Source organism: Melospiza melodia, unplaced genomic scaffold (assembly GCF_035770615.1).
Source record: "Melospiza melodia melodia isolate bMelMel2 unplaced genomic scaffold, bMelMel2.pri scaffold_91, whole genome shotgun sequence".
NCBI lineage: Eukaryota > Metazoa > Chordata > Aves > Passeriformes > Passerellidae > Melospiza > Melospiza melodia.
In genome coordinates, this window is record NW_026948805.1 from 1,487,901 (window position 1) to 1,557,792 (window position 69,892).

General features: G+C 51.1%; 4 protein-coding genes and 1 long non-coding RNA gene across 6 annotated transcripts; 3 read left to right on the forward strand and 2 right to left on the reverse strand.

The window, feature by feature from the left end:
• Window positions 1–4,757: 4,757 nt before the first annotated feature.
• On the reverse strand, window positions 4,758–7,064 carry LOC134414034 (zinc finger protein 22-like). Its single transcript, XM_063148031.1, has 2 exons — window positions 6,906–7,064; window positions 4,758–6,267 (listed from the first exon to the last, which is right to left on the reverse strand). The coding sequence occupies exon 2, from the start codon at window positions 6,030–6,032 to the stop codon at window positions 5,556–5,558; it is 477 nt and encodes a 158-aa protein (XP_063004101.1). The 5' UTR covers window positions 6,033–6,267; window positions 6,906–7,064; the 3' UTR covers window positions 4,758–5,555.
• Window positions 7,065–8,854: 1,790 nt separating this feature from the next.
• On the reverse strand, window positions 8,855–17,333 carry LOC134414030 (zinc finger protein 239-like). The gene is made up of 3 exons (XM_063148026.1): window positions 17,251–17,333; window positions 10,325–10,390; window positions 8,855–10,171 (listed from the first exon to the last, which is right to left on the reverse strand). Exons 2-3 carry the CDS (start codon window positions 10,344–10,346, stop codon window positions 9,165–9,167), a joined length of 1,029 nt encoding a protein of 342 aa, XP_063004096.1. The 5' UTR covers window positions 10,347–10,390; window positions 17,251–17,333; the 3' UTR covers window positions 8,855–9,164.
• A 589-nt stretch (window positions 17,334–17,922) lies between these two features.
• On the forward strand, window positions 17,923–18,754 carry LOC134414037 (uncharacterized). Its single transcript, XR_010026640.1, has 2 exons — window positions 17,923–18,092; window positions 18,440–18,754. It is a non-coding gene; the product is annotated as an uncharacterized LOC134414037 (long non-coding RNA).
• A 946-nt stretch (window positions 18,755–19,700) lies between these two features.
• Window positions 19,701–27,080, forward strand: LOC134414031 (zinc finger protein 239-like). Of its 2 annotated transcripts, none has more exons than XM_063148027.1 (3): window positions 19,701–19,852; window positions 24,083–24,148; window positions 24,296–27,080. In XM_063148027.1, the coding sequence occupies exons 2-3, from the start codon at window positions 24,127–24,129 to the stop codon at window positions 25,132–25,134; spliced, it is 861 nt and encodes a 286-aa protein (XP_063004097.1). In that variant the 5' UTR covers window positions 19,701–19,852; window positions 24,083–24,126; the 3' UTR covers window positions 25,135–27,080. The 2 variants fall into 2 exon arrangements, with proteins under 2 accessions (XP_063004097.1, XP_063004098.1); XM_063148028.1 differs by lacking the exon at window positions 19,701–19,852 and adding an exon at window positions 20,363–20,428.
• A 24,549-nt stretch (window positions 27,081–51,629) lies between these two features.
• Window positions 51,630–52,600, forward strand: LOC134414033 (zinc finger protein 239-like). Its single transcript, XM_063148030.1, has one exon. It carries the CDS (start codon window positions 51,672–51,674, stop codon window positions 52,383–52,385), a length of 714 nt encoding a protein of 237 aa, XP_063004100.1. The 5' UTR covers window positions 51,630–51,671; the 3' UTR covers window positions 52,386–52,600.
• The last annotated feature ends 17,292 nt before the right edge of the window (window positions 52,601–69,892 follow it).

Below are 69,892 nucleotides of genomic sequence, written 5' to 3' on the forward strand. Positions count from 1 at the left end.
GTCATTTTGACCTCTTGAGAATATATGGTTGGTGTTTCTCCTGTGCACCAAACTCCAGTAAAGGAACCTTTGGTTATTGTGAGAAACGACTGCTGACTTTGAAAATTTTAAAAGGTTTATTCAACCTTAACATAAATGACAAGAAAAGGACTAAATAAGGAAGAACAGGCCTGGGAGCTTCCATCGTGGCTGCCTACCACGTGCCTGGCTCATCCTCAAGATGGACGCTCCGCCTTTTATACCCCAAGGATTGCATCAGCCAACCCTGGCCCCTCCCACAGTCTGTCAGTCAACTCTTCTTTGCTGTTTATTGGTGGAGTCTGCTTTCTTGCAGCTTGATTGGAGGGTCAGGTCGTGTCATGCCACGCCCCCTCCCCGAGGAACAAGCTTTTGTATTCACCTTCTTTCCACTTGTCCTGGATGGCTCAGGCTGTCTGATGGTAACAATAGGGGGAAAGGGGACTGTGGGGAGAACAGAGGACATCTAAACAACAGCCTGCAATAACGTAATCACACATCAATAAAGCTTCTCTTAATATTGACACAGTATTCATCCCTTAATTGTGAGAGCCAATCATCTCATTAGCCATCTGTAAGACAAAGGGACTAAAATCACCATTAAAAGGCTTGGTTCAACCTAAAATTACCTAAAGAGGCCTAAAATCATCCAAAGTCATCTAAAATCCACCTTAAAACTGCCCAGTTTATCCTAAAACCACTCAAACAGACCCAAATCCCACCCAAATGGGTTTATATCATCCAAAGGGATCTAAAATCCACCCTCAACCCTCCAGATTTGGCATAAAATCAGCCAAAGGGGCATAAGATCCACCCCAAAAGGCATGAAATCACTGTAAGGGATCTGAAACCCACCCTAAACCTGCCCAGTTTGGCCTAAAATCACCCAATTGGACCTAAATTCTCCGGGACCAAGACCAAACACAGCAGCAGAACCGGCACCAGCAGCAAGACTGAGACCAACACGGGAACTGGGATTGGCAGCGCTACAGGACCGGCACCGGGACTAGGACCGAGACCCAGACCAGAACCAGCACCAGAACTGCCACTGGGACAAAGCCTGACACTGGGACCAGCAACAGGAGTGCTTTGGAACTGGGACTGGCACTGGCAGCGCTCCAGGACTGGGATCAGGAACAAGACTGGAACCCGGCACCTGCACCGGGACTGCTCTGGGACCGGGACCAGGACCGAGACCGGGAGCCCACCAGGACTGAGACCGAGACCGTCACCGGAACCAGCACCGAGACCGGCAGCGCTCTGGGACCAGGACCGAGACTGAGATTGGCAGTGGGAGCACTCCAGGACCAAGACTGGCACCAGCAGCAGCACTGGGTCCAGAACTGCTCTGAGACTGAGACAGAGACCAGGACCGGCACCACTGTGCGATTGAGATTGACACGAGAACCAGAATCAGCACTGGGAGTGCTCCGGGACTGAGACAGAGACCGAGGCTGGCACCGGGACCAGGATCAGCGCCAGGATGACTCTGAGATCGGCAAAAGGATTGGAAATGGGATTAGAAATGGGATTGGAATTGGGATCCCTCCTGAAACTCTCCATTTGTTCCAGGGAGCTTTGGCTGCACCCCCAGGCAGGGCAGGACCTCCTTGGTTTACATCAATCTGGTGCAGCATCCTGGTCCGTATGGTCCAGTTTGTATGATCCCAGTCTCTGCTCCTAATGCCTATGGTCCCAGCCTGTGAAATCCTGGTCCACGTGATCCCAGTCTGTATGGTCCTGCACAGCACACACTCCATGGACCTGGAATTCCATTTCCCAGCCAGGAAAAGATATTCCTGCCCTTGAAGGCAAAGCTCTTATGAAGGGGCCAAAAGCCAAGTGGAGCAAGATCCTACAGTGACATTTCACTGCCAGCCTTCAGAACTTCACCCATGGCTGTTGTGGCTCCTGCACTGGGAACTGAATCAGGGCAGGGTCTTTGGTGGCAGCTGCCCTGGCTCAAGGGAGGCACTGAGAGAGAAAAAGAGCAGGCAAAGGGAGGCAGGAGAGAAAGGAGGACACAAACACAATCAGCTTAGAAGGTGGAACTCTGCCAATAGAACTGCAACTGACAAAAATTGAAAGGGACAGAAATCAGTAACTCTGAAAGTTTTATTTGCTATCAAATACATCCCAACCAGCCAGCCCCACACAATCCCCATCCCACCGCTCCAAATTGGGATCCCACTTCTCCCAATCTCCTTCCCACCCCATCTCACCATGCCATCAGTGGAATCAAGTGAGTTTGGCATCGGATTGAGTTTATTTTAAGGTGGGAACAAGCTATTTTGATGTGGGATTGAGCCCATATGAATTAAAATTCAGTTGCTTAACACTACTATAAAAGTGTGTAAGCTGGATCAATAAATCGGAGTTCGATTTATTGATCCAGCTTACACACTTTTATAGTAGTGTTAATTAAGTTCATACATATTGCAAAACCTGAGCTCATTATTGGCTACAGATTACACACCAACCCCTCCTTTTGTTGTCAAGATCTGTGGTTTCTTGTTGAGACTAACATTTGTTTTTCTCATCCTGTTGTTGACTTGTTATTGACTGTTCTCAAGGCCTCCGTGTTTTCCATCATGTTTTTTCTCATCACTTTACTCAAGGACATGGTGTTTATTGTTTAAGGAAAAAGCCTGAGAACTTGCTGCTTACAGCTGCCTTTTACTTTTAAACCAGCTTTATATTTTCATGGCCCCTCTATAAGCCATGTCTGAACAAAATTCTGCAACATATGGTTCCTCAGCCACGGTCCAAGCAGTGGCTTCTACCCCAAAGGGTTAAAACCACCCCCAACTGAGCCACAATGTCCTGGTAGGTGGTAAGAAAGCTGTTAGCTGTTTTTCATTCATGCGAACCCGGAGAGGAGGCGAACGGCTAGGGCTAATAATGCTGGAATCTGCTCCAGTGTCGAGCAAGCCTGAAAATGATCCTTTCTGTCCCTGAAATTCCACTTCCACCCTTTTCTTTGGTCTCTCAGAAAGGTTCAGAGTCAGTAAGGTAAGTCCTCCGGTGGATTCAACACCATTTTCCCCCCTCTCTTGTCCTTTCATAGTCTGTAATCCCTTAGTCATTTGGCTCAAGTGGCACCAGCTGAGCAATTCTCAGTCCTTTGTTAATTTGGAGTGGTGGGAAAGGGGTATGCACCATAATCATATAGTCCACACCACTGACGCCTGGCAAAACAAATAATCCCAATGCGGATGATCTTCTGAACAGCAGAGCACCCAGCTTGACCCTGTATAACAATAGGTCCATGAATCCCTGTCAGAATTTTTCGTGGGTGCGGGGTCATCAGTGTAACTCCTACGGTGGCTGCCAGTTCCAAACCGAGGCTCCCTGTGCTGGTGGGTTGGAGACAGGAGAGGGTGCTGATGCTGCAGCGATGACTTGTGTCGGTGCGTGGTCACTGCAGTTCGTGCTTCCTGGTGTCTGAATGGCATTTTTGGCCCCAATTAGCCGTCGGAGGCAGTGCTGCTGAGGTTTGAAGTGTTGCAAGAGCAGCTAACACCTGATTCCGAGAGGTCCCTGCTTGTTCTTGTAAGCCTAGCCCTAATTGTGCTACGCATTCATTTAGAAGCCCTTGCCAATGAGCATTGAATAACAATTGCTGAGGCTGAGTAAAGATCAATTTAGCTATCTCATTACAATCATTCATCAAAAGAAGAAGACTGGTATCAAAAATACAATCTAACATCTGTTTGGCTGGCTCACTTTTCACTCCAAACTGACTAACAGTAGACACCTCAGTTGAGACAGCAATTTCCAATCAAGGGCTGTAATGGTAGCCTGCATGCCCCCTCCCTCCTGCGGATGGAATACAACAGGACAAGCCAGCTTGGTAGCAGCGCTGATAACTGCCTTATCCCCTTTTTTCATAGCGCCTCTGGCAAGGTTAGCCCAAGCCAACCTCCGCTCCCTTGCAATAGCCCCCGCTAGGTCGTTTTCCGCCCCAGGGATCGGCTCATTGATTTGCAGGAGATTATTGGGTGGTCTTGGCCATAGTTCATGTTGTTCAGGGGGTGTGGAAGCCTCAGAAGCGCTCTGTGTAGCCTGGCTTGAAGCAGAAGCGGGTGGCTAAGCAGGTAATAAGACCGTCCTCATTGCAGGGGCTAATGGTAATCCCTTGTCCTGATCGTATTGCCTGTCCTGATCGTAATCTTTATTACGCCCATGAGCGGCGTTAGCCTGCTGGGCAGCCTTTTTCTCAGCCTGAAGCTTTAACATCTCATTGTGAACCACCCTCCATAATTTACCTAACTTCTTGGCAGTTTTATCGCCCTCTAAAGTAGCCTCCCATAATAAATCACCGAATTTACGCCATTCCGTTAACTTGTGAACCGTTTGGGTGTTAATAAAAACTCCCCTATCGTAGCCATAAGTCAAAAACCCTGGTAAATCCTTTTGCAAATCTATCCCCTTAAACTGCCTTTTTTGTAAAAAGGCAGTAAATAAATCATATGCTGCTTGCCTTTCCATACCTAAATCGTCAGCGCTGTTGCAGCCTCTTCAAGGTCCGTGCATCACGTATCGGTCGGGCTCGCCTCGACACCCGAGGCACGACGCGTCCCAGCTTCTTTTTTATCCCTTTTTTTTCTTTTCTCCGCGTTTTCTGCCATCCCGGCTGGTTCTCAGGACCCGAGCCGTATCTTCACTCCTCCGTGGTGTGTTGCCATATCACAATCGGGTGTCACCATTTGAGGAAGCGAAGGGAGTCGACCACATCCTTATTGATCAGCATCGAAATCTGATTTATTGATCCAGCTTACACACTTTTATAGTAGTGTTAATTAAGTTCATACATATTGCAAAACCCGAGCTCATTGTTGGCTACAGATTACACACCAACCCCTCCTTTTGTTGTCAAGATCTGTGGTTTCTTGTTGAGACTAAGATTTGTTTTTCTCATCTTGTTGTTGATTTGTTATTGACTATTCTCAAGGCCTCCATGTTTTCCATCATGTTTTTTCTCATCACTTTACTCAAGGACATGGTGTTTATTGTTTAAGGAAAAAGCCTGAGAACTTGCTGCTTACAGCTGCCTTTTACTTTTAAACCAGCTGTATATTTTCATGGTCCCTCTATAAGCCATGTCTGAACAAAATTATGCAACAGTTGTTTTCAGAGGGATTCAGTTGTTTTGAGGTAACCCTCTTGGCTTTTGGAGTGCAAAGAGATGGAAAACACTGCCCAAAATCCCCCCAGAGAACCCACAAATCCTCCAAAATATTGTCCCTAAACCATCAATTCTCCCTTAAAAACCTCTGAAATTGTGGAACGTTAGACATCTTTGATCAATTTATTTCATTTAATAGCAGCCTGTTTTAGCTGTTTTTAAGGGATGAAGATGAAGCAAAAGAAAATTGAGGCCAAACCAAAAGGAGAGAAGGAGCCAGGTGTGTTCCCAGCATGGATCACAAGGAATGTAAGTGACCAGGGCGGTGCCCAAAGTGCCTCCTCCAGTGCGGGATGGAGCAGAAGCAGCGCACGAAGCTCTCACACTCGGGGCACTCGCAGGGCTTCCCTTACTGGTGCCTCCATTGGTGTTGGGGCAAGTGAGAGCTCTGTGAGAAGCTCTTCCCACACTGGGGACACCCGTAGGGCCTCTCCCCAGTGTGACTCTGATAGTGTCGGAGGAGATGGGAGCTGGTCTGAAACCCCTTCCCACACTTGGAACACTCGTAGAGCCTCTCCCCGGTGTGTATCCTCTGGTGCTGGATCAGCTCAGAGCTCCACCTGAAGCTCTTCCCGCACTCCACGCACGTGTGGGGCTTTTCCCCATCATGGAGCACCAGCTCCGAGCTCTGGCTCCATCTCCGGCCGCCCTCCCGGCCCAGGCTGGCTCTTTCCCCATCAGATCCCCGCCAGCTGCGTTTGCAGCCCCTCCTCGTGCGGCATCTCCAGGGCTTTTCCTCCCCGTTGGCTTCCTGCACCGTGGAGCCGCTCAAAACAGCCTCTTCCACCAGATTCTGCCGCAGGCGTTTGTCCTCCCTGCTCTCCATGCCCAGCTCCTCCTCTGGGCTGGGAAGGATAAGGACAGGATGGGATTTGCCTCCGTGCCACAGGGAAGGGCAAGGAAATTCCCCCAGGGCTATGCTGCAGCCGGGGGCCGTGCTGGGCTGGGAGATGGAGATGCACAGAAAGGGAAAGGTGCACTGACTTCCACCTCACCTGCCTCAGTGTCCGTGGGCATCTTCCTGTTCCTCACAACCTGCCAAGGGTTGGCAATGGGAAATCCTGGTTTGGGGAAAACAAGGGATGAGCACAGTGAGTTTGAAGGTCCCTCTGCACCAGTCCATCTCTACAAGTCACTGGACATCTGTGCTCCAGACAACCTCCCAAACACCAAGATTCAGCCCTGAAAAAGCCTCCCAGGTCCCTCGCCTCCGGTGTTACAGTGTTCCCCCTGTCCCAGCTGCTGGGGTCACGCTTGGATTGGGGGTCCCCCTTCTCCTCAGTGCCCGCCCTGTCCAGGCTGCTGGGAGACCCAGCGATCCCAAAAGTTCCCTGTTTTCCATCTCCCCACTTTGGGATGCCGGGGCTTTTTGGTCTTCCGGGCTCCCTTCTCCCCTCATTCTCTGCTCTGGGCTGCAGCGGCTCCAAGGAGTTCCCCCTGCTCCTCTCCAGGCTCTTGAGGCTCCCGCCAATGGTGGCACTCCCCCCTCTCTGGGCTCCCCACTTTGGGCTCCTGGGGCACACAGGGCTCTGCTCCTCCAGGCTGCCTCTGCCGGCACCGCCACCGCCACCCCCGATGTCCCCCCGAGGGGCCTTTTCCGCTCAGCCTTGGACTGCTTCGTTCTCAAAAAACATCCCCCCAAAAACCCCACCCAGGGACCCCCCGGGATGTCTGGGCCAGGCTCCCCCTCCCTGCTCACCGGCACGACGGGGGATGGCGATGATCCCACAGGTGGGGGCTGCAAGTTCAGGCAGGGCAGCAGCGCATGGTTCCATCTGCTCAGCCTTGATCCGCCTTTGTCCCGCCTCTTCCTCTTCCTCCCGCTCCTCCTGTTCCATCCCCTCTCCTCCTCCTTCTCCCTCACTGCACCTCCTTCTCCTCTTCCATCCCTCCTCCCCCTCCTCTTTCCCCATCTCCTTCTCCTCCTTTGTCCCTCCCTTTCCCTCCCTCCTCCTCCTCCTCCCTGACCCTCCCTCCTTCTCCTCCTTCTTCCCTCCCATTTTACCCCTCCTCCTCCTCCTGCTCCTCCCTAACCCCACCTACTCCTCTTTTTTCCATCCTTTCTCGATCTCCGTTATCCCTCCTCTTCCATGCCATCCCTGTATTTCCAGTCCCGGTCCATGCGATCCCAGTTTGGTGGGATCCCAGTCAATAGAATCTCAGACCAGTTTATCCCAGTGTGTATGGCCCGGATCCATATGGTCCCAGTCTGTGCAGTCCCAGTCTATAGGATCCCATTTCACAGGGTTCCAGTTTATACAGTCCCAATCCCTATTTAGTCCCATTCCAGTTTATCACAGTCCAGTTTATCCTTTTCCGTAGGATCCCAGTGCAGGGTATCCCAGTCCAGTTTATCCCAGTCCATAGGATCCCAGTTCCATATAATCCGAATCCATAGGATCCCAGTCTGGGCTATCCCATTCCAGTTTGTCCCAGTGTATAGGATTCCAGTCTCTCAGGCATCCGCTGAGTAGGGAACTGGGATAACTGGGGGGCACAGGATAGCAGGGTGGGGGGGAAGTGGGAAAACGGGGGAAACTGGGATAACAGGAAAAATGGGATAAGGGGGGAACTGGGATAATGTGGGGGACTGGGATAATGGGGGGAACTGGGAGAGTGGGATAATGGGGAACTGGGATAATGGGAATTCCGGGATAACAGAAATTCCAGGATAATGGGAATTCTGGGATCAAGGGGAAAATTGGGATAACAGGAATTCCAGTCTAACAGAAATTCCAGATCAATGGGAAATTTGGGATAACAAGAATTTTGGGATAATGGGGAAATTTGGGATAATGGGAAATTTGGGATAATGAGAATTTTGGGATAACAGAAATTCCAGAATTATGGGAATTTTTGGATAATGAGGAAATTCGGGATAGTACATATGATCCCAGTCCCTATTTGATCCCAGTCCATATTTGATCCCAATCCATTTGATCCCAGTCCATATCTGATGCCAGTCTGTATTGCTCGGCATACATTCCAAAAGTCTGGAATTCCAGCTCCAGACAGGAAAAGATGTTCCCGCCCTTGAAGGCAAATGGAGCAAAATCCAGAGACATTTCCCTGCCAGCCTTCAGGACTTCAGCTCCTGGGACTGGGAATTAAAATAATATTTGGGCAATAAAATAATAAATAATATGGGGAGGGTCTTTGGTGGCAGAGGGGTCAATTAAAACAGGGCAGAGGTCAATTATATCAGGGATGGAGTCAACTGAATCAGGGCAGAATCCTTGGTGGTCACTGGGGCAATAAATCAAAGGAGGGTATTTGGTGGTCCCTGAGGCAATTAAATATAGGGAGGGTCTCTGGGGGTGCCTGGGTCAATTAAATCAGGGGAGGATTTATGGTGGTCCCTGGGTCAAGGGAGACACTGAGAGAGAAACAGAGCAGGCAAAGAGAGGCAGGAGAGAATAGGGGACACAAACACAATGAGCTGAGAAGGCGGCACTCTGCAAACAGAACTGCAACGGACTGAACATGAACGGGAGAGAAATCAGTAAGTCTGAGAATTTTATTTGCTATCAAATGCATCCCACACACCCAGCTCCACACAATCCTCATCCCACCGCTCTAACTGAGATCCCACTTCTCCCAATCTCCTCCCAGCCCCATCTTACTTAGGTGGCTGAGGAATCAAGTGAGTTTGGTACGGCACTGAGTTTATTTGAGGTGGGATTGAGCCCTTTTGGGTAAGATTGAGTTGTTTTCACTGGGATTTCAGTGGTTTTCAGGTGACAGATCCATCTCTCTTGAGTTTTGGAGTGCAAAGAGATAGAGAAGTTAGAAACATTAGGGCCAAAACAAAAGTAAAAGCTGCCAGGTGTGTTGCCAACATGGATCACAAGGAATGTGAGTGACCAGGGCTGTGCCCAAAGTGCCTCCTCCAGTGCGGGATGGAGCTGGAGAAGCACATGAAGCTCTTCCCGCACTCAGGGCACTCGCAGGGCTTCCCTTACTGGTGCCTCCGTTGGTGTCGGGTCAAGTCAGAGCTGCTGGGGAAGCTCTTCCCACACTGAGGACACTCGTAGGGCCTCTCCCCAGTGTGGATGCGCCGGTGCTTGACGAGGGTGGAGTTGTGCTTGAATCCCTTCCCGCACTCGGGGCAGCGGAAGGGTCTCTCCTCTGTGTGAATCCGATAGTGCTGGAGGAGGTGGGAGCTGGTCTGAAACCTCTTCCTGCATTTATCACACTCATAGGGCCTCTCCCCAGTGTGGATGCACCTGTGTCTGACGAGGGTGGAGTTCCACCTGAATCCCTTCCCACAGTCGGGGCATTGGAAGGGCCTCTCCTCTGTGTGACTCTGATAGTGTCGGAGGAGATGGGAGCTGGTCTGAAACCCCTTCCCACACTTGGAACACTCGTAGGGCCTCTCCCCAGTGTGGGTCCTCTGGTGCGAGATCAGGTGGGAGCGCTGGCTGAAGCTCTGTCCACACTCTCCGCACTCGAAGGGCCGTTCTCCAGTGTGGATCCTCTGGTGCTTGATCAGGCTGGAGCTCCCACAGAAGCTCTTCCCACACTCCCCACACTCATAGGGCTTCTCCCCAGTGTGGATTCTCTGGTGCTTGATCAGGTTGGAGCTCAGGCTGAAGCTCTTCCCACACTCCCCACACTCATAGGGCTTCTCCCCAGTGTGGGTCCTCTGGTGCAGGATCAGGTCACAGTTCCACCTGAAGTTCTTTCCACACTCCACGCACGTATGGGGCTTCTTCCCATCATGGAGCTGCTCATGGAGCACTTGCTCCGAGCTCTGGCTCCATCTCTGTCCGCCTTCCCGGCCCAGGCTGGCTCTTTCCCCATCAGATCCCCGCCAGCTGCGTTTGCAGCCCCTCCTCGTGCGGCATCTCCGGGGCTTTTCCTCCCCGTTGGCTTCCTGCGCCGTGGAGCCGCTCAAAATGGCCTCTTCCACCAGGTTCTGCCGCAGGCATTTGTCCTCCCTGCTCTCCATGCTCAGCTCCTGCTCTGGGGGAGGAAGGACAAGGACAGGATGGGATTTGCCTCCGTGCCACAGGGAAGGGCAAGGAGATTCCCCCAGGGCTGAGCTGCAGCTGGGGCTGTGCTGGGCTGGGAGATGGAGCAACACAGAGGGGAAAGGGGCACTGACTTCCTCCTCACCTGCCTCAGTGTCCCGGGGCATCTTCCTCTTCCTTGCAGCATCCCAGGGGTTGGCAATGGGAAATCCTGCTTTGGGGAAAACAAGGGATGAGCACGTTTGTAGGAGCGTTGAGGGGTAGGATGGTCGGGACGGACGGAGACGAGAGATCTCTGAAGCCAGGTCGTGGAACTTGCGGTTTATTGCAAAGGGCCTGGGTGCAAGGCCCTGCTTGGAGCTGCCAGCCACAGGTCGGAGCAGGCCCGAGAGAAGAGAGGGGTAGAGAGGATGAGAGGGTGAGAGAGTAAGAGGGGAAGAGCGTAAGAGAGTAAGCTTCCCATTACAATACAATAAATCTTCTCTGTTGAATATTCTATTTCTCACTATCAAATCTAGTACAAGATACAAATCCTAGAGCATTTACATACAGCCTGTAAGAATCATTACATCATGATACTGTGTTACATTTTAAACCCTAAAATCACCGCTTTGGACTCCTTCTGCTGAGCTAGTAGGGTCTGCTCAGACCCTTGGGTCTGTCTGCACGCAGAGGGAATTGTTTCAACAAAAGGGGATTACCTTTAGTCAGGCCACACCATTGTTTTCCAGTTGTTCACTAAGGTATTTCAAAGCTTGCTTCCATCTCAATCTTGCTTAGAGTTTCAATATTCTCAAATTCTTTTGCCAGACAATCATATTTATGAGGCTTTTCTGTTTCATCTTCCCCAACACATGTTCAGTTTGAATGTCCCTCTGCCTGAGTCTGTCTCTACAAGTCACTGGCCACGTGGGCTCCATAAAAACCTCCCAAACACCAAGATTCAGCCTAGGAAAAGCCTCCCAGGAGTTCCCTGTCCCTGGTCCCTCCCCTTTGGTGTTCGGGGGTTCCCCCCTGTCCCATCTGCTGGGATCACGCTTGGATTGGGGGTCCCCCGTCTCCTCGGTGCCCGCCCTGCCCAGGCTGCTGGCACTTCCAGCAATGCCAAAAGCTCCCCCCTCTTGGCTCTCCCCATTTCGGGATGCTGGGGCTGTTTAGGCTCCCGGGCTCCCTTCTCCCCTCATTCTCTGCTCTGGGCTGCAGCGGCTCCAAGGAGTCCCCCCTGCCCCTCTCCAGGCTCTTGAGGCTCCCGCCAATGGCGGCGCTCCCCCCTCTCTGGGCTCCCCACTTTGGGCTCCTGGGGCACACAGGGCTCTGCTCCTCCAGGCTGCCTCTGCCGGCACCGCCACCGCCACCCCCGATGTCCCCCCGAGGGGCCTTTTCCGCTCAGCCTTGGACTGCTTCATTCTCCAAACATCCCCCCAAAAACCCAACCCAGGGACCCCCTGGGATGTCTGGGCCGGGCTCCCCCTCCCCGCTAACCGGCGCGACGGGGGCGGGGGGGCGATGATCCCACGGGTGGGGGCTGCGAATTCAGGCAGGGCTGCAACGCGGCTCCATCTGCTCAGCCTTGATCAGCCTTGATCAGCCTTGATCAGCCTTGATCAGCCTTTGTCCCGCCTCTTCCTCCCGCTCCTCCTCCGTCTTATCCCCACCTCCTTCTCCTCCTCCATCCCTCCTCCCTCTCCTCCTCCCCTGTAACCCCGCCTCCTTCCCTCCTCTTTCTCCTCCCGCTCCTCCTCTTCCATCCCTCCTCGAGCTCCTCTGTGTTATATCCACCTCCTTCTCCTCTTCCATCCTGCCCCTTCCATTCCTTCTCCTCCTCCTCCTCCCTTACCCCTCCTCCTCCTCCCCCTTCATCCCTGCCCTTCCCTCCCTCCTTCTCCTCCCCCAGCAGCAGCCACACCCTCGGTGCCCCTTCCTGCAGCCCTCGCAGCCCGCGGCAGGAGCAGGGATGGAGCCGGGACAGGTCGGGATGGGCAGCGCGGGGCTCTCGGCTGCTCCCAGCCGCTGCGGGCGGGGGGAGCCCGGCCCGGGCCAATGGAGAGGCAAACTGGGCACACTGGGGGCTGTACATCCAAACTGGGCCTTGCTGGGGACCCTGCCTGGCCACTGCCAGCCCTTGGGGCTCCTCTCGGCACATCCGCCAGGGGAGAACGCACACAGGGCTGGGGGATCCCAGCAGTGGCAGCACTGCCAGGGACTGGGCTGGACTGGGATCATACTGGGAGTGACTGGGACTGTACTGGCTTCGTACTGGGATCATACTGGGATCGTACTGGGAGTGACTGGGACTCTACTGGCTTTGTACTGGGATCATACTGGGATCGTACCGGGAGTGACTGGGACTCTACTGGCTTTGTACTGGGATCATACTGGGATCGTACCGGGAGTGACTGGGACTGTATTTGCTATGTACTGACATCATGCTGGGATCATAGTGCCATGTCAGGCCAGACTGTGATCGCATTGATGGAGACTGGGATCATACTGGGATCATACTGGGAGTGAGCAGGAGCCTGCAGGGAGCAATTGTGACCATGTTATGGAGAAATGGGATAAACTGGGAGTGACAGGGATGGTGCTGAGTGTGACTGGGAATAGCTGTGAGTAACTGGGAACATGCTAGGAGCAACTGGGAGGAACTGGGAGTGACTGGGTGCATGCTGGTGGTGATTGGAAACTGCTGGACTTCAACTGGGATGAACTGGGATCATGCTGGAGGTGACTGGGATAATACTGGCAGTGAGTGCCACTACACTGAGGCTGACTGGGAGTGCTGGTGAGCAAATGGGATCATACTGGAAGGAACTGGAAGAACGGTGGAGGAAACTGGGGTACACTGGGAGATACTGGGAGTGACTGGAACAAAAGTGAGGGTGAAAGAGAGCAACTGGAACCATGTGGAGCACAACTGGTTCATAGTGGCAGGGACTGGGAGCACACTGGGCTCATCTTTGGATCATACTGGGAGGGACTGGACTAATACTGGGAGTGTCTGAGAGCGACTGGGAACACACCCTGCACATCATCCCCCATGCTGGGCCTGACTGGGAGCAACTGGGAGCATGCTGGGAGCAAATGGCATCATACTGAGACTGACTGGGGTGATCCAGGAAGCAACTGGAACCATGCTGGATGCAGCTGGGACCATACTGGGAGAGACTGGAAGCAACTGGGATTATACTGGGACCACACTGGGAGAGCAGGCATGTGACTGGATGAAACTGGAGCTTACTGGGATGATACAGGGGTTGAAAGGGAGTGACTGGGATCACACTTTGGGCTACTGGGAGCAAGTGAGAGAGACTGGGATGATGCTGCAAGCAAACTGGAGAAACTGGGAAGGACTGGATGCATGCTGGAGGCAACTGGGATATACTGGGCATGACTGGGGGATCATTCTGAGAGAACTGACACCTTACTGGGGCCACTGGCAGTGCCTGGAAATGACTACAGACATGCTGGGGACAACTGGGATATACTGGGAGTGACTGTCACCATACTGGGGGGACTGGAACCACACTGGGAACAACTGGGACCATGCTGGGGAGAACGGGGCCCACACTGGGGGCAACTGGGAGTGAGTGGGTATAGTAGGAGTCCTAGTAAAATCTATGTATTGTATAAGTGGCCGTGCCCTGATCCTAATTGTAAATGGGCTGCAGCTGTGATGTCCTTAATTGGGTGGCTGCTGTGGCTAATGAAGATAACTGGGATAAAAGGGAGTGGGGTGGCCGTGCAGGGAGAGTCTTGGAGGAGCCCTGACCAAGAAGCAGGAGCAACACTGCTGTGAAGAGCTGTGTGTGAGAAGAGCACCCTGAAGGTACGGGACTCTAGAAATATAACAACAGCAATACAAGATAGGACAGCCGAGAGCTGTGGCAGCCTGAGAGCTGGGACTCCAGAAATATAATAACAACAACTGGGACCATGCTGGGAGGGACTGGGATCATCTGGGGAGTAATTGGGACTGGAGCAGGGACAACTGGGTTCAACTGGGACCATACTGGGAGTGTCTGTAACCACAGTGGAGTGATGGAAGCACACAGGGAACAGCTGGGCCTATGCTGGGAGCAACTGGGATCACAGTGGGGGCACTGGCATCAGCGTGGGAGTGACTGGGAGCAACTGGGATTAGACTGCAAGTGACTGGGATCATACTGGGAGTAGACTGCAATCATACTGGGATTACACTGGGAGTGAATGGAACCTGACTGGGGGTTACTGGGAGCAACTGGGCCCATGTTGGGAGGAAAATGTGACACACTGGGAGCAACTGGGATCGGCTGGAAGGTTCTGGAACCATGCTGAGAGCACTGAGACTACAACTGGGACAACTGGGATCATACTGGGAGCAACTGGGGCCACCCTTTGAGCAACAGATGGAAACTGGGATTGTGCTAGAGGAAACTGGGAGTAACTGGGAAAGACTGGGATCATTCTGAGGAAACTAAAACCCACTGGGAGTGTCTCTAACCACACTGGGGGGACTGGAACCACACTGGGAACAGCTGGGATCATGCTGGGAGCACCTGGGACGATGCTGGGGGAAACTGAATCTACCCTGGAGGCAACTGGGCACGACTGGGACCCTGCTGGGAGGGACTGGGACTGTTATTGGGGCAACTGGGATCATAATGGGAGGAACTGGGAACATCCGGAATTATGCTGGGAGCAACTGGGATCACACTGGGATCACAGTGAGAGCAGCTGAGTCCATACTGGGTTACACTGGGATCTCATTGAGAGAGACTGGAATCATACTGGGAGTGGCTGGTTTTGTGGATTTTGGGGGGTTTGAATTTTGGGGGATTTTATTGGCATTTTAAGGGGGAGTTTTTCTGCGGGTGTTTGGGGGTTTATTGAATTTTTGTGGCTTCTTTTGAATTTTGGGGGTTTTACTGAGATTTTGTTGGGATTTTTTGGGATTCTCAATGATTCTGAGGGTTTTATTGGGATTTTTAGTTGATGTTGGGGCATTTTATTGGCATTGTGGAGCCATTTAGTGGGGTTCATTGGGGTTTTGGGGTCTTTCGGGATTTTTGGTGGGATTTGAGGGGTTTTGTGGAGTTTTTTGTGTGTTGCCAGTATTTCTTTGGATCTTGGGGAAGATTTTGTGGGACTTTTTATGGTTTTGGGGACATTTTTTGGGGATTTGCAGATTTTATTCAGGATTTTTGGGATTTCAAAGGATTTTGTGGGCTTTTATTGGGATTCTATGGTGTTCTAATGAGATTCTGAGAGATTTAATTGGGATTTCGTGGGTTTTATTTGGACTTTGGGGTTTTTAAGGAGATTTTGGTGCCTCTCAGCTCTTCCCCACACCAAGGGAATGCCCCAAAAGCCCCCCAAAATTCCATGAAAATCCCACAAAATCCCCCATAATTACAAGAAAACCCTCAAAAACCCCAGAGAATCTCTGAAAATCCCAGTGGAACTCACCAAGATTAAAAAATACTCCAAATAATTTCAATAAATCCTTTCTCAAGAAACCCCTCACAACCCCAATGAAAGCCCCCAAAATACAAAAGCCCGAAAATCACGCAATTCTCACCCAGTAATTACATCCCAAAACCTCCAATAATTCCTTCGAAACTGACAATAAAATCCCCCAAAGCCCAAAAAAGTCACCCCGAAATCCCCAAAACCCTCGCAAAATCCCCACAAATCCCCCCAGACTCAGTGGGCCCGTCCTGGATCAGGGGGTGAGAGGCAAAGCTGTGTTTCGTGTCAGGTACAAACAGGCAAAGTGTGTACTTGCGAATGCGAAATATGTGGACATCAACAATGGGATAGTTGTGAATTCTAAAAATAACTGAGGAAAATAAAGCATGGAAAAAGGCCTTTGAACCTATCTTTTGTTTGCAATTAACCCTAGTTGATTTAGGAGCATTGGAATTAAGGTGTTAAGGATGTTCCTTTTTGCTTGCATTTAATCCATAAAAAGCTCTGCAATAATAACCTTCTGAAGTATAATTTTAGAATATTACTTGTATCCTTGAACCTATAGCTTTGGAATATATATAAAGGAAATATGCTTATCTCACGCCTTATTGAAGCAGAGAAAAGCAGCTTGAGAAAGGAAGATGAACATCACCTCAAGGGTTTATGGTTTCAACCAAAGAGAAGCTGGACATCACTGTTATGAGATTTATAGTCTCTGCAATTAAAAGGTGGACACACATCTGGGGAGCTGGACCCCACCAGATGGGATTTGTCTTTCTTCTTTCGGAAACTAGACCATCAACATCTGGGGATACTCCTTTGAGATACATCCTGAGAAATTAAAATCACAATAGTGTATAGAATTGTGGTGTAATAATTTGGAATAAAAATTGCTGATGAGTAAAAGATTAGAAATAGAAACTACTGAAAAAAGCTGATGACTACCCCTATAAATACCTGTAACCATCAATTATCGGCGTACAGTTAGAGAGAAAACTTCCCCCACTGTACCCGGCGCTGTATTGCTCATACTTTACCATATTAAAAAATAAATTGATTGCTGCTTGAATATTGGCCTAGTCAAGCTTCATATTCATAACAGGGGGCACCGGCCGGTGGAACAGGAGCCACTTCAGGGGGCCCTCGGAGCTTTTTGGGGAGGGGGCACCATGGGAGACCCTAAAAACCGGGGGGGGGGGGGGGGGAACCCCTGCTGTGCCCCCTCCCCCCGAAACCCCGAGACCCCGGTTCAGGGTGGGCCTGGGACCCCCGGGACCCCCAAATCTCCCCCGGGACCCCTCCAGGAACCCCAAACCCCCCAGAGCTCCCCCAGGGTTGGCCCAGGACCACCCTGGACACCAAAACCTCCCCAGGACTCTCAGAACCCCCCACATTTCCCCCCAAAATTCACCCCAGACCCACCTGAGACCCCCCCCCCCCCAAATCCATCAGACTGCCCCAAATCCCCCTCAGACTCCTCAATTCCCCCCAAAACCCTATGAAATCCGCTCAGACTCCCCCAAATTTCTCCCCGGACCAACCTCGCAACCCCCCAGTTCCTCTCACAATCCCCCAAAATGCCCTCAGACCCTCCCACTTCCCCTCAGATCCCCCTAAACCCACCTGAGAACAATCCAGACTCGCTCCAGCTTCCCCCCGCCTCCGCCGCGTGCGCCGGCTCCCCCAGCCAAGAGCGGCGCGTCCCGCCGAACTAATCAATCACCGCCCTGCACGGCCCCGAACCAACGAATCACGGCGCAGCTCCCCTCAGCAAGGCCCGCCTCCCCGGCGCCGGCCCAGCCAATCAGAGGCGAGACGGAAGCGGCCCTCCGTTCCCCACCGCGGCCGCGACCCGCCGGGCTTGGGACAGGAGCGGGAGGGGCCTGAGAAGGGATCGGGGGGGCGGGGGAGGGTCCGGGGGGGCTTTGGGGAGGGGCCCTGGGGCATTGAGGGGGGACCTGGGGGGCGCGGATGGGTCCTAAGAGGGATCCCGAAGCGGGGTGGTCGTGGGAGGGTCTGGGAGGGTTTTGGGGAGGGGTCATAGGAAGGTCTTGGGAGGGTCTGGGGGTGTTTGGATGGTCCTGCGGGAGTTTGGGGCGGGCTCTGGGGGGGTCCTGAGGGTGTCCTGGGAGGGTTTTGGAGGTTTTGGGGAGGGGCTCTGGCAGTGTGATAAACAGGGCCATTGGAGCAGCTCCTTTCAAAAGGCCTTTATTAAAGACAGCTCTGGGTGCGGAACCCGAGGGGTCGCGCACAGCGCCGCTGCTCCCACAGGACCGCGCTGAGCAGGAGGAGCAGCAGCAGCAGCAGCAGCAGCAGCAGCGCAGCTTTGTCTCTCGGCACAGCCGGGGCTTCCGTCCTCACCAGAGTCCTTAGGAAGGCAACGTTGGCTCGGAGCATAGGGGGATCCTCCAAGCTGAGCACTATTAAAATTATGGGGGCAGGACAGAATCCGGCTCTGCTCAAGGGTGGGTGATTTAGTGCGGTTCTGCTGGGGTAAAGTCATCGTTTATGTGCTGGTTTGTTGTTCAGAGAGGGTTCATGGAGTTCCCACGGCCTCTCATTTAAATTCAGTCTGGGACGGGAAGGGATACAAATCTGGGCTGAGGCGGAAAGGGGCACAAATACAGAGTATGCCGGGGAGAGATACAAATACAGGGAAAAATGGTAACACTGGATAGCGGCAACTAAAGGCAAGTCCTAGAACTGTAACGTTCAATGTTTAACAACAGACCAACACTTCAAATTCAGACCCTATCAACTTCATTAACATCAACTAGCAATTACTGCTCTGAAAAAGAGCTCTCATCCCCAGGGTTTCATTTCTCAAATCTATTGGAGCAAAAATGAGCAATGTGCCCTGCTGGTGTTTAGATGTTCTGAATCCCTCAGCTGAGTGTTGGGTTCCTGTGCTGTCCTGCCTGGTGCTTGCTGGATGTGCTGGAACAAAAAGCTTGGGCCCTTGATGAAAACGACCACAAATGACTTCATTGAGATTTACTGGGCTCAGAGTAAAAGGGACGAAGCTCAGGTTTGATCTAGAAAATGCTTCTTCCCTGTCAGGATGGTGAAGTCCTGGCTTCACAGATTGCTCAGAGAAGCCAAGTAAATAAAGTTTCAGAATTCTTCATTTCTGTCCCATTCTTATTCCATAAGCCCAGGTTTGGTTTTCAGAGTGCCACCTTGTCAGCTGGTTGCCATTTGTGTCCTGCCTTCTTTCCTGCCTTCCTTGGTCTGCTCCTTTTCCCTTCCAGGGTCTCTCTTTACCTGTGGCAGCTTCCAGCCAAAGACCCTCCCCTGATTTTTTTTTCCTTCCCCATCCAGGTGCTCAAACAGCCCTGGATGAAGTTATAGAGGCTGGCAGTGAAATGTCTGTGTAAGATCTTGCTGCACTTGTGTCTTGGCCCCTTCAGAATTTGGCCTTGAAGGGCAGGAGCATCTTTTCCTTGCTGGCAGCTGGAATTGCAGCCCATGGCAGTGTGTGCCAGAGATGTCAGAGGGCGATTGCTGAGGCTGCCGGGGCGCTGCTCCTGCTGTGCCTGCCAGGGGAGCTGTGCAGGGCAGGGTCAGGCTGCAGCAGCTGGCTGGGCTCCCCGAGCAGACAGCAAAGGCGGCTTTGCTGCACATTCTGCAGCTGGGAGCAGAGGGAAGAAGGGCAGGGAGTCCCTGACAGAATGCTGGAATGCCCGTGCCTGGAAGGAACCTGCCCCCAGACCCCAATCGGGCCCAGCCCTGGATGTCCCCTGAGGACTCCCCCAGATCCTCTCCCCAAACCCTTCCACAGCCCCCAAAGCCCCTCCCCAAAACCTCCAGAACCCTCCCAGGATGTTGCAATGTGTTGTAAACTCCCTTCCCCAGGTGTGCCAATACCTCTCTTCCCCTTCCCCCTCGCCCCCTGCTGGGCTGTCAGTCAGGTTTAACATTCCCGCAAGGCGTCGTGTGGTTGGTCAAGTTCAAAGGATGCCCCTCAGGCCCGGGGGCCATTGGCCTGTCTGGGTGTCATCCCCCCCTGAGACCCTGCCCCTCTCACCTGGTTGGTGGCTCACCTGTTCCCTCCCCTTCCACTGACCCTGAGCTTAAAAAGGTGATCAGACGTTTAGGCCGGTTCTGTTGGAGCAGTTGCCTATGTTCTGACATCTGTAACCTTGGAATATACCTCTGGATATAAACTCTCCAGCAGAATCCATCTCTTTTTCTCTTCACCATCGCCTGAAGCTCTCCTCCTGAGGTAAACTGAGTTCCTAACAAGCCTGGACTTGTTCAGTGCCCAGCTGCAACCACCAGCAAGCCAGGGTATCTCTGGGGTGACACACCACAGTTGCTGCCTTTGGCCCAGCAGCAAGGGTCAGACTGGCCCAGGCAAAATCTAACTGGTAATATTGGGATTCTTATTCCAATACCAGGACACCCTCAGGAGCCCCCAGAACCCTCCCCAAACTCCCCCCAGGACCATCCCAACACCCCCAGACCCTTCCAAGACCTTCCTACGACCCCACCCCAAAACCCCCCCAGGCCCTCCAAGAACCCACCCCCCCCCCGATCCCCTCTCAGGCCCCTCCCGCTCCTGTCCCGAGCCCGGCGGGGCCCAGGAGCGGCGGGAAGGGGGGGGGCCGCTTCCGGCTCGCCTCGGATTGGCTGGGGCGGCGCCGGGGAGGCGGGCCTTGCTGAGGGGACCGGCACCGTGATTGGTTGTTTCGCTGATGTACGGCGCGGTGATTGTTTGGTTCGGCGGGGTGAGCCGCCATTGTTGGGAGCCCGTGCGCGCGGTGGTGGCGGGAGATTGTGAGGGGAGAGCGGGGCTGAGGTGGGGACGGGGGGAGGAAACTGCGGGGGTTTGGGGCGGGTCTGAGGGGAAGTCGGGGATTTTTGGGGGCATCAACGGAAAATAGGGGGGTGTGCATAGGTTTGGGGAGAATGAGGGGTTCTGAGGGGGCTTTGGGGAGCTTGGGGGAAACTTGAGAGGATCTGGTGCGTTCTCAGGTGCGTTAAGAGGGATCTGAGGGGAATTTGGAGGATCTGAGGGGATTTTGGGGGATTTCGAGAGAAACTGGGGCGTTGTGAGTGGATCTGGGGGGTTTGAGGTGGCTCTGGAGAAATGTGGGGGATTCTGAGGGGATTTCATAGGGTTTGGTGGGGATTGAGGGGTCTGAGGGGGATTTGGGGCAGTCTGATGGGTTTGCGGGGGGGTCTCAGATGGGTCTGGGTTGAATTTTGGGGGGAAATGTGGGGGTCGGAGGGTCCTGGGGAGATTTTGGTGTCCAGGGTGGTTCTGGGCCAACCCTGGGGGGGCTCTGGGCGGTTTGGGGTTCCTGGAGGGGTCCCGGGGGAGATTTGGGGGTCCCGGGGGTCCCAGGCCCACCCTGAACCGGGGTTTCGGGGGGAGGGGGCACAGCAGGGGTTTCCCCCCCCCCCCCCAGGTTTTTGAGGGGTTTCCCATGGTGCCCCCTCCCCAAAAAGCTCCGAGGGCCGCCTGAAGTGGCTCCTGTTCCACCGGCCGGTGCCCCCTGATCCAGGACGGCCCCGCTGAGTCTGGGGGGTTTGTGGGGATTTTGGGGTTTTGGAGGGTTTTGGGAATTTCGGGATGGCTTTTTTGGGCTTTGTGGGATTTTGTTGGGGGTTTGGGGGGAATTTTTGGGGAGAATTATTGGATTTTGGGATGGTTACGTGATTTTGGGGTTTTTGTTGATTTGAGGATTTTGGATTTTAGGTGTTTTGTTTGGGTTGCAGGGGGGTTTTTGAGGGGGGGATTTATTGAAATTTTTAGCAGTTGTTTTAAATTTTGGTGAGTTCCACTGGGATTTCTGGAGATTCTCTGGGGGTTTTGAGGGCTTTCATGTAATTTTTGGGGATTTTTTGGAGTTTTCGTGAAATTTTAGGGGGGCTTTGGAGCATTCCTTGGGTGTGGGGAACAGCTGACAGGCACCAAAATCTCCTTAAAACCCCCAAAAGTCCTAATAAAACCCACAAAATCCCAATTAAATCTCTCAAAATCCCATTAGAACACCCTGAATCCCAATAACAGCCCACAAAATCCTTTGAAATCCCAATAACACCAAAAATCCTGATTAAATCCCCCAAAAATGTCCCCAAAACTATAAGAAGTCCCACAATATCTCCCCCAAGATCCAAAGAAATCCTGGCAACACACAAAAAACTCCACAAAACCCCTCAAATCCCCAAAAACCCCAAATCCCTTAGGAATCCTATTGAATGTTACCACAATGCCAATAAAATGCCCCAACATCTCCTAAAAATCCCAATAAAACCCCCAGAATTTCTGAGAGTCCCAAAAAAATCGCAACAAAATCCCAGTAAAACAAACAAAATTAAAAAGAAAAGACACAAAAAATTTCAATAAACACCAAACTTCCCCAGAAAAACTCCCCCTCAAAATGCCAATAAAATCCCCCAAAATCCAAACCCCCCAAAATCCACAAAACCAGCCACTCCCAGTCACTCCCAGTATGATTCCAGTCGCTCTCAATGAGATCCCAGTGTAACCCAGTATGGACTCAGCTGCTCTCACTGTGATCCCAGTGTGATCCCAGTTGCTCCCAGCATAATTCCAGTTGTTCCCAGTTCCTCCCATTATGATCCCAGTTGCCCCAATAACAGTCCCAGTCCCTCCCAGCAGGGTCCCAGTTGTGCCCAGTTGCCTCCAGGGTAGATTCAGTTTCCCCCAGCATCGTCCCAGGTGCTCCCAGCATGATCCCAGCTGTTCCCAGTGTGGTTCCAGTCCCCCCAGTATGGTTAGAGACACTCCCAGTGGGTTTTAGTTTCCTCAGAATGATCCCAGTCGCTCCCAGTTTCCTATAGCATTATCCCAGTTTCTATCTGTACTCAAAGGCTTGTCCCAGTTGCTCCCAGTATGATCCCAGTTGCCCCAGTTGTAGTCTCAGTGCTCTCAGCATGGTTCCAGAACCTTCCAGCCGATCCCAGTTGCTCCCAGTAACCCCCAGTCAGGTTCCATTCACACCCAGTATAATCCCAGTATGAGTGTAGCAACTCCCAGTATGATCCCAGTCACCTGCAGTCTAACCCCAGTTGCTCCCACTCACTCCCAGTCTGATGCCAGTGCCCCCAGTGTGGGCCCCGTTCTCCCCAGCATGGTCCCAGTTGTTCCCAGTGTGGTTCCAGTCCCCCCAGTATGGTTACAGACACTCCCAGTATATCCCAGTTGCCCCCAGCATGTCTGTAGTCATTTCCAGGCACTGCCAGTGGCCCCAGTAAGGTGTCAGTTCTCCCAGTATGATCCCCCAGTCATGCCCAGTATATCCCAGTTGCCTCCAGCATGCATCCAGTCCTTCCCAGTTTCTCCAGTTTGCTTGCAGCATCGTCCCAGTTTCCCTCCGTTGCTCCCAGTAGCCCAAAGTGTGATCCCAGTCACTCCCTTTCAACCTCAATGTGATCCCAGTAAGCTCCAGTTTGATCCCAGTCACATGCCAGCCCTCCCAGTGTGGTCCCAGTATAATCCCAGATGCTTCCAGTCTCTCCCAGTATGGTCCCAGCCGCCTCCAGCATGGTTCCCAGTTGCTTCCTAGATCAGCCCAGTCATTCCCAGTATGATGCCATTTGCTCCCAGCATGCTCCCAGTTGCTCCCAGTCAGGCCCAGTATGGGGGATGATGTGCAGGGTGTGTTCCCAGTCGCTCTCAGACACTCCCAGTATTAGTCCAGTCCCTGCCAGTATGATCCAAAGATGAGCCCAGTGTGCTCCCAGTCACTGCCAGTATGAACCAGTTGTGCTCCACATGGTTCCAGTTGCTCTTTCACCCTCACTTTTGTACCAGTTACTCCCAGTATCCCTCAGCGTAGCCCAGTTCCCTGCAGTATGTTCCCAGTCACTCCCAGTTGGGTTTTTGGGGGATGTTTGGAGAATGAAGCAGTCCAAGGCAGAGCGGAAAAGGCCCCTTGGGGGGACATCGGGGGGTGCCGGTGGTGGTGCCAGCAGAGGCAGCCTGGAGGAGCAGAGCCCTGTGTGCCCCAGGAGCCCAAAGTGGGGAGCCCAGAGAGGGGGGAGCGCCGCCATTGGCGGGAGCCTCAAGAGCCTGGAGAGGGACAGGGGGGACTCCTTGGAGCCGGTGCAGCCCCGAGCAGAGAATGAGGGGAGAGGGGAGCCCGGGAGCCCAAACAGCCCTGGCATCCCGAAATGGGGAGAGCCAAGAGGGGGGAGCTTTTGGCATTGCTGGGACTGCCAGCAGCCTGGGCAGGGTGGGCACCGAGGAGAAGGGGGACCCCCAATCCAAGCGTGACCCCAGCAGCTGGGACAGGGGGGAACCCCTGAACACCAGAGGGGAGGGACCAGGGACAGGGAACTCCTCAGAGACTTTTCCAGGGCTGAATCTTTTGGTATTTGGGAGGTTTTTATGGAGCCCACGTGGCCAGTGACTTATAGAGACGGACTCGGGCAGAGGGACCTTCAAACTCACCGTGCTCATCCCTTGTTTTCCCCAAACCAGGATTTCCCATTGCCAACCCCTGGGATGCTGTGAGGAAGAGGAAGATGCCCATGGACACTGAGGCAGGTGAGGAGGAAGTCAGTGCCCCTTTCCCCTCTGTGCTGCTCCGTCTCCCAGCCCAGTACGGCCCCGGCTGCAGCTCAGCCCTGGGAGGATCTCCTTGCCCTTGCCTGTGGCATGGAGGCAAATCCCATCCTGTCCTTCCTCCCCCAGAGCAGGAACTGAGCATGGAGAGCAGGGAGGACAAATGCCTGCGGCAGAACCTGGTGGAAGAGGCCGTTTTGAGCGGCTCCACGGCGCAGGAAGCCAACGGGGAGGAAAAGCCCCGGAGATGCCGCACGAGGAGGAGCTGCAAATGCAGCTGGTGGGGATCTGAGGGGGAAAGAGCCAGCCTGGGCCGGGAAGGTGGCGGGAGATGGAGCCAGAGCTCGGAGCTGGTACTCCATGAGCAGCTCCATGATGGGGAGAAGCCCCACATGTGTGTGGAGTGTGGGAAGAGCTTCAGGCGGAACTGCAACCTGATTGTGCACCAGAGGATCCACACTGGGGAGAAGCCCTACGAGTGTGGGGAGTGTGGAAAGAGCTTCAGCCAGAGCTCCAGCCTGATCAAGCATCAGAGGATCCACACTGGAGAACGGCCCTTCGAGTGTGGGGAGTGTGGGAAGAGCTTCAGCCTTAGCTCCAACCTGATCAAGCACCAGAGAACCCACACTGGGGAGAGGCCCTTCGAGTGTGGGGAGTGTGGGAAGAGCTTCTCACAGAGCTCCCACCTGTCCTCGCACAAGAGGACCCACACTGGGGAGAGGCCCTATGAGTGTTCCAAGTGTGGGAAGGGGTTTCAGATCAGCTCCCGTCTCATCAGGCACTATCAGAGTCACACAGAGGAGAGGCCCTTCCAATGCCCCGAGTGCGGGAAGGGATTCAGGCAGAACGCCCACCTCATCAGGCACCGGCGCATCCACACTGGGGAGAGGCCCTACGAGTGTCCCCAGTGTGGGAAGAGCTTCTCCAGGAGTTCTCACTTGACCCGACACCAACAGAGGCACCGGTAAGGGAAGCCCTGCGAGTGCCCCGAGTGCGGGAAGAGCTTCGTGCGCTGCTCCAGCTCCATCCCCCACTGGAGGAGGCACTTTGGGCACAGCCCGGGTCACTCACATTCCCTGTGATCCATGTTGGCAACACACCTGGCTGCTTCTCCTTTTGGTTTCGCATTAAGTTTTTTATCTTCTCCGCCTCTCTGCTGTCTAAAAGCCAAGAGGGATGGATCTGTCACCTCAAATCCCAGTGAAAACAGCTCAGTCTTAGACTCAGAGAACTCAGGCCCACATCAAAAGGGCTTTTTCGCACCTCAAAAAAGCTCTACCTCTTCACAAACCTACTCGATTCCACAGCCACCAGGGTGAGATGGGGTTTGGAGGTGATTTGGAGTAGTAGGATCTCAATTAGATTGGTGGGATGGATATTCTGTGGGTCAGGGTTTGTGGGATGTATTTGATAGCAAATAAAACTCTCAGACTTATTGATTTCTTTCCCGTTCATTTTCAGTCCATTGCAGTTCTGTTTGCAGAGTGCCTCCTTCTCAGGTCATTGTGTTTGTGTCCTCCTTTCTCTCCTGCCTCTCTTTGCCTGCTCTGTTTCTCTCTCAGTGTCTCCCTTAACCCAGAAACCACCAGAGACCCTCCTTTGATTTAATTGCCCCAGTGACCACCAAAGACCCTCCCTTGATTTAATTGACCCCTGCCCTGTTTTAATTGACCCCTCTGTCACCCTGGTTTTTTAAGTTTTTCTAAGCCTTCTGATGTTGACATTCTTGTAGCGAACTTTCTCACACACTTTCTGTAAATAACTCATTCTTTTGCATTCCTTAATAGAGGAGGAGAAATTGATGGACTGTTGGATTGACCAGAGTCATTGGAGAGGTGTCACTGTCACCTTCCAGTCCGCTGTCACTCTTGGAAAACTATAAATGTTGGAGTCAGAAAATAAACTTCCCTTTTCCTTCACCCTAAGAACAGCGGTGTGTGCTTCTGTTCTTCTGTGTCCTCTAGTGACATCTGGTGACTGCCGGAGTGTAGGCTGAGACACAGAGTCCAGATTGCTGGTGAGGTTGTGTTGTCCCCCCTCTTTGGTGCTTTGCCTGCTGTTCTGGTGGTGATGGCAACCTCTGCGAGTTTCAAGGAGGATTCCCTCGTTTTGGATCTCTGGAGGGGGGTCCTGGAGTGGAAACAGGTTTCTGTTTCCTGGGATGATTTTGAGAGATTGTTTCTGTGGGCCCGAGAGCAAGGGCTCTTTTCGGACTCTGCAGAGCCATTCTCCAAGGAGGAGTGGTCTCTCGTGGGGGTCCGCCTCATGCAGGCCCTCTTTGATGATTGCACCGCAGACGTGGGATCGCTGCTGGTGCAGTGGAAAAAGTGTGAGGAGCTTTGGCGGGGGTCTGGTTCTTGTATCCCTCGGAGTTCCCAGTGGAGCCCTTCTGTCTCGGACATGGGCGAGGGGGTGTTTGAGTTTCTGTGCGATGTGGAGCTCTCTCCCCACCCTGGGACAGTGTGCTGGGGGACAAATCCAACTGGGGGATGGCGATGGTTCCCCCGGGGTGGATTTGGCTGTGCCAGGCTCCCTTGTGCTGCTCTGCAGTGATGCGGCTCCACGGGCTGCACCTCTCTGGGCACCCCACTCCTCCTCTGTATTGGGGACAGGGGCTCCTTGCTGGTCTCATCCTGTCACAGACATCTTTTCATTAAAATCCTTTCGTTAGGATTTTTCCTGCTGAAGCTGAGAAGTTTCAGCACCAAAGTGTAAACAATGGTTATCTGCTGCTGTGGAATGCAACAGGTGGATCCGTGATTGGTCTCTTGTGGGTGTTTGGATGTACTGACCACTCACGGCAGAGCTGCTCTCGCTCTCTGCTGAGACACAGATCTTTGTTATTCATTCTTTTCGATTTTATTCTTAGCCTAGCCTTCTGAGAAACCTTTTCCTTTCTATTTCTTTTTAGTATAGTTATAATGTAGTATACATATATATAATAAAATAATAAATCAAGCCTTCTGATCATGGAGTCAACATTCTCGTCTCTCTCTCATCCTGAAAACCCCTGTGACCATGGTCACATCGTCCCAGCCCACACCGGGTTTGCAGGCCGTGCCGGCACCTGTGCCCACCAAGGCTCCCCTGCCGGGGCTGCGGCACGACAGGGCGCTGAGGTATGTCACAGACATTTTTTCATAGAAATCCTTTCTTTGGGACTTGTGCATCTTCTGGGAAGCTGAGGCCCCAGAAAGAGAATGTAAACAATGATTATCAGCCGCTGTGAATTGCAATAGGATGCACCTGTGATTGGTTCGTGTTCCGTGTGTACAATTAAGGACCAATCACAGGGCAATCTCTCTGGAACACAGTGACAGAGAACTCTCTTGTTTTTAGATTCTTTTCTATTCTATTCTTAGCTTAGCCGCCTCTGCAACTTCTCTCCTTATTCTTTTTAGTATAGTTATAATATATTATATATCATATATCAATAAATCCAGCCTTCTGATCATCAAACAAGATTCTCATCCTTCTCTCACCCTGGAGACCTCATCAGGGCGCTGTAATAGAGGTATTTACCTTTAGCGCAAATGCCGACACGGCCAGCGGGAGGCCAGTGGGCTCCCGGGGCTGTGGCACTTCCTCGTCGAATTTGTGGACGCTTCCCTTGTGCCAGGTGACCGTGTGTCTGAGGAACCCCGTGCGTTTCTGGCGAGAAGCCAAAACCAAGACCAACGAGATGAATGAGCCTGCCTGTTCATGGTATCTGCCGGGTTGCAGAGTGGGCTCCTCTGGCTCTGCCGTGTGGAGAGTTTTGTCAAGGAGTGGCTTGAGGAGAGAGGACACAGCCGAATTGATTTGATAGAGATGTCCTAACTAGGGCAGAGGCCTTTTTGCAGGCAGGGTGTCTGTTGAGAAAGCAGCAGGCTAAAGAATGGAAAAGTACAAGACAGTGGTTAATTCCAAATCTTGCACCTGCAAAGATAACGTGTCCTTGGGCCTAGCTGAGTATGATAAAAAATGGACAGCAAGGTGTGAGAAGTAGAAAACGTAGGCCCAAAGGAATGAGGAAAAGTTAATGGTATAGTTTAACCAATAGATTGCTTGGCTTACAGAATATTCATAAGCTTATTATTTGCTGTATAAATATTTGATACTTTCTTTAATAAACTGGACCTGTGATGAACCATCTGGTGTCCTGGTCTCCTTCCTTCGACACTGCCGGTGCTGCAGGGGGTGCAGGGGCGAGTGGTGTTGACCTGGCTCCCATCAATCATCTCCTCTTGTCCCTGTGGGGCCCAAGGACTGGGACACAGCAGGTGCGGTGGCTTTGCCAGGGGGTTCCCAGGCTTTCCCTGTGCTCAGGGGTGTCACTCACAACACCCATGAACCCCTTTCGTATAAGCTGGAGAGAGAAGTCTGTGATGTGGTTGCTCAGCATTGCTATGAATAAGAAGCTTGACTAGGCCAATATTCAAGCAGCAATCAATTTATTATTTATTATGGTAAAGTATGAGCAATACAGCGCCGAGTACAGTGGGAGAAGTTTTCCCTCCAACTGCACACCAATAATTCAGGGTTACAGGTATTTATAGGGGTACTTATCAGCTTTCTCAGCAGTTTCTATTTCAAATTTTTTACTCATCAGCAATTTTTATTCCAAATTATTACACCACAATTCTATACACTATTGTGATTTTAATTTCTCAGGATGTATCTCAAATGAGTATTCTCAGATGGTGACGGTCCAGCTTCCGAAAGAAGAAGACGAATCCCATCTGGTGGGGTCCAGCTCCCCAGATGTGTGTCCACCTTTTAATTGCAGAGAACATAAATCTCATTACAGCGATGTCCAGCTTCTCTTTGGTTGAAACCATAAACCCTTGAGGTGATGTTCATCTTCCTTTCTCAAGGTGTTTTTCTCTGCTTCAAAAAGGCATGAGATAAGCATATTTCCTTTATATATATTCCAAAGCTATAGTTTCAAGGATACAAGTAATATTCTAAAATTATACTTCAGAAGGTTATTATTGCAGAGCTTTTTATGGATTAAATGCAAGCAAAAAGCAGCATCCTTAACACCTTAATTCCAATGCTCCTAAATCAACTAGGGTTAATTGCAAACAAAAGATAGGTTCAAAGGCCTTTTTCCATGCTTTATTTTCCTCAGTTATTATTAGAATTCGCAACTATCCCATTGTCGGTATCCACACATTTCGCGTTCACGAGTACACGCGTCACCTGTTTGTACCTGACACGAAATACAGCTTTGCATCTCACAGCATGGTTTGGGGTCTGCTGAGGTTATGCACACTCTCTGGAGGGTTGCTACGGACGTGCTGGCGCCTCATGACCTCCATTGTGTGGAACATTCTCTTTTTGACCCTGTGCAATTTGGGGTTTTTTAGACCAAGTGGGCTCGTTTGGCAGCCCACGTGGTGGTGCAGAATGCTGCGCTGGCGCCGCAGGACCCCAGGTGGGGGGTTGTTGCTGACATGCTGTTGGGCACGGGGCTTTATGAAAATGCTCAGGGGCAGGCTGGCTTCGATCCTCTTGTGCTTGACCCGTGCCACCCGCTGGGCATGGCAGCGATTGTTCAGACCCTGGAAATGGCTGCTCCGAGGCAGCCGTTTGCAGCCATCGTCCAGGGGGATGTTGAGCCTGTTGGGAATTTAGCTGACTAGAGACAGGAAAAGTACAAAGCCGTGTCTAATTCCAAGTTCTGCACCTGTAAGATAGCACGTCCCTGGGCCTAGCTGTAGTAGGATAACAAATAGTGAAAGAGACATGAGAAAAGAGAGATGTAACCCCTAAGGAATGGGGAAGAGCTGATGTTGTGGTGTGGCCAATGGACGGTGCAAATTACAGAATATTCATGAGCTTATTATTTGCTGTATAAGTGTTTGATGCTTTCTTCAATAAACGGGACCTGTGATGAATCAGCTGGTGTCCTGGTCCCCTTCTCTCGACAGAGCCTTTCATGGCATTTGCGGCAAGGCTGACTGCGTCTGTGGAGAGGCAGGTGCCTGATCCTGTGGCAAGGAGGGTTGTGATTGCAAACCTTGCGAGGTGTAATTGCAATGATGCTTGCAGGAGGCTCATAGTGGCTCTGCCTGGTGTTCCTACTGTCTCCCAGATGGCGGAGGCCTGTGCAGACATCACCCCCCGGGTCAGGAGTTGGCTGCCGTGGCTGCCGCTGTGCAGCCGGTCTGGGTGGCACTGCAGGGAAGGTGGCCACAGCAGGGGACTGCGCCGGCTGGCAAGAAGCAGGGGAAGAAGGCACAGAAGTTCAGATTCCCCATGTTCTTGTGCCGGTCTGGGTGGCACTGCAGGGAAGGTGGCCACAGCAGGGGACTGCGCCGGCTGGCAAGAAGCAGGGGAAGAAGGCACAGAAGTTCAGATTCCCCATGTTCTTGTGCAGTTGGTGTGGTAGGCCGAATCACATGTCCAATATTTGTAAGGCGACTGTTCATGCTAATGGCCAGGCGTTGCCAGGTTCGGGAAACGTGAGGCGGAGCGCGCAGCAGCAGGGACGTGCCCAGACACAAGCTTCTCTCCAGACCCCGGAGCCGATGGAGGTCTCCTTTGCTGGCTTGCAGCCAGCACCCGCGGATCAGCAGGCGTGGACGTCTGCACCGCAGCAAAAGTTGTCTTAGACTCATCTGAGATACGCAAGGTTCCCCTGGATGCCTTTGATCCCTTGAGTGGGGGCATGAGTGCTGTCCTTGTGGGGAGGTCCAGTGCCACCCTTCAGGGCATCATTGTGCACCTGGGGCTCATTGATGCAGATTTCACAGGGCAGATTTGTGCCATGGTCTCCACACCCACCCCCTCCTGTCACAATCCCAAAAGGGACACGGCTTGCTCAACTTATGCCTTTTAAGTCTTCTGTTCGCAGGACAGTTGACCGGTCACGTGGAGCTGGTGGCTTTGGATCCACCGGCTCGCCTCAAGTTTGCTGGACTGCTGTCCTGACCAAGGACCGTCCCGAGATGCTGTGTACCCTGTCCGTTCCTGGTGTGACACTGTCGGAAATCCACCCCCACAGGCTTCTCGACAGCGGTGCTGATGTCATGGTTCTCTCCCTCACCGCCTGGCCCTCGGAGTGGCCCCTGGATCCGGTGGGGACGTCTGTTGCGGGCCTGGGAGGGACGGCGCAATGCTACATGAGCCAGCGGCCCGTGCTGGTCACGAACCCGGAGGGACAGACAGCCTGGGTCAGGCCTGATGTCACTTCTACTCCTGCCAACCTCTGGGGGAGGGATGTTCTGTCTGTCTGGGGGGAGCGCATCGGGACGGATTTTTGATGGGGGTCACTGCGATGAAAGGTGCAGAGTGTCCTACGCCTCCTATTCGGTGGCTGGTGGACAAACCTGTCTGGGAGAAGCAGTGGCCCCTCCCTCAAGATAAACTGGACGCCCTACGGAACCTGGTGCAGGAGTAGTTGGACCAGGGTGGAGCTGGCAGGGGGGCTTTGTACAAACCATGAACCAGACAGAGCTGCTGTAGAACATGCCCCGAGCTGCTTTAATTTTCAGCATCAGTCTCATAACATGGTTATGACAATGGGAAGATGCCAGCAGCTCACATTCCAGGCAGCAGACCAGGAACTTAATGTTACAACTTACTTTATAAATTTCTTGACCAATCACACAAAGCAAAAGCACATTGACAGTAGTTCTATCCAATCCCCATAAGCACACGTACCTTTGGTTAAAACAACACTTTCTTATTTTGAATACAATACCTGCTTGTAAGCCTTAAAACACAATGCACCGAGCTCCATTATTAAGCTTTAACCTTCCCAATATCTTGCTAGATAAACTTTCTGTAGCTTAGAGAGCTATTCAGACAAGTGTTAATGCACAGACCATTGTTCTATTTGCCCTTGCTTTTCTACAGTTTAAATAATTCTTTTGCTGACCTATCTCATGGCTGCTGTATAGCTCTGCTCACAGTTCTGCTCTCTCTGAGGCCTGCATCTTGCAGCTTTCCCAAAATCCTTTAATTTTGTGGATTCCCACACAAGGTCATCTGGAGCCTTCTACCAGTCTCCGGAACACTCCTGTCTTCTGCATCAAAAAGAAATCTGGGAAATGGAGGTTGTTGCGAGACCTCCAGAAGGTCAATGCTGTGATGGAAAGCACGGGAACATTGCAGGCGGGCATGCCATCGCCTACCATGCTTCCCGCAGACTGGCCGGTCCTCATGGTGGATCTGAAGGATTGTTTCTTTATGATTCCTTTGCATCCCGATAACAGACTGAAGTTTGCCTTCTCGGTGCCAGCGATTAACGAGGCTGAGCCTGCACAGAGATACCAATGGAGGACGTTGCCCCAGGGCATGCAGAATTCTCCTGTCTTGTCTGGAGTTCACAAGCAGTTTCCTGATGCGCGTCTGTATCATTATATGGATGAAATTTTGGTGGCTGTATCCTCTGAGGATGAGCTGCTGAGGATTCAGCCTCGGTTGCTCAATGCTTTGCATGCTCATGGACTGCAGGTGGCTCCAGAAAAGGTTCAACAACAACCGCCTTGGAAGAACTTGGGGGTCAAAACTCTGGAACGGACGATCCGTCACCAGGAGGTGCAATTTGTGCATTCTGTGAAGACACTGAATGATGCTCAGAAATTTGTGGGTGTCATCACTTGGTTACATCCGTTCTTGGGACTAAGCGACACACAGCTGTCTCCTCTGTATGATTTGTTGAAAGGAGACTCTGATCTTGATAATGGAGCCCTGGGAAAAGTTAAAGATAGAATCTAAAATGTTGGGCTTTGACTTTTCCCAGATCAACTGCACTTGCGTAAGCAGAATGATAAATTATATAATTGTTAGATGTGATGATTGTTTAGTAATTAAATATAATTATTATATAACCATAAGAAGAATAATGAGAAACTATGTTGGAAATTCAGAGGGGGGCCAAGCTTACTGAAATCTATGTATACAATAGAACAATATAAGTTTCATTATTAACATGAAAGTTATATAACGATAGAGTATAAAAACATGATCATCTTGGATGCATGGTTGGGATCAGATTTGGGTAATACCCCGATTCCCAGAGCTCTTAAATAAAAAGCACTGCATATAATCGCTCTGTGATTATGTGTTTTTGAACGCTAACAATCTAAAGTCGCCTCGCACGCTGACCCCTGAGGCGCGTAAGGCGTTGGAGGTGGCTCAGCGAGCTGTTTCGGCTTGTCAGGTTTAACGCATTGATCCCTCCGTTGATGTCACTGTGTTCATCACCACTCCAGATTCGCATCCCACTCCATCATTGGCCAAAGGAGTGAGAAATGGTTGATTCCTTGCACGTTCTGGAATGGGTTTTTCTGTCCCATCAGCCGCAGAAGACGGCAACCCCATTGTTTGAGCTGATCGCTCGCTTGATAATCAAATGCCAGAAACGGTGTTTGCAATTGATGGGTGTGGATCCCGCAAAGATCACATTCCCAGTGAAACGGGAGGATTTTGACTGGAGCTTTGCAAACAGTGTGTCCCTGCAGAGTGTTCTGGAAAACCTTTCAGGGCAGATCATTTATCATCTGCCCAGCCATAGGCTACTGCAATGGCAAAATTCACACAAATATCTTTGCGGCCCAAAAGTAGCCAGGAACCCGTGCAAGGACCCACCGTCTTCACCAACGGTTCAGGGAGAATAGGAAAGGCCATTGTTACCTGGAGGGATGGATCTGAGTGGCAGGTTCTGGAAGGCCATGGGGATGGGTCAGCCCAATTGGTTGAACTGAACGCTGCTGTCATGGCACTTGAGAAATTTTCCCAGGAACCTTTCAACTTGGTCACGGATTCCGCCTGTGTGGCTGATACCGCACAGAGGTTGGGTCATCCGGTTTTGAAGGAGGTCAGCAATCACAGAATCACACACAGAATCACAGAATTTCTAGGTTGGAAGAGACCTTTAAGGTCATCAAGTCCAACCCATGTTCTAATACCTCAAATAGATCATGGCACCAGGTGCCACATCCAGTCTTCCCTTAAACACATTGAGGGATGGTGACTCCACCACCTCCCTGGGTGGATGATTCCAGTATTTGACCACTCTTTCTGTGAAAAACTTCCTCCTTAATTCTAGCCTGTATCTCCCTTGGCGCAACTTGAGACTGTGTCCTCTTGTTGTTGCCTGAAGAAAGAGACCGACCCCCAGCTCACCACAGCCGCCCTTCAGGAAGTTGAAGATCCTGCCTTGTTTCATTTACTGAAGACCTTGTGGTGTGCCATTCAGGCCCGGGTTCATCCATTCTATGTTCTGCATGTGAGGAGTCACACCGATTTGCCAGGTTTTATAGTGGAAGGTAACGCAAGGGCTGACAAGTTGGCTAACCCAGCGTGGGCAGCGCCTCAGCCTGATACACTCGCACAGGCCGAGGCATCGCGTGGGTTTTTCCACCAGAACACACATACCCGGCAGAAGCAGTTTCAGCTGACGCCAGCTGAGGCTCGTGACATTGTCGAGTCGTGTGATGACTGCCACGCACTTGCTCCGCCTCTACCAGCAGGGGTAAATCCCAGAGGCCTTAGGGCCTTGGAGCTTTGGCAGACCGATGTCACCCAGGTTGCCGAGTTTGGCCGGCTCCAGTATGTGCATGTCACTGTGGACACGTTCTCCTCTGCTGCGTGGGCTTCTGCTCACACTGGGGAGAAGGCCCGTGATGTCCTCGCCCACTGGAGGCAGGCCTTTGCCGTTCTGGGCATACCTTCTACAGTAGAAGTAGTAGTAAAATCTATGTATTGTACAAGTGGCCTTGCCCCGATCCTGGTTGTTCTAAATGGGCCGCAGTTGTGATGTCCTTAATTGGGCGGCAGCTGTGGCCAATGAAGATAACTGGGATAAAAGGGAGTGGGTCGGCCCGTCAGGGAGAGCCTTGGAGGAGCCCTGAAGAAGAAGCAGGAACAACACTGCTGTGAAGAGCTGCTTGTGAGAAAACCACTGAGAAGGTATGGGACTCTAGAAATATGAAAACAACAATACGAATACAATGATTGGTGACCCCGACGTGATAGAAGATAGGACAGCTGAGAGCTGTGGCAGCCTGAGAGCTGGGACTCCAGAAATAAGATAATAACCATATGAATACAAGAATTGGTGACCCCGACATGATTGAAGATATGACAGCCGAGGGGTGTGGCAGCCTGAGAGCTGGGACTCTAGAAATGTGAGAATGACAAGTGGTGACCCCGACACGATGTAAGATGGGATAGCCGAGAGCTGTGGCAGCCTGAGAGCTGGGACTCTCAGGGATTTGCTAGCAAACCACCCCAAACCACCCCAAAATCCCCAAATTTTGTTGTCAAATCACCCCCAAGCCACTCTAGAAATGTGATAACAACACCTTCTACTGTTAAAACCGACAATGGTCCTGCCTGCGCATCGCAGAAGGTGCGGCAGTTGCTGCACCTGTGGGGTGTCTCGCACAAGTTTGGTGTCCCTCGTCCTCCGACTGTTAGCGTTCAGAAACACAGAATCACGGGGGATTATATGCGGTGCTTTTTATTAAGAGCTCTGGGAATCGGGGCGTATTCAACCCAAATCTGACTCCGACCATACATCCGAAATGATCATGGTTTATACTCTATCGTTACATAACTTTCATGTTAATTATTAAACTTATATTGTTCTAGTGTATACATAAATTTAGCCCCTCTCTGAATTTCCAACATAGTTTCTCACTATTCTTCTTATGGTTATATAATAATTACATTTAATGACTGAACAATCATCACATCTAACAATTATATAATTTATCATTCTGCTTACGCAGGTGCAGTTGATCTGGAAAAGCACAAAGCCCAACATTTTAGATTCCATCTCTAATTTTTTCCAGGGCTCCACTGTCACAACTGGTTGAGCTCTTGTAGAACGCGCTCGTGATGCTTGGGAGCGGCTTCTTCAAAAACCAAAACGGGGAATGCAGGGTGAAACCCCGCACGGCCGGTGGGCAAAGGCTTTGTGCACAGTCAGCCATCTCACTGTGTGCAGAATAATAAAATAAAAATCATAATATATTCTTTTTGATAAAAATCATCAAAAAATCAAATGTTTTTTAGTTTTTGAATTTGTATTTATTTATATTTTTATTTGTATTTGTATTTATATTTATATTTATATTTGTATTTATATTTATATACTTGTATTTGTATTAATTATATTGTTATTATAATTAGAATTATAATTATTATTTTTTGAATATTTATTTGTATTATTACGTTTTGAAATTTTTGTATTATTTTTTCATAATGATAATCCTCAAATCATCCTGTGATTCTGAACCACCATCTCTCGTTGCAGGCTGCAGACGAGGCACAAGGTTTCTTTTCCATATTGTTAATTTTCTCTTTTTTTTCTTTTTTAAATGGAAAAGGGTGAGATGTCGCCCTGGTTTTTTAAGATTTTCTAAGCCTTCTGATGTTGACATTCTTGTAGTGAACTTTCTCACACAATTTCTGTAAATAACTCATTGTTTTCCATTCCTTTATGGAGGAGGAGAAATTGATGGACTGTTGGTTTGAGCAGGGTCATTGGAGAGGTGGCACTGTCACCTTCCAGTCCACTGTCACTTTTGGAAATCTATAAATTATAAATGTTGGAGTCAGAAAATAAACTTCACATTTTGTCACTTTTGGAAATCTATAAACTATAAATGTTGGAGTAGAAAATAAACTTCACATTTTGTCACTTTGGAAATCTATAAATTATAAATGTTGGAGTCAGAAAATAAACTTCACATTTTTACACTTTTGGAAAATTATAAATTATAAATGTTGGAGTCAGAAAATAAACTTCACATTTTTACACTTTTGGAAAATTATAAATGTTGGAGTCAGAAAATAAACTTCACATTTTTTCACTTTTGGAAATCTATAAACTATAAATGTTGGAGTAGAAAATAAACTTCACATTTTTACACTTTTGCAAAATTATAAATGTTGGAGTCAGAAAATAAACTTCACGTTTTTTCACTTTTGGAAAATTATAAACTATAAATGTTGGAGTAGAAAATAAACTTCACGTTTTTTCACTTTTGGAAAATTATAAACTATAAATGTTGGAGTCAGAAAATAAACTTCACATTTTGTCACTTTTGCAAAATTATAAATGTTGGAGTCAGAAAATAAACTTCACGTTTTTTCACTTTTGGAAAATTATAAACTATAAATGTTGGAGTAGAAAATAAACTTTGTCCATGTGAGACTGCGTGGGCCAGGGTCCAGAGCCGGCCGGGTTGGATTTGTGCAAGAGCCCGAGACACACAGAATTCTTACCCCAAACCAGCCGAAAATGCCCAAATTTTGGGTCAAGCCACCACAAATCCACAAATTTAGGATCAAACCACCCCAAACCACCCCAAATCCCCAGATTTTGTTGTCAAATCACCCCCATACCACTCCAGAACCCCCAAATTTGGGGTCAAACCACCCCAAAATCCCCAAATTTGGGGTCAGACCACCTCAAGAGCCCCAAATTTTGGTTGAAATCCTGTCCTAAATTACCCCCAAAGCCCCAAATTTGGGATTAAAGCATCTCAAACCACCCTAAAAGCCCCAAATTTGGGGTCACACCACCCTAAACCCCCCAGATTTGGGATTAAACCACCCCAAAACCCCCAAATCCCAAAAATTTGTTGCCAAATCACCCCATAAGCCCCAAATTTGGGGTCAAACCACCCCAAAACCCCCAAAATTTGGGGTCAAACCACCCCAAAATCCCCAAATTTGGGATTAAACCACCCCAAAACCTCCAAATTTTGTTGTCAAACAACCCCCAAATCCCCAAATTTGGGATCAGACCACCCCAAGGCACTGTGGTAGATAGGGACAGGCGCTCCGGAAGATCTCGCGATGTCATGGAAAGGCAGGACCCCCTGTTCCTCTAAGATAAGAGATCACCCTAGGGGTGCGGCCCCACTAACAGTAGTGCCAGTAACTTTCCATTCCTTACCCAGTACTTTTCCATTCCCTACTAACCATAGATAAGAAGAACAAACCCCCTTTTGATGTAGAGACCCCTTAGACTATAAAACCCCACGAGAAGAAGTAATAAACGCCTTTTGACCGTCCACCACATTGGTGTCTGCGTGTGTCATTGGCCCAAGCGACCCTGGAGAGTTTGGGTCGCCATGCTGATCCTCAGAACCAGGTCGCCTGCCTTGATCCAGAAGGCAACATCTGGTGCCGACACCCGGGAGCCGATCTGTGCCCGGGGAACGGGGATTCTCCTGGACAGAGGACAGCGGCTGTGGCAGCAGGCCTGACCACAGCGGGAGGGACGCCTCCGGACCAGCGTGGACCATGGAATCCACAGCGAAGGTCGTAAGTCAGGCTCATGAGCAATGGGGAATTAAAGGTGAGCTCAGGAACTCTAATCTTGCTATTGCAAGGCTCCTAGAGCTGGGGACGATCGAACGTCCGGTAAATATATTATATTCGGAAGCGTGGGAGAAGTGCACTGCCGCCTCAGCAGAGGACTCTAAGTCCACAGGCAGTGGTAAAAACCTCAAAGCGTGGGGGAAAGTAGAAGAGGCCCTACGCAAGACGTTAGAAGAACAGGAGACGCGGGAAGCCGCGCGTATACGTTTATTAGCTACACCAAAGCTGGGGGTGGGGGCCATGACACAGACCGCCTCTGAGAGCGATCAGATTGACGGCGGGAATATGCAGGGGCCGGGCGCGTTCTACCCCTTCCCGAGCCCGGACCCCCCGGAGCCCCCAGGAGACCCCCCGGAGCCCCCAGAGGACCCCCCGACCTTCCCGCGGAGCCTGCCAGGTCCTAGCCCCCCCGCGGAACTGTCCGAAAAATCCGCGGTTTCTCTATCCGTCTCTTCCCCGCCGGCCGCCGGTCTGGCGCAAGAAGCAGAGCAGCGCGCGCGATGCTTCTGGCAGGGACTCGCAGAGGAGGCGCGGAACGAGGCCGGATTGTCGGACCCCGCCGGGATCAGTAAAAACTCGCCCCCGCCATGTGCGTTCAAAAATGGCGCCGAACCACATGGCGAGGGCGGAAGGGAGGAGGCGGGGGGCAGAAATGCAGCCAGCCTGCTTAACATCGCATGCGCGGGCGAGCGGGGAAGGGGGGCAGTCCCCGCAGTAGAGTGCAAAACCAACCAGAGCGCTCTATTCAAATTAGGTCCTTTTAGGGTAAGGACCTCCCCCGGCAGGAGGCGGGGGGACCCCAGGGAGAGGGAGCGGCACCACCCCCGAAGGGAGGAGCAGGGTCGAAGCCGAACAAAACGGCACGGAGCGCTGGAAGTGTACCGGCAGTCAGCTTCCACCTCAGAGTCAAGTAATAGCTGCTCAGACAGCTCGGAAGAGCCAACCGAGTCCGGCTGGGACTCGGAAACTGAGAGAGCAGAATTAATGCGGTTTCGAGCGAAACCGAATAAAGCTTTTAACAATATCGGGAAACAATCGCAACACAAACTCGCCGATTGGGGAAAAATAAAAGCAGCCTGTGGGGACTGGGCACCGGCAGCCTCCATGCACGCTTTCCCGGGGTGGGTTGCCGGAGCGCGGGGGAACCAACAAAGGGCATATACCCCAGTTAACCCAAAAGAAGCCAAAGCGGTTTCAGAAATAGGGATCAACTCTGCTGTAGTACCCACTCTTGAGGACGACCTTTCTAGCAATAACGATCTGCTCACTTTTGATATTACGCAAATAAGCCACATGCTTTTTGATGGGGCCGGGCGGATTGTAATTAAGCAGGAGTGGCAGGACAACCGCATTAGCCCAGGCTTCCGGGGAAGGGCAGCAACTCAGCGAGCTGTCCCCAGCCGGCACAGCTTTCCCTGGCAGCACCCTCACTCCAAGCACGCCCGAGAGGGACCTGTAGGAGCTACGGGAAGACACCTCGCTAGGGACTGTAGATCCCGGCCCCGGGGAAACGGGAGAGGGAGGGGGCGCACGGGCCATGCTCAGCCTCCTCCCACTGCAAATGCGAGACGGCCCATCTATGCCAACCCCCAGTGGGGCAGGGGACCCTCATACCCCATGCCCCCACAGGGAGCAGTCAATTTCACATCCCCGCCAGCAACACAATGGCAGAGTTATGCAGCACCCTCAGCACCCTCGCACCCCCCACCGCCACAAGCCGTGCCAGTGTCACAGAGCCAGCAGGAGGTGCCCCAAAGCGGGATCCCTGGGTGGCCTTGGCCATGAGAATAGGGAAGGAGCCCCTGATGGTGTGGGGGACATGCCGCCTTTACGGCAGTCAGGATCCCCACGTCATAGGGCTCCAGTTTTGGGTGGACACGGGATCAGACTGCACGATTTTTCCCCAAGCACATTGGCCCGGACATTGGCAATTTAAAGAAGTCCCTCCAGTGAACGGAGTGGGAGGGCAGTCCTGGGCGTGGAAAAGCACCCAGCTGGTGGCTTTAACACTTCACACAAAAAAGGGACCAGGAGTGTCAACATCAGCAGCAGTCCTAATGCTGGAAGAAGCACTCTCCTCGCGACAGGGCACTGTGTCAGTCATTCACATCAACAGCCACGACCCAGTCAAAGGCCACTTCCAGATCGGCAACAACAAAGCGGACGCCGCAGCGAAAGGCATCTGGACGTTGCAGAAGGCCTGAAAAAGGCACAGATCGAGGAGCAGAGAAAGGCAGAGCTGGAGGACGAGAGGGACCACAGGAGAGACGTGGATGAGGAGCTGCAGCAGGGGAAGCAGAAGCTGCCGCAGCGAGCGACAAGGATGAAGCTGAAGGAGGAGGAAGATGTGCGGGAACTGAACGCGCTGTTCCTCAGTGCCAAGTGCAACATGACCTGGGACAAGCAAGTCCTGGAGAAGTAGATGATCCTCGAGGAACTGGCGGAAGAAGAGAAGCACCTGAACAAGATGATGGAAATGGAGCGGGAGAAGGGCATGGAGGTCCAGGAGGAGCGGGAGCGCCAGAGGAAGCAGGAGCTGGTGAGAGCCCGGCAGGGCATTGTGAAACAGATGGAGCAGAATGTAGAGGAGCGGGTATTGAGGGCTGAGGAGCTGTACCAGGAGGGCCAGAGGCAGCTGGAGCGACTGGAGCAGATGAAAAAGGGAGGATCAGAAGGCCTGGGAGCAGAAACAGGAGCGGAGGGCCCACAGGTGGTAATTAGAAACGAGCTAGGCGAATGGGAACGGGGCTGGAGGTTGATGCTCACGGGGCGAGGGTACACAGCTGTCAAAAAGGACGGCAAAATCAGGTGGTGTCTACTTGAGTCAATCAAGCCCGACCTTCACAACTAGCAGAATGAGACTGATGAGAGTTGTGAGTTTCTGTTTACAGGACATGCTCATGGGACGTCCTCGTGATGCATACATCCCCATTCCAGACGAAAGTGACAGACCACCAAGCCGCCAGGCAGCGCCCGAGAGACCCGCACGGGTGGAACCCAAGCGTCAACGGTGTTTCTGTGTGATTTTGCTGTTGGGGCTTGTCGCCAGAGGGCAAGCCAGCCCAGACCACTACCCCCATCGGCCCTTCAGGTGGGTCATGCAACACCTTAGTAGTGACAAGGTGCTCAAAGAAATCACCACACCGAACGCCCCATCCTTCGTGCTCTGCATCACCGACCTGTTTCCAGGACAACCAAAGGTAGACCCCCATTCCCCACACGCCACACACATGTACCTATCCTACTGGTGCCCAGCTTCAAACCCTGAGAAAAGCTACTGCAGTCACCCAGGTGGGGACATTGTGGGCACTGGGGCTGCGAAACCATCGTCACAGATGCCAGACCGTCGGGGCCTGGGTGGGAGCCACAAGAGCCTGACAAATTCTTACAGTTCAACTGGGCACCCATCGGTTGAAAAACACCACTCTTCTTTCATGGAACCTTCCATCAAAATTGCCATAAAGTCCCAAAAATTCGGACATGCACTAACTACAACATGACAGTTTTGCAGCCGCATCACCCCAGTTGGGCAATAGGCAGAACGTGGACAGTAGTCCTTCAAGGGTCAAAAGAGAGGGTGAATGTGCGAATTATTAGGCTCCAACCGTCGGCACCCCGAGTGGTCGGACCCAACAAAGTGATTAAAAGCGTGCCAAAAGGGAGAAACGCGACCCACCCCAAAGCCTTGCCCGCAAGGGTCGCTGATATCCCAACCGGCCATGCGGAAGCCTTTCAGATAGGCCGCTCAGCCGAGTCAGACTCAGACCCAATCCTTCGTATATTAGAAGCTACCTTCCAATCCCTGAACGAATCTAACCCTAACCTAACCGAATCCTGCTGGCTTTGTTATGATGTCGAACCTCCCTTTTACGAAGGAGTCGCTTTAAACACTCCCTTCAGTTACTCCACAGCAGATTCACCCAACCAATGTAGATGGGACACCCCCCGCAAAGGAATCACAGGCCGGGGAAGATGCTTTGGCAATGCAACCCTAGCTAGGCGGAAAATCAACGTCTGCACCAAAGTGGTCAAACCCAACAGGAAAAACAATAAATGGGTAGTCCCATCGGCATCTGGGATGTGGGTTTGCCAGCGATCTGGAGTGAGTCCGTGTGTGTTCCTTGCCAAATTCGATGACTCTAATGACTTTTGTGTCCAAGTTCTGATTGTTCCTAGGGTCCTGTACCACGGAGATGAAGAAGTGTATCACCTTTTTGAGGAACCCAGCCGGCTCCACAAAAGAGAAATAGTAACAGGTATGACTATCGCAATGCTGCTGGGCCTAGGAGCAGCCGGAACGGCCACAGGAGTCTCAGCCTTAGCGACACAGCACCAAGGACTGTCACAGCTGCAGGCAACGATTGACGAGGACCTGCAGAGGATCGAGAAATCCATCTCCTTTCTAGAGAAGTCAGTCTCCTCACTCTCAGAAGTAGTCTTGCAGAACAGGCGAGGACTAGACCTCCTGTTCATGCAGCAAGGGGGCCTGTGTGCCGCCTTGAAGGAGGAGTGCTGCTTCTATGCAGACCACATGGGAGTCGTGAGAGACTCCATGGCAGAACTCCGAAACAGACTGGCTCAGAGACAGAAAGAAAGGAATGTCCAACAGGGTTGCTTCGAGTCCTGGTTCAATTGATCACCATGGCTAACCACCCTTATTTCTACCCTAATAGGTCCATTGGCAATGCTACTTTTAGCTGTCACCTTTGGATCTTGCCTGCTGAACAAGCTAGTCTCATTCATTCAGACCTGCCTAGAACGGGCCAACATCCTGTTCATAGGCCGGGAACAACTGCTGTGAATTCGACCTGGGAACACTGCCAGTCACAAGATTTTCTAAGCTTGCCTGGCAAAAATCTTACCCAGGTTTACCAAACCCCTTTCTTTGTCAACAACCTCATGCCTCATCTCAGTACCTATGTATATGACTACCTCGTTCATTTGTGAAAAAGGGGGGGGGGGAGATGTGGTAGATAGGGACAGGCGTACGGAAAATCTTGCGATGTCACGGAAAGCAGCAGGATTCCTCTCCCCCTAACGCATAGTGATAAGGGATCACCCAAGAATATAGACCCCCCTAACACTAGTAACTTTCCACTCCTTATTAACCAATTACAGTAAGGTAAGACCCCCTGACGTAGAGAAAAACCTCCCAGATTACAAAATCCCACGAGACGGGGCAATAAAGGCCTTTGGACCGTCCACCACGTTGGTGTCTGCATGTTCTTGGCCCGATCAACCCTGGAGAGTTTGGGTAGCAGTGCCGTTTCCTCAGAACCAGGTCGCCTTGCCTTGCATCAGATGGCAACAGGTGGAGCATCCCACAATGGGATGATGGAATTTTATCAGTCCTGCAGTGACACTCAATGGCCCATTAGCAGAAGATGCTAATGATAATGCCCTGGAGGGCATTATCAGGGCTGAGTCATGGAAGAGATAAAGAACACTAACCCACCTGTTTATAGCAGTTGATGAACATGGTGATTGAAAACATGCATTTGGTTACATCTTGCATGGCAACCTGAAACAGTGGGGTAATCCCTGCTCAGGGGGTGAACACCACCCCCCTTACCCAACCTGGCTCAGGTGTAAAACCCCCACCCTGGGAAGGCCACACACACAGGGGATAATGTCGTACTTGCCCTGCTCCAGGGGAGGTCTCTGTCCCTTGTCATTCCATTGCTCTCTCCTCTTTTCTCTTTCTTTCCAACTCTCTCTCTACCTCACATTTACTGTTCAGTAAAATCCATTTTGGATTTGGTCTTGTTAGCACCTTAATTGGGGCAGAGGCATATCTCTAACAATTTTCTTAACCGTATTGCCATATTATTTTGACACAGTGAGTTCAGGGCACTGTTCTCTGACCCCAAGTGCCTTTGACAACAGCATGGTTCCCTCCATTGAGGAGGTTGTGGTTCTTTCTGGAAGAACTCTTGGAAACTTGGACACAGTGCCTCCTTCATCCTGGGGACCTTATGGAACTTATAAAAGTTTTATTTCTTTATGGGAGAAATGATGAGGGAAATGGCTTTTATGGGTGGCCAGTGTAAAGAAAATAATTTGCTGTCTTTCCTTATAAAGTTATTAAAATCACTGGAGGAAATGGACCATATGTTACCAGCGAGACTGACAAGGTTCATTAACCCCATGGTGAGGAACGCAAGGCAGCTGAAAGTCCCACAAGAAGCCCAGCTCAAGGAGCTAAATTTCCAAATAAGTCCTGAATTCCCAGGCTTGGGGGCTTTACCAAATGTGAAAATTATTTTTCTCTTGATCCCTGTCACCTTTGTGACTGCTACACAGAGCTTTCCATTCCTTTTAATAACCTGTTTTGGGCCAAATTTCCACTTTCCTTTTATCGGAACCTGTCAGCAGCTGAGCTGGAGCTGTGCAGGAAGCAATGAATATTGGAATTGCCACATCACTGCTTGGATTGTCAGTTTATTCATGTTTGGGATTTGTTTGCGCTTTCATCACAAGTTACTTGTGGGAAGAGGATATATTCATCAAAGTGATTTATGCAGAGTCAAGTTTGATTTCTGCCAAGTTTATTTTGTCCAGTGCCCAGGGGATGCTCAAGGGGTCTCTGTGCCTCTCACACTGGGGGATGCTTGGGAGGGGTTTGGGGGTGTTTTTCCTGTCCCTGTCACCCCAGGGCATTCCCCAGGGGGTCTCCATCATTTTCACCCAGGGAATGCTTGGGGGTTCTCCCTCCCTCTCATACCCTGTGCCAGGGGATGTCTGGGGCAGTCTCTGTCCCTCTCAGCCCAGGGGATGCTCGGGGGTCTCTGTCCCCTCCCTCTGTGGGATGCCTGGGGGGTCTCCATCCCTCTGGCCTCAGGCAATGCCTGTGCAGGGCTGGGGACCAGGGGCTCTGTGTCCCTCTCACCGCTGAGGGTGCTCGGGGCTGGGGGGGCTCTCCGACCTTCTCACACCTGGGCAGGCCGGGGGGGGTCTCTGTCCCTCTCAGCCCTGCTGTGACCCCACCCAAACATCATCGGGCTCAGAGGGACAGAGACACCCCCAAAGCCCCAGAAGGGCTGAACCCGGGATTTGATTTGGGGCTGAGGATTTAGGAAGGGGCTGGAATTGGGGCTGGGCTTGGAGTTGGGGCTGAGGATTTAGGAAGGGGCTGGAATTGGGGCTGGGCTTGGAGTTGGGGCTGAGATTCGGATTAGAGCTGGGATTGGGGTTAAGGCTGGACATGGGATTGGCTTTAGGGCTGGGGTTGGGATTGGGTCTAGGGCTAGACAAGTCTGGCACTGGGATGAGATTAAATACAGAACTGTGAGTGTGTCTAAACATGGAGTGAGATTGAGACCAGGATCAGGGTCAGGTTTGGGACTGAGCTCACCCAGGGCAGGACGGGGGGATGTCACTGCAGGATGTCCCTGGCATCATCCCAGCCCTCCTCAGGCACCTCCAAACATGGGGGACAGCTGGGTGCCCCAAGATCCAGGTGCTCTCACGCTGCCCCTCAATACCAGGTGAGCATTCCCTGAGGGCAGCCCTGACTGTCACCACTGGGGCTCTGGGATCAGTCCTCACATCTCTGTGGAGCAGCAGCAGACAGGATGAGAGATTCCCCCGCCCCGTTTATCCTGTGGAAAGGTGTAGTCCAGCTGCCCTTTTCTTCTGGTGTCTCCTCCTCTCCTCAGCTGAGGATGTCAAACTCCCCAGGAGCAGGAAAATCCCCATTCCCTCTTTCCTTGTGGCTGCAGCCTGGAACATCCACCCAGAATGAAGGACTTTCTGGCAGCCCTGGTGAATGACACTGGCAAGAGGTTTGTGAGAAGGGGCTGAAATTGTATTTTGATAGTAAAAAAAAGGTGCAAAATTATTCCTTTCTGTTATATTCCTTTTCAGTCAGTTCTGGTCTGTTTTCAGAGTGCCACCTTCTCAGCTGACTGTGTTTGTGCCCTCTTTTCTCTCCTGCCTCTCTTTCCCTGCTCTGTTTCTCTCTCAGTGTCTCCCTTGACCGAGGGCAGCTCACACCAAAGACCGCGCCCAGATTTAATTCCCAATTCAGGAGCTACAATAACCATGGGGGAAGTTATGAAGGCTCGCAGTGAAATGCCACTGTAAGATCTTGTTCCACTTGGCTTTTGGCTCCTTCCTGACAGCTTTGCCCTCAAGGGCAGGAACATCTTTTCATAGCTGAGAACTGGAATTCCAGACCCTGCAGTGTGTGCCGTGGATTCCCGAGGCTCCCAGGGTGCCGCTCCTGCCGTGCCTCCCAAGGGGAGAAGCTCCAGCAGCTCTGTGGGCTCCCAGAGCACATAGCAAAGGTGGCTTTGATGGACATTTTCCAGGGACTGGGGTGGGAAGGGACCCTGTCCATGGATTACGACCCCGCGAGGGAGAGACGCCTCTGCCCCAGGGAAGGAGCGAATGAGAGCGTGGGAAAGCAACCGACGATTATTGAGCGTGGACTGAACGGAACAAGAAATGGGGAGGAGAAAGGGAGAGAAAGAAACCGGGAAGAGGTCTCAAAGAGAGAAAGAAAAAGGAAAGAGGTCTCAGAGAACAGAAAGAAACAGGAAAAGCTCCCGCCCGGCCTCCGCAGCTCCCAGCAACAGCCGCAGGGCGTAGCGCCTTTTACAATTCCAGCCAATCAGAGGACGCGGTAAACAATTTCCAGCCAACCAGAGCTTTTCTCGCCGATGACTCACCGGTTGCCAGGCGGGCCCGCAGAGCCCGGCGGCCCCGGAGCGGAATTTGGGGCTCGGGCCGGGGGGACGGATCCGCCCGGGGGGGTCCCCGAGCCCCTGCCCAGCCCTGGGGCCGATCGGGGGCTCCCCCACCCAGCAGCCGGTGCTGCGGGGCCGCGGGGCAGAGCGGTGGGAAAGGGGGCTCCGGGCTGGCAGCGGAGGAAATGCGGGAGGAAGAGGAGGGAGAGGAGGAGCAGGAGCAGGAGGGGGAGAATCGCGGCGCTCCCAGCGCCCGCACGCCGAGCCTGCAGCATCCCCTGCCCCGGGAGCAGCGCCCCCAGCCCCGAGCCGCAGGTGAGGGCAGAGGCCGAGCTCGCCCCGGCTCCAGCCAGGGGTCTCCGGGAGGATTTTTCTGGAGAGTGTTTGGAGCCGGCAGATCCCGGACTCGAGCCCCGGATATCTCCGGGCTCCCCAAGAGGAGCTTTCTCGGGGGGAGAGCAGCCGCGATCGCCCCTCGGGAGGGTCCCGGGGGTCCACGTGGGGATGGCCCGGTGCCGACGGGGCGGGACATTGGTTTTGGGGATCCCCGTGAGAGCCGGGGCTGTGGAACGGGGGACCCCCGGGGCGGGGAGAGGGGAAGGGGCGATACCGGAGCTGGGGGACCCCCGGCAGCCCAGAGATGAGGCGGGGACGGGACCCCCTGACCCTGACAGGGGCGTGTCCTGGGGTGACTTCATGATGCTCGTACCCCATCGGTCTGTTTAGCCCAGAAATGAGTTCTGCACCTTTAAGGCTGGTTCTGAGAGCAAAGGGGAGGAGGAAGAAGCTGCAGTTTGTTTTCATACACTGCACTCACTCCTCCACATTCCAGCTGCTGGATGGACAGAGAGCAGGACAGAGCTCTCCTTTGCTTTTAGTTAGTTTTTAGCTCGCTGAGGCAGAGAAGTTCCCTGGACTGTGGTTTTTCTTTTTCTTTGGAGCTGTTTAAATCTGCTCTGCACTGAACAGCCAGAACACCACCGGCAGCTCGCACCTGTGACCCACCTGGCTGAGCCTGGGCCAGCATTTCCAGTGCTGGAGGGACTGAAAAGAGACTGATAAGAGACTGATAAGACACTGAGTGCACGGAGCTACAACCCAAGGAGGGACTTTCGGAGTTTGTCATCTATTTTGGAGCAGCAGGAGGTTTTATTGCTTAATATTGTTCAATTTTTGTGCTGGTGAATGCTTTGCCTGTAGAATAAAGTTTTTTTCCACTTTTCTCCCCGGAAATATTTTCCCGGACTGGCTGAGGGTGGGGCTGCTGAATCGGCATTCTAGAGGAAACTCCTTTTGGAGGGTTTCAACCGATTTTGCCCTAAACAAGGACAGGGTGGTGGAAAGAAAGGGGAACCCCAAGTGGCTGGATTGAGAGGAGGCTGGAGAGGGGGACCTTGGGACTCCAGAACCTCCCAAAATCCAAAAGCAGGACCCTGGAGAGGGGGGATCCCCAGGACCCATGGGATCCCCACCAGCCCTGAGATGGGGGACCAACCATAACCCAAGAGGGATGAGACTGGAAATGGGAAACTCCTGGTAGGTTTTGTGATTCACTCTTGATTTTTGGACATCAGGTGACTTCTAGAAAAGGACATGGGTGGGAGGAATCCCCAACGCAAGGCATTCACAGCTTGTTTTTCCCCAAACCAGGATTTTCCCTAAACCTTCCCACCGTAACATTCTCCCTGTCCCGCTCTGGGTGAGCTCAGTCCCAAACCTGACCCTGATCCTGGTCTCAGTCTCACTCCATGTTTAAACACACTCACAGTTCTGTATTTAATCTCATCCCAGTGCCAGACTTGTCTAGCCCTAGACTCAATCACAACCCCAGCCCTAAAGCCAATCCCATGTCCAGCCTTAACCCCAATCCCAGCTCTAATCCGAATCTCAGCCCCAACTCCAAGCCCAGCCCCAATTCCAGCCCCTTCCTAAATCCTCAGCCCCAAATCAAATCCCGGGTTCAGCCCTTCTGGGGCTTTGGGGGTGTCTCTGTCCCTCTGAGCCCGATGATGTTTGGGTGGGGTCACAGCAGGGCTGAGAGGGACAGAGACCCCCCCGGCCTGCCCAGGTGTGAGAAGGTCGGAGAGCCCCCCCAGCCCCGAGCACCCTCAGCGGTGAGAGGGACACAGAGCCCCTGGTCCCCAGCCCTGCACAGGCATTGCCTGAGGCCAGAGGGATGGAGACCCCCCAGGCATCCCACAGAGGGAGGGGACAGAGACCCCCGAGCATCCCCTGGGCTGAGAGGGACAGAGACTGCCCCAGACATCCCCTGGCACAGGGTATGAGAGGGAGGGAGAACCCCCAAGCATTCCCTGGGTGAAAATGATGGAGACCCCCTGGGGAATGCCCTGGGGTGACAGGGACAGGAAAAACACCCCCAAACCCCTCCCAAGCATCCCCCAGTGTGAGAGGCACAGAGACCCCTTGAGCATCCCCTGGGCACTGGACAAAATAAACTTGGCAGAAATCAAACTTGACTCTGCATAAATCACTTTGATGAATATATCCTCTTCCCACAAGTAACTTGTGATGAAAGCGCAAACAAATCCCAAACATGAATAAACTGACAATCCAAGCAGTGATGTGGCAATTCCAATATTCATTGCTTCCTGCACAGCTCCAGCTCAGCTGCTGACAGGTTCCGATAAAAGGAAAGTGGAAATTTGGCCCAAAACAGGTTATTAAAAGGAATGGAAAGCTCTGTGTAGCAGTCACAAAGGTGACAGGGATCAAGAGAAAAATAATTTTCACATTTGGTAAAGCCCCCAAGCCTGGGAATTCAGGACTTATTTGGAAATTTAGCTCCTTGAGCTGGGCTTCTTGTGGGACTTTCAGCTGCCTTGCGTTCCTCACCATGGGGTTAATGAACCTTGTCAGTCTCGCTGGTAACATATGGTCCATTTCCTCCAGTGATTTTAATAACTTTATAAGGAAAGACAGCAAATTATTTTCTTTACACTGGCCACCCATAAAAGCCATTTCCCTCATCATTTCTCCCATAAAGAAATAAAACTTTTATAAGTTCCATAAGGTCCCCAGGATGAAGGAGGCACTGTGTCCAAGTTTCCAAGAGTTCTTCCAGAAAGAACCACAACCTCCTCAATGGAGGGAACCATGCTGTTGTCAAAGGCACTTGGGGTCAGAGAACAGTGCCCTGAACTCACTGTGTCAAAATAATATGGCAATACGGTTAAGAAAATTGTTAGAGATATGCCTCTGCCCCAATTAAGGTGCTAACAAGACCAAATCCAAAATGGATTTTACTGAACAGTAAATGTGAGGTAGAGAGAGAGTTGGAAAGAAAGAGAAAAGAGGAGAGAGCAATGGAATGACAAGGGACAGAGACCTCCCCTGGAGCAGGGCAAGTACGACATTATCCCCTGTGTGTGTGGCCTTCCCAGGGTGGGGGTTTTACACCTGAGCCAGGTTGGGTAAGGGGGGTGGTGTTCACCCCCTGAGCAGGGATTACCCCACTGTTTCAGGTTGCCATGCAAGATGTAACCAAATGCATGTTTTCAATCCCCATGTTCATCAACTGCTATAAACAGGTGGGGCAGTGTTCTTTATCTCTTCCATGACTCAGCCCTGATAATGCCCTCCAGGGCATTATCATTAGCATCTTCTGCTAATGGGCCATTGAGTGTCACTGCAGGACTGATAAAATTCCATCCTCCCATTGTGGGATGCTCCGCCCAGGGGGAGGATCCAAGCATTCCTACCTGGATATAAGCTGAGACTTGCCACACCAGGAGCAGCTTGCCTACTGGATTGCCAGAGGACAAGAGCTCCATAACCACCACTGGACCTCCAAAGGAAGACCAGACCCTTCTGCATGATCACTGCTTCAACAGAATCACCTTCATCTCTCCAACAGGACTGCAGTCACCATTTACTGGGACAGCTGCCACCACCCTGACCAACAGGGTGTCAGGTTATATCCTGACTCTGTCAGTTTAAGGCAGTGTTTCTGTATCATTGCCTTGATCTTAGTTTTCTTTTAAATTGTAATTCTCCTTAAGATGCTCCAAAGGTTTGCCTTCAAACCAGTACAAAAGAAAATGGGCGCACCCTTTGTTTTCTTCCCAAACCAGGATTTCCCATTCCCAAACCTTGATTGGATGGAGAAGGAGGCTGTGAGGAAGACGAAGGAGCCCCGGGACACCCAGATAGGTGAGGAGGAAGTCAGTTTCTATTTCCCCCTCTCTCCTGCTCCATCTCCCAGCCCAGCACAGGCCCCGGCTGCAGGACAAATCTGCTGTCAGCCCTGTCCTGCCAGGGATGTACTGGAGGGATCTCCTTCCCCTTCCCTCTGGCATGGAGGCAAATCCCATCCTCTCCTTGTCCTTCCTTCCCCAGGGAAGAAACTGAGGATGGAGACCAGGGAAGAAAAATCTGCAAGGCAGAACCTCGTGAAAGAGACCGTTTTGAGTGATTCTAGCACACAGGAATCCAACAGGGAAGAAAAACCTCAGGAATCCCCCATGAGGAGGGGCTCCAAACCCAGCCCAGGGTGCTCTGAAGAAGAAAGAGCCACCCTGAGCCAGGAAGGTGGACAGAGCTTCAGCCAGAGTTCAGAGCTGGTGGTCCATAAAAAGCTTCATGATGGGGAGAAGCCCCACAAGTGCTTGCAGTGTGGGAAGAACTTTAGGTGGAGCTCCAACCTGATCAGCCACCAGATGATCCACACTGGGGAGTGGCCTTACGAGTGTGGGGAGTGTGGGAAGGGCTTCAGCTACAGATCCAACCTTGTGACCCACCAACGTCTCCACACTGGAGAGAGGCCCTACGAGTGTCCCCAGTGTCAGAAGAGGTTTCCGAGCAGCTCCAATCTCCTCCAGCACCAGCGGATTCACACTGAGGAGAGGCCCTTCCTCTGCCCTGAGTGCGGGAAGGGCTTCAAGCGCAACTGCAACCTCATCAAGCACCGGCGCATCCACACTGGGGAGAGGCCCTACCAGTGTGCCACATGTGGGAAGAGGTTTCAGACAAGCTCCCATCTCCTCCTGCATGAGCGGATTCACACGGATGAGAGGCCCTTCCACTGCCCCGACTGTGGGAAGGGTTTCAAGCACAACTCCACCCTCATTACCCACCGACGCATCCACACAGGGGAGAGGCCCTACAAGTGTCCCCAGTGTGAGAAAAGCTTCACCAGTAGCTCTCACTTGACCAGACACCAACGGACCCACCAGTAAGGGAAGCCCTGCAAATGCCAAAAATGCAGGAACAGCTTCATGCACCACTCCAGCTTCATCCCCCATTAGAGGGCCCACATTGGGAAGAACCCTGGTGATCCAGTTTCCCTGTGGTCTATGCTGGAAAAACACCTGTCCCTTTTCCTGCCCTTGCCAAAGACATGATGTGGGACGGAAGAACATGAGGGTCTGGCCATGGCCGTGTCATTACATTCACTCGCACCTCAGAACATTGGCAGGGGCAGGAAAGGGACTCCCTCTCTCTCCCTGAGGAGAAGGGTGTCCTTTCCAGACAGGGGAAATTGTGGCCAGGAAGAGCCTGTTGTTGATGTATTAGTTTTCCCAGTAAACTGTTTCATTTATCCCTTCTGTTATCAATATAATTTCTTTTTCTCTTTGTTCCTTATCTCATTGTTGTTCCCAATAAATTGTTCTTATCCCAGCCCAGGATCTTTGCCTTTTGTCCTTTCCATGGGAGGCGGGAGGGCAGCGAAGGCAACACGGTTTTAGCAGGGGCAGGAAATTGAGGAATCCCATTCCTGAACCCCCGCCCGTGGAAACTGAGAATCCCAGCTGGTCCCAGCCCTGGTGGCCATGGCAACAGCCTTGGGAGCGGGTCCCTGGCTGGGGCTGTGGGAACCTCTTCCCTCTGGTGCCCAGGGACAGGAGTGGAGGGAACGGCTGCAGCTGAGTTGGGGCAGGCTCAGGTTGGATGTCAGGAAAATGTTTTTGCCCAGAGACTGCTGGGGCCCTGCCCAGGCTCCCCAGGGAAGGGTCCCAGCTCCAGGGCTCTCTGAGCTGCAGCAGCGTTTGGACAGCACTGCCAGGCCCAGGCTGGCATTTTTGGGGTGTTCTGTGCAGGGCCAGCAGTTGGACTGGAGGATCCTGATGGGTCCCTCCCAGCTCAGCCAATTCTGTGGTTCTGGGATCCCATGAGCCTGGGGATGGGGCTGCCAATGGTTGCCATGGCAACAGGCTGTGGCTGCAGGCCTGAGCTGGTGTCCATGGCAACCACCCCTGGCATGGGGTCTCCATGGAGCTGCCAAGGGACTGACCATAGCAACAGGGGGCTGGTGATGGTTGCCATGGAAACTGACCATAGCATCAGGGGGTTTGTGATGGTTGCCATGGAAACTGACCATAGCAACAGGGGCCTGGTGATGGTTACCTGCTAAGGATCAGATTTTTCACAGGCCCTCAGAGGCGTTCCGTGGGGACATTCCAAGAGTCTCCAGGCTGTTCCAGAGCTGGAATGTCACAGGCACAGACAGGGGCTCCATGGACACCTTCCAGGGCCTTCTGAGGATGGTAAAGAGCCCTGTGGTCAGAGGCACTCTCAGCCATTCCATGGTGACATCCCAGGGAACCTTGGGCTGCAAAGGCACCGATCTGTCACAGGCACTCACGGGGGTCCACGGTGACATCCCAGGAGTCCCCAGGCTGCCAAAGAGCCGGGATGTTCCAGACACTCACAGGGGTTCCTGTCATGGGCACAGTGGGAGCTTCAGGCAAAAGCTTTGTTTCTTTATTGGAGAAACTCCTCCTGATACATGAGGTGCAGAAAGTACACCCAACAGCCACCATGGATCCTCAAACCCTTGCAGGGCTCCTAGACTACTAAAATTCCTTCTAAGAGAGGAGACTGGGAACAGCTGGATCCAATCCCAGCCCAAGAATTTGTCAAAGGTTAATGTGTAAAGGATTGGAGAGGTGGAATTGAACTTTACCCCAATTTGTCCCACAGGATTAATGATGGAATACCAGATATATTTGTATAAATACAGCTCTGATTGATTCTGATCATGATCGGACAGAAAGATTTTAACCTGAGCTATTTACTCCACAGTTCAGGATCTTTATCAAGTATTAGAATATAGTGCTCTAGGAAGCAATTTTGAAGTCAACAGATTGGTCTATGACATCTGAGAGTTTGTTGTAGAAGTCACTGAGCAGCTACAGCATCATAGAGGAGATTTTGTGACATCACAGAGCAGGCTGTGGCACCATGGCATGGCTGGATGACATCATAGAGCTGGCTGTGAGGTTCAAAGTATGTGCTGTGACATTAAAGAGTGCCAGTATGACAGCACAGAAAAGGTCTCGTGGCATCACTGAGGGGTTTGTGACATCACAAAGCTGTCTGTGACATCATAGTGTGAGGCAATAGAGCAGTCTCTGCCATCATCGAGGGTGGCTCTGTGACATCAGAGAGTGGGTTGTGACATCACTGGGTGGCTGTGTAACATCATAGAGCAGGTTGTGACATCACAGAGACTTCTGTGACATCACAAAGCAGATGTAGCACATCATAGGGTGGCATCTCATAGTTAGCTGTGTGAGATCACAGGGGCTGTGTGACAACCCAGAGTGGGCTGTGACATCACTGGTGGCTGTGTGACATTGCAAAAGAGCTGTGTGGCATCATAGGGGCTGTGACATCACAGGGGCAGTGTGACATCACAGGGGCTGTGTGAGGTCACTGGGGAGGTCACTCTGCCCCGGTCCCCTCACAGTTCCCCCAGAGCAGTCCAACCCTGCTCGTGCACAGCGGGGTCCCCTGTCATCCCAGGTCCCCCCTCCCCCGGCCCCGCAGCCTCCCCCAGAGGATGTTCCACGAGATCGACCCCAGAGCCTGACACGGGGACGGGGGGACGGGGCCCTGGGGGTGGCACAGGGGGACAGGGACCCTCCGGCAGCGTCCCCATGTCCGCCAGGGCCAGAGCTTGGGCCAGGGCTCCTTCACCCTGTTATGAATGAGGCCTTGAGAGCGCTGAAGAAATCCCCAGCAAGGGAGCAGCAAAAACCAGACTGAATATTAAGGGACAGCAGCACAGAGTTCCTTGGCAAGAGTCACTCTTCTCCTGACTGGACACTTCAGGCACAACAAGGAAACAAAGCAACAACAAAACCAAACAGAATCCAGGCAATCAAACCAGAAATGAGCTGAGAACTGTACCAGTGTGTGTGAGACACAAGGACAGTGAGGGCAAGGTTAAAATGAATAAAGAAATAAAAGCTTGACAAAGGTCAAACTTAACAGGACTTCACTGATACCTTAACCTTAACTGATATCTTCAACTTCACAATTTAGGAAAAGAACAGCACTTAACAGAATTTAACCTCACTTACAACCAATGACTTAGAGATTTATTAGTGGAATAACATTAAACAATATTCAACTTAGCTTACAACATAGTAAACTTTGCAAAAAAAAAAAAACTCATAACTTATTTGTCATGATGTAACCTTACTTACAGGCCTGACTGACTCAGCTATCCAAGGCACTACAAGCCCTCAGAGAGCAGCATTTCTGCCACATTTCCCTAGTACAGGCCCTCCCATGTACACACAGACACAAAAATCAGTGCTAGACACCTGTAAGAAATCCTCCTGAGGGCAGGCAATGCTCACTGTGGATCCTTTGGCATCTCCCCAGCAAAGGCCAAAGGGTTGAACCTGGAGGAGCCTGGAGGAATGGGGGGATCAGCGCAGGCTCCATCATTGTTTGGGATCCCCAAGTGCAGCAAACGGGAGAGTGCCCGGCTGGGAGAGGCCCCACTCAGAGGGAGTCGCTGGCCCAGGAGAGCTCCAAGGGCTCCTTTTGGAGTGCTGTTTGCAGGGCCCCAAGAGAGGGGCTTCAGTCTCAGCAATGGCTCATCCTGGCCACACTTGGCATCAACAGCTTTCTTTGGCACTGTGAGAACAGGGATGTTGTGCCACTGAGGGAACACAAACAGTTCCCAGGGCTGCTCCTACAGAAACCAGGAGCTGGGTGCGCAGCAGCAGTGCCTGGAGCAGACAGTGTTTGTGATGAGCTGCAGAGGAGCTGAGCCCAGGGGCTGTTGGCCAAGGCCGAGGCCCAAGGAGCATTTCTCATCTGGCAGGGCAGCCTGAGAAGGGGAGGGGGGAATGCAGCAGCACAGGGCCCATGGAACCAAGGGACCATTGTGACACTGTGGGGCCCTGTGACACCAAGGGACCATTGTTATACTGTGGGGCCCTGTGAGACCATGGGACTACCTTGACACTGTGGAGCCCTGTGACACCAAGGGACCATTGTGACACTGTGGGGCCTCATGGAATCATGGAGAGCACTGTGACATTGCTGGGCTTCATGGAACCAAGGGGATCGTGCTGACTCTGTGTGGCTCCATGGAATGTAGGGATTGTTGTGATACAGCAAGACCACATGGAGCCAAAGGTTCATTGTGACATTGCAAGTCCTTATGTAATCATGGAGAGGCCATTGTGACCCTTCACAGCCTCATGGAACCAAGGGGCCATAGTGACACTGTGAGGCACCATGGAGCCAAGAAGATCATTGTTACACTGAGGGGACTCATGGAATCATGGAGATCATTGTGACACTATAAGGATCCAAAGCATTGTGACACTGTGAGGCCTCATGGAACCAGTGAGACCATTGTGACCCTGGGGGTCACCACAGAACCAAGAGGACTATTTTCATACTATGGGGCCTGGTGAAACCAAGAGGCCTTTGTGACACTGCACGGCTGCATGGAGCCAAAGGTCTATTGTGACATTGCAGGTCCTCCTGTTATCAACGGACCATTGTGAGACTGTGGAGCCAAAATGAGACCATTGTGACACTGCAAACCTCCAGGGTCTAAAGGTCCATTGTGACATTGCAGGGCTCATGGAACAGAGGAGTCCTGTGACATTGTGGAGCCTGGGGAACCATGGAGACCATTGTGACACTGCAAGGCCTCATGGAATCAGTGGGACCATTGTGAAACCTGGGAGCCACTGTGACACTGTGGGATCCCATCGAACAAGGGGTCCATTGTGACATTTCAGGTCTTCTTGTAATCAAGGAGCCATTGTGGCAGTGTGGAGCCCCACAGAACCAAGGCACCATTGTGACACTTCAGGGCCCCATAAAAACAAAGGAATACAGTACAGGTCTGGCTGGTTTGACCACCCAAGAGGTCAGGCTGACCTTGGCATGTTGAGGGTCTCATCCACTATTGAAACAGTGGTGCTTCATGCTTTCCTTCCTATGGAAAAGATCTGACATTCTGCTCCAGGCACGTATGGCCAGAATTGGAGTTTCACCTCCAAATTTCCTTATATCCAGGGATTGTTCCCATAGGAATATTGCCAGGACAAGTCTGGATGGCAGTGGTTTCATGAGGGTCACCACTCATCTGTTCCCAAAACACTTGGCAAGATGTCGAAGGAGGGAGACCAGGACACCAGATGGTCATCAACAGGTCCCCTTTATTGAAGAAAGCATCAGACACTTATACAGCAAGTAATAAGCTTATGAATATTCTGTAAGCCAAGCGATCTATTGGGTAAACTATACCATCAACTCTTCCTCATTCCTTTGGGCCTACGTTCTCTATTTCTTACATCTCTCTGTCCACTCGTTATCATACTCAGCTAGGCCCAAGGACACGCTATCTTGCAGGTGCAGGACTTGGAATTAGCCACGGCCTTGTACTTTTCCATTCTCTAGTCGGCTAAATTCCCAACAGACACCCTGCCTGCAAAAAGGGCCTCTGCCCTAGTTAGGACATCTTTACCAAATTGATTCGGCTGTGTCCCCTCTCCTCAAACCACTCTTTGACAAAACTCTCCACACTTCCCCCGTTTTGTTCTTGGACAAGGAGGCTAGTCTGCCAGGTTCTTTCTATCATTTGGCTGACCATGTTTTGAATACAATTTAAGATACAAGGCAAAATAAGCAAAAGCATCAAAATCACACCCAGTATCTCTATAGCATATGTCACAAAGTTTCTCAGCCACAGTCCAAGTCCTAAGTTTTTAAGCCATTTGTCAATTCCTAAACCCTCTTCTTCTTTAAGATTGTGAAGTCCCTGCTATAATTCTTTTACCTTTGCATGAATAGATACAGAGTGATTGGACAAATTCATGCAACACATTCCCTCAAACTCTTCAGATCCATGACCTTGTGCTAAAAGCAAAAAATCTATAGCGGCTCTATTTTGCAAAACAGCATGATTAACACTTTGCACATCTGCGGTTAGCATATCTAAAATTTGTGACGTCTTGTTTAGCTCATCCTTGGCCCAGCATCCCAATTGCTTTGCTAAGTTCATAGCTTTATTTGCAGCTCCTCCTGGCAAGATAGTTGAAACTATCTCTTGCTTTAACTCACTCCAAAACTGTGGGTCCTATCTGGCTGCAGTCTAAGTCATGCAGGCTGCGTCTCTTCCTGCTTGAATTTTGACTCAATTGCATTAATAAAGACACATTGGGGTGAAACAATGACAATTTTCCCAAATAGCAAGGTCCACCCTGTGGCCTGGCTGATATACCATTCCAAGCTCTGTCTCCACAAATTCAAAATAACCCTGTGGGTAATTTCATCAGTGCCGTGATGTTAGTGCCGTTACATTGGCTATAAAGCTGCTGAGACACTGTACCCAAATTCAGGGATGAATCTAGGGTAGCCCATGCTCCTCTATGCTGATTTAAATTCTGGGGATCTAAGGGATCGAAACTGAACCATCCACCATTTGAGGTGTTAGTCATACTGGCGTTTGCACTTCCGAAGATATCCAACTCCTCTGGAGGAGAGTACAAAGTAGTATTAAGTGATAAGATTATTAAGCACTGGCGGTAACCGTCACTTTGACTTGTAGTGTACCCTTGTTGTGTGGGTAACCTAATGTTTGTCATATTCTGCATGCATAGAGTTTGGTTATCAATCAGACTACAAAATTCCCAAGGAGACCACACTGGAAGCCCCACCAAGCATGTTCAAAATGGGTTAGTAACTCCTCCAAGGCTAAGACAAAGTGATGATTGGTTAGTTTGATTAGCAAGCGTTATCCATATGTTATCTCTTGGCTGATTAAAGCGTGTTACTCCTACTGCCCCGTCCGTCACAGCACTGAGCAGTATAACAAAAATAAGCCTCATTTTTCTGTTTTCTTTCTCACTTTCCTTTTCTTATCTGTCTTTAACCTCATCGATCCTAACTCTTGCAATCTCCGTCTCTGTAGGGCCTCGATGCAGGAGTCCAATGCCTGATCGGGATCTCCTCTGATGGGTCCTACAACTGAATGCTGTGTTAAAGGCACCAATTTTCTACACCTAGCAGAAGCTATGTATGACTTACTTTGAGCTTTAACTCTTTTCACAATACACTGTACCTCCCACTGGTAATAGGCCAAGATTTTCTGCTCGGGAGACTCATAAAGATTTAAAGCTAGAGCCGTACCTAGTCCCGTCTGTCTCCTTAGTTCCCTTTGCCAGTCTTCCCCCCATGCGTAGTCATGCTTGCAGGTGTTACACCATAAACCCCAGATCCCGGACTGTTCTAACCAAAAGGTTTTACCACAACCCCCACAATACAGAGCTACCCACGCAGCACAACAGGGGCTGTGACACTCAAGGCAGCGCTCCCTTGCTGGTCCTTTTATGTGGAAGGTCGATAGTGCTTCAACGTTGTCAATCAGTTCCCTGGCCGTCCTGTAGCAGCGTGTCGCTGCTCTGTCCACTGCTTTCGAGTGTCCCTTCAGCTGCAGCAATAAGGGTTGTAAAATCAGCAGCAGCTTCTTCTTCAGGCACTCCTTGTCCCCCTCCTTAAGGTTGTTCACCAGATGCTGCATTAAAGACAGGTTTAGTCCACTTGGCAGACACCCACAAAGGCCCTGTTGGTGAGGAAACACAAAGATATCCCCCACCCCAATATAGCACTTTTGAGAGTTTTTCCCATATCCCTGTGCTTGGGTTCTACACCCAGACCTCTGTTTCCTTAATAGTTTCCTGACCTGATCTCGGGTGATGTTTAACTGCAGGGGGGGCATCATCCTCCCCAAAAATACATAAATGATTGATCACATACAAAACCTTAGCCAGGCATGCTTGTGGATCCTTTAAATCCTGGTGTTTGTCAATATATTGTTTGAGGGTACCATTTGCTCTTTCTACTATCACCTGTCCTGTGGGGGAATGCGGAATACCTGTCACATGCTTGACAGACCATTGGTCCAAAAACTTTCGGACTCTAGCACTTGTGTAAGCCAGACCATTATCCGTTTTGATACCTTGTGGGACTCCCATAACAGCAAAGCAACTCAATAAATGCCTGATCACATGTATCGCTTTCTCGCCTCCCTGAGCTGTAGCCCATATATAATGGCTATATGTATCTATAGTAACATGCACATACTTAAGCCTGCCAAACCTAGCTACATGCGTGACATCCATTTACCATTTCTCATTCATTTCTAAACCTCGAGGATTAACTCCGCAGCCCAGACCTATTCCCCCATTATGATAACTGCATATTAGACATGCCCTGACAATGGCCTTGGCTTCTGATAAGCCCAGATCAAAGTTCCTCACCAACCCTTTCACATTTTGATGATATCTACTATGGGCTTCTCTTGCCAATGTATGCTTATCAACAGGACAAGAGTTATCAATGGGTAAGGTAACCAATTTATCTGCACGCTCATTCCCATCTCCTAGACCCTCAGACCACTTATGGCTCCTGATATGGATTACAGAGTACACTGCACTTCTATCCCGGAGAGCTCTCCTTAATTGAACCAGTAACTCATACAGCTGTTTGTTATTCACTTCCTTAATTGCTGCTCCTTCTATACGTCTGGCTACTCCAGCGACATACATGGAGTCTGTGACCACATTCAAGGGCTCATGCAGGTTGGACATTGCCCATACTACTGCTAACAATTCTAAGGTTAGTAGGCTATCTGCAGGGTCTGCTGTAAGAAGTTGATGCTTCCATTGTCCTTTTTCTTGCCAGGTGACAGCAGCACGTCTCGGTTTTTTCCCTGCGTCTGTGAAGGCTGTGGTGGCTCCTTCTATGGGGCTCTCTCTTCTCAGCGGCCGAGTGATCCAGTCCCATTCTGTCATCCATTGCAGGACCATGGGCACTAACTTGCTTGTCTGCACTTTTGCAGATGGTGTCAATAGTGCTTCCTGTAGGTCCGTAGAGTTAACCAGATACCAGTCCAGCATTTCTTTTTCCATGGGTAGCCTAGTGGTGGCAGGTTCTCTACCGTCCACTTCAGTAATTCTGAGATGGCCTTTTTTGATCAACGCAGCAAATTGTTTGATTTTTGAGAATATTGTTCTTTTATGTTGTAGCGGTGGTGACAGCCATTCCAATACCCGTATCTCCCCCATTTTGTTTTCACACTGGGAGAGCGCCAAACAAGTGGCAAGGGCTATTCCGAACAGTGAGATCAATAGGGCAATCCAGTTATCGACGAGACACATATCCTTGTTGCACACAGTTGCTGATTTGCTGCAAGGCAAGATGGTGCTCCTTTGTGAGGCACATGGGGGTAGAGGGATCAGTGCCCTTTAACAAGGGTCGTAGGGTTTCTAACAAATGATTTGGTATTCCCACAATGGGTTTTAGCCACTGTAAGTCTCCTAGAAACTTTTGAGCATCATGTAAAGTCTTAATGTCCAAGTGCAGTTCTAATTTTTGGGGTACCACTGTTTGGTCCATTAGGGTCCATCCCAAATACTTCATGGTTTCGTGGTCTGAATTTTCTCTGTGGCAATAACAAGTGAATATGCTGCAAGAGTGTCTCTGATCCTGTCAACCTGCAAAGGGGAAAATGGTTGTTGCTGCGCAAACAAGATATCATCCATGTAATGATATATTATGGTAGCTGGCCACTGCTGACGCAATGGCTGTAATGCAGCATCAACATAAAGCTGGCACAACATAGGGGCATTGTGCATCCCCTGTGGTAGTGACGTCCACTCAAATTTTTTGTCTGGTTCTCCATGACTTATTGCTGGTAGGGTAAAGGCGAACCTCTTCATGTCATCGGGATGCAGCCCAATAGTGTAAAAACAATCCTTTAAGTCGATGATTAGAAGTGGCCAATCTTGTGGGATCATGGCTGGATTCGGAAGAGCAGGCTGCAAGGCTCCCCCCATCGGTTCCATCTGGTCATTCACAGCTCGCAGATCGTGTACCAGGCGGTATTTTCCTGATTTCTTCCTAATCACAAAAATGGGCGTGTTCCAGAGACTCGTTGAGAGTCGTAAATGTCCTTGCGTGTATTGTTCCTTCACCAATTCATGGGCATGCATAAGACTTACCCCTTTGAAGGGCCATTGCTTAACCATCACCGGTGTATCTGTTTTCCAAGTGAGTAGAATGGGGAAAGTCCCAGCAATGGCAATTACCCCAAAGGGTGGTGATTGGTCAACACCATCCCCAGCTGTGTTAAAATGTCCCTGCCTATCAGGCAGGAGACCGTAGGAGGCAACTGAACGACTGAAAGCACAACGGACACTTGTTGCCCATCAATGCGCACTGAGAGAAGCGGTGTTCTGCTTGCAAAAGTAAGTCCTCCTACTCCTGTGAGCATGTTTACTGATGGGAGCAGGGGCCAATGTTGTGGCCATGCCTCTGGAGATATAATGCTGGTGTCTGCTCCTGTATCCAGTAATCCATAGAGGGTTATGCTCTGATGTCTATGGGTGATCTCAGCTTTTTGTCTTGGTCTCTCCTGTAAGTCCACAGTCAAAAGTGTAATACCGGTAGAGCCAAAACCCTTCTCATCACGCTTCTGTCCAGTAAACGATGGTATACCCGATGTCATCTGTGGTAGTGGTACCAATTGTGTGATGCGTTGTCCTTTGTTATTTTAACTGGGGGATAAGGGGTGTAAGCCATGATTTGTATTTCCCCTGTATAGTCTGCGTCTATGACCCCAGGCAATACAAATAGTCCCAGCATGAATGTCGAGGAGCGTCCTAGTAATAATGCTCCACATTTTTGTCCTTGTAGCGTGAGAGGACCATTTACTCCAGATGGTATCCTTTCAGGCCGGTTCGTCATTAATGTGACATCTACTGCTGCTGCTATGTCCAAGCCGATGCTCCCTGCTGTTGCTGGTTGCAGACAGAAGGTGGCGCTGATGTCACTAACCGTTTCCCGATCGGCGCCAACAAGCCGTAGTGTTGTGGGAGCTAGATTGGCAGCTTTGGCACCACACGCCAGTCGCTCTGCATTCTCGGCCCATGTGTCCCCCATTGCTGCACCGGTAGCACTTGAGATGTGATCTCGAGCCTCCCTGTGTGACTGTCATGGAGCCATTTCGGAGAGGAGTAAGAGCAGCTAACACCTGATTTTGAGTGCATTCTGCTTGCTTTTGCAGCCCTAATCCTAATTCCTTTAAGGCATCTACTAAAAATGCCTGTGAGGCTGTTGGCCTTAATGCCATTCACTCTAGTGCTTCCTCAATGGTCCAATTTCCTCCCAGAGTGGCTAGCAACCTTTGCGTTGCCTGATTGCTATTTTGTAAGGTACACTGCTCCAATAACGCCCCCTTCGTATATTCTGCAACTCCTGCCCGGTCTATAGCCGCAGCTGCTTTGTCAATAAAACTCCCAAATGATTCCTCTCTACCTTGTTTTATGCCCATGTACACCGGCAGCCCTCCTGGCTCTTTAACCCTCTCTATGGCAGCACGTACCAAACGCATAGCTTCTCTAAGCTTATCTGCTCCTGATATCATCTGTGCCTCCGTGCACAAATATGCCCCTAAGCCCATGAGCTCATCTATCGTCACTCCATGCAGCGGGTCCCCCTGAGCTCGCTGTGACGCAACCAACTCATTAACCAAGGCTTGCCATAGCGCATTAAACAACAATTGCTGATGCTGAGTAAATATTAATCGTACCATCCCCCTCAAATAATTTGGTAATTTGGGCACAAAATCTGCGTATTAAAGAGATAATCCAGTATCTGCCTAACAGGTTCGCTTTTTGCACCGAACTGACTGACTGTGGACCGCAACTGAGATAACAACTTCCAGTCTAAAGGGGTATACTCTGCCAGATCCTGTGTGTGGTTATCCTGAGCATCATACTGTGGCGTGTATGTAACTGGACAGGCAAGAGCAAAAGCGGACTCCATAGCCTCACCATCTCCCGTTTGCATTGCCTCTTTTGCCAGAGCAGCCCAAGCCTCCCTCCTCTGTTTAGCCATCTCCTCCCATAGGTCACTGAGTGCCCCTGGGATAGAATCTGACTCTCCGAGAGTTCTGCGCTGTTGGCACTTCTGTGCAGGCCATTCGGGTGGGGGAGGTGGCAGGCTCAGCTCACCCTCTCTGCGGGGAGGTGGCAGGCTTAACTCTCTCTCTCTGCAGGGGGGGCGGCAGGCTTAGCTCGCTCTCTCTGCCATCCTCCAACTCATCCTTCTCCTCCGACATAGAAGGTGCGGACGGCCCCCCACGCCTGTAACAGGATCCTCCATACAACACTATTTTGAACCCTTTGGTATTAACACCTTGTTTACTGAAGGCTCAAAAGGATCGTCCTCACGACCATACCCTATATTCCTCTTATTAGTTTCTGTCACCCTTTCTGCTGCCTTGTGCTCAGAGACATGCCGAAGCAGTGTATTGTGCACCACCCACCATAGCTTGCCCTATTTCTCTGCTGTCTTACCATCTTCTAACACCGCTTCCCACAGTATATCCCCAAATTTTCTCCATTTCGCGAGCTCATGGACCGTATGTGGGTTAAGGAAAACCCCCTTAGCATAGCCATAGGCTAACAACCCTGGTAGCTCCTTTTTTAGATCTATCCCCTTTGCTCCTCGCCTTTCTAAATACGCGGTGAAAAGATCATATGCTGCTTGCCTATCCATACCTATTTGTATACGTCAGTGCTGTTGCAGCTTTCCAGGCTCTGGCAGACACGTATGGCTCAAGTCACCGATGAGAACCTCGAGGGTGCTTCAAAATTCCGGCACCATCCTGGCTGCGATCAGGACCCAACTCCAACTTCCCTCAACCGTGGCGCGTCCTCCCCCGTTCTCTTTTTCAGCAAGATGTGGAGGCAGACGTCAGGGTCACCAGTTGTCAAAGGAAGGAGACCAGGACACCAGATGGTCATCAACAGGTCTGATTTATTGATTGATTCGGCAACCTAAATACAGTCCATAATGAGCCTCATACATATTGCAAAAGCTGAGCTCAGGATTGGCTCTTCAGCTACATGTCAACCCCGCCTAATTTAGCCTTTATCTACATTCTTGTGGTTAGCAAGCATAGTAACTTCTGCATTCCACATCCCATTCTTGTATAACTTCAGCATTTTCTTTGTCAACAAGGACACCCTGCCTGCGAAAGGGCCTGTGCCCTAGTTAGGACATCTTCACCAAATTGATTTGGCTGTGTCCCCTCTCCTCAAGCCACTCTTTGACAAAACTCTCCACAGTTTCCTGCCAGGAGAGCCCTGCGCACTGCTCCATAGATCTTTCATAAAGGCCCAAACCAACTCCAAACACTCTCTCTGCAGCTTTTCACAAAGGGCTGCAGCAATCCAGGACAGCTGCAAGTGAGTGTCAGAAGGCTCTTGTCTTGTTCCTGACAGCAGAATTCTTGATGATCTTGTGCAATTTTATTCAGATGTAACATGAGAGCTGAGGTTTTTGTATTAAAATATTTCTTGATGAATAACAGGCCTTGGGAGAATGAGGTGCAGGACTGACATGCGAAAGCATGAGCATATCCTCCAAAGTGGTCAGTCTAATTGTCCATTTTATTACTCTTCTATTTACTCCACACTAATAAGGAAAACCAAGCTCTGCGTGGAGGCAAAACAGGCATGGGATAAACTACAGTCCCTCGCAGGCTCACCAGGGCTGGCAGTGACAGAGCAGGCAGTCTGCTTCATTGTGAACCACTACAGAGCTGCATCCCAATCTGGTTTAAGTAGCATGGTATTATTAAGAGCTCCTTTTCTGCATGAGATACAAAAAGGAGATCCCACATGATCTTCATGCAAGCATGCAGTAAAGAACTGATCCGGCTGTCCTAACAGAGCATTTGCTTTGGCAAATACACTCTTCCCATTCATCTTTTGAGGCAGACACCTCACGTTTTCCCCTACACCCCTGCAAGGCTGGCAGTCGCTGTTTCCCAGTTCCTGTTCTTCCCTAGAGATGGTGCAGTGGCTGCTTTGAAACAAAAAGCCCTGAGATCTGGAGAGCTTGAAGGAGCATGAAATGCTAATTAAGTGCTCATATTGGTAATACTCAGGTCTGCACTGCCCAGTTGTCTGCAGCAGCAGCAGCTGGACCATGCATCATTCCTGTTGGTGGATGTTCATGTTTCTCATGTACAAGAGCAATGACTTTGAGGAGGGACCAAAATGCCCCTCTTCAAACAGTAGCTGTGCAAGGAGATGTGAAGTTTCACAGCCTTTTCTAGGATATTTCAAAAAGATCTAAGAGAATATTGTGGCACGGAGTGGGTCCCAAATTTTGTCTCCAGAGGAATCCCCAAAGGGCACATTCACTCTGCTGCTGATGGCAACCCCATAAGCTCATGGACAAGTTTTCCCTGCAACGTGCCACCCTGCCTGGGCTTTACTGGGATGGGACTAGACCCAGAGCTAAGCAAACACAGGCAGTCAGGTGACATTGTGTGACATCAGAAGCTGGCAACCATGAGGACTTTGCTGCCGAAAGGTTACAGTTTGCACTTGGCCCAGAAGTGTTTTTCCTTAAGGCAAAGCAAATCGAAATGTGAAGTTTCAAAGCTTCAAATGACTATGAAAGGAAACTGCAGAATAATTTCTGGAAGGGCAGCATTGTCAATGATCATGCTGCCCACCAACAGCTGGAGCTGAATCCAGAATTGCTTCTTCCAGCTGTGCAGCAATTCATTCCACTGGCAAGCACTGGTCCATGGGAACAAATGATCCCCTAGCTCTGGGCTGAATGGCGCCCAGGCTGCAGTGCAGATTTGAGGAACCCTTGTCACTTGTTATTGGCCTCCCAGTGCACTCATCCTTCTGCAAACAAGGTGCAAACAACACAGCTGGACTGCTGTCCCGGGTAAATATACATACAGGTGACTTTGCCAAAGCAGTGCATCATTTCCCAGTGAAATACATTACCTCTTCTTACCTATAGAATTGTGATTGAAGACACCTGTGAGCCAGATCTGTGGGAGATTGCAAAGGAGCAAAGCTTTGGGATTTGGGCACACTTCTCTTGGTTTCTTTGCTCAGGCCGTTGGTGAGCAGAGAACACCCCTAGGTAGAAAACCTTTGACTAGACAGGATCTTTTGGATCCATTGTCCCCCAAACATGTCAATGTGTGGCCCTGTTACAATGACAAGTTGAAAACAGCAGCACAAATGACACAAAGAAACCATGGCCAAAGAGGAAGAGGAGAGACTCAATAAGGAAAGGATGTGGTGAGACACTGGCACATTGAGTGAGCTGCACTCCCATAATCTCTAGGCTAGCAGGTCATGGTCTCACATTCTCCTCCTGGTTTATTTAAATTTTATTTATTTATTTACTTTTCTTCATCATCAAAATAAAATATATAGAATAAAAATATGTAATCAAATTTGAAAGATACCATCAAACCTCATTAAATCAAAACTGCATCTAAAGATCAGAACATATGTACAGCTCTAACTATGAAGCCTAACACATCAATCCTATTCTTCAAACACTCTTCATACAGGCGGCAGCTTCTTCCTGAGCTTGGAGGAAAGAGAGCTCTTCTGGAGGGGAGGCAAGGACTTTGTGGGTGAGGGAACATCAGAAGTGTTCAGAGAAAACTTCTCGGTAAGACTGTAACCAGCCAGATCTGCAAAATAGAGACACAAATTTTAACAGAGAGGCAAAGTTTAACAGAGGCCACAATGCAAACCTAAAGCAGCTGAAGCTCCATATTTCATGGGACACATTTCCTGGAAATGTACAAACAGCTGCACAGGGAAACATGCTCCTGCTGGCAGACACGTGAGGCAGGCCAGGGCAAAACCCTGAGCCACTTGCCCAGAGCTGGCACAGGCACAGCCTGGCCTCTGGGCTGCCCTGGGACAGCAGGGAGCCCAGAGCCCTGTGCTCCCCAGGAATGGCTCAGCTGCACACGCACCCTCCTGCTCCTCTGCCTGCCCCACAGCTCAGCAGCCCCACAGCTCCAGGGGCACTGGCAGCAGCACAGCTCATTGCAGGGGCACGTGCAGGGCACAGCTGTTCCCTGGCAATGTGCACGGCCCCTCTGGGCTGCCACAAGACCCTTCCTACCAGCAGAGATTGGCCCAGCTCCCCCCTCACCTCTGTGTGAGGCTGAGCCATGATTGCCTTCATCTTGTCCTCAGTCTGGAGCTGCTCCAGGCCCCCCATGCCATGACTAGGAAGGGCAATGAAGAGAGCAGGGGCAGATGCACACCTTTCCTTAGGATTTCGTCATTTTGGCACAGCTAAAAAGGCAAATCCAGAGGTGTCCAACTCAGCGCTTCCTCAGCTTCCTGGAGAACATCTCGCCTTCACCAGCCCAACATTTTGGAGAGGTTTTCCCGCACATGTGGAGGCTTGCTGGCAGCACATTCCTTCAGCTGGGTGCCCATCACCTTGCAGAGGGCATAGGCCAGCTTGGTGGCCACGGTGCGGACGTTGGCGCTCCGCACAGGCAGCGCCTTGTTCTCCAGGCAGGGCCAGAGCACGGGCAGGGCGTCGCGCTGGATGACTTCAGGGCTTCTGGCATGAACCCCCTGTACAAGCACTGCCGGGACAGAGACACAGCTCCTTACCCACCAGCCTCACTGCAACAAGGATCTGCCTCTGCTTCTGCTTCTTGCCAGCCTCTCTGGCAAAGAGCAGCAAAATAGCACACAGAGCCCCTTGGTCCAGAAACGGGCAAAGCAGCTGAGCATCCTGGAAACAGAACCACCAACCCCTCAGCACTAATTGCTCCAACCAGAGCCCTTGTCCCTGTGGCAGACTTCCTACCTTTACTAAATTATTTCACAATCTCTTTCTGCATGAACAATGAATGAAATGTCCAACTGCCTTTGATTTCCATTAAGAAGTTGTCTAAACCCACACTGAAGATTTGGAAATGCACCATAGAGAGGAAATGGAGAGATTTCTAATAAAAGGGATGATTCCATTTTTGTAACTTAGATGTCAAGTGCCAAATGTCTAATCTGGCACTTCCCTTTGCTCAGCGGCACACAGCAAAGGGCAGGATTAGAACACACCTCAAAACTCCAGCCCACCAGAGATGGCTGCTGCCTGACAGCTGGATGGGAAACATCAGTGACCAGCTGGTGTCTTTGGCAGAATGCTTTTGGGGCTTCCAACAAAGAGCTGTTTCAAACCTCAGGGTATCTGAGAGAATTACCCAGACCCCATTGCCTTGGCATTTGGGCATCCTCACATTTTAATGCCACTCCCCCTCTCAATGTTAATGGCATTTTTTCTTATAATGTCCACTTGAATAGGGGCATAGAGAAAGAAAAATGCTACACATGGAACTGAAATGTAACCAAAACACGAGTCTTTTCTCATATTTTCTCTGAAACCTCTCTGTCCATTTTCTGAACTGAATTTTATCAAACACAGACAAATATTTACTACCAACAGGCTTCTTGCATGGCAGATTTGGCTGAGAGATCAAAACCTGAAATGCTTTGGAAACCATTCTTATTTTCTGATCACACAAAATGTTATCTAGCAGCCATTTAATATTCTCTGG

Coding starts and splice junctions, on each gene's coding strand:
- LOC134414034 (XM_063148031.1), bottom strand. CDS start 6,032: ATGGAGAGCAGGGAGGACAAACGCCTGCGGCAGAATCTGGTGGAAGAG.
- LOC134414030 (XM_063148026.1), bottom strand. CDS start 10,346: ATGCCCCGGGACACTGAGGCAG. Junction 10,172..10,324: donor GCCCCGGGACACTGAGGCAG/GTGAGGAGGAAG, acceptor TTCCTCCCCCAG/AGCAGGAGCTGAGCATGGAG.
- LOC134414031 (XM_063148027.1), top strand. CDS start 24,127: ATGCCCATGGACACTGAGGCAG. Junction 24,149..24,295: donor GCCCATGGACACTGAGGCAG/GTGAGGAGGAAG, acceptor TTCCTCCCCCAG/AGCAGGAACTGAGCATGGAG.
- LOC134414033 (XM_063148030.1), top strand. CDS start 51,672: ATGAGGAGGGGCTCCAAACCCAGCCCAGGGTGCTCTGAAGAAGAAAGA.